This window comes from Gossypium hirsutum, chromosome D07 (genome assembly GCF_007990345.1).
Source record: "Gossypium hirsutum isolate 1008001.06 chromosome D07, Gossypium_hirsutum_v2.1, whole genome shotgun sequence".
In the NCBI taxonomy this organism is placed as follows: Eukaryota; Viridiplantae; Streptophyta; class Magnoliopsida; order Malvales; family Malvaceae; genus Gossypium; species Gossypium hirsutum.
This window is the reverse complement of record NC_053443.1, coordinates 9,602,321-9,656,612: the sequence shown is the minus strand read 5'-3', so window position 1 is coordinate 9,656,612 and position 54,292 is coordinate 9,602,321. Positions and strand designations below refer to the sequence as shown.

At 34.1% G+C, this 54,292-nt stretch overlaps 4 protein-coding genes across 5 annotated transcripts; 3 read left to right on the top strand and 1 right to left on the bottom strand.

The window, feature by feature from the left end:
• Window positions 1-10,570: 10,570 nt before the first annotated feature.
• Window positions 10,571-10,912, top strand: LOC107955991 (non-specific lipid-transfer protein 4). Its single transcript, XM_016891756.1, has one exon. The coding sequence runs from the start codon at window positions 10,571-10,573 to the stop codon at window positions 10,910-10,912; it is 342 nt and encodes a 113-aa protein (XP_016747245.1).
• A 22,403-nt stretch (window positions 10,913-33,315) lies between these two features.
• Window positions 33,316-34,013, top strand: LOC107953929 (non-specific lipid-transfer protein A). The gene is made up of 2 exons (XM_016889375.2): window positions 33,316-33,722; window positions 33,831-34,013. The coding sequence occupies exons 1-2, from the start codon at window positions 33,364-33,366 to the stop codon at window positions 33,838-33,840; spliced, it is 369 nt and encodes a 122-aa protein (XP_016744864.1). The 5' UTR covers window positions 33,316-33,363; the 3' UTR covers window positions 33,841-34,013.
• Window positions 34,014-39,344: 5,331 nt separating this feature from the next.
• LOC107953931 (uncharacterized) lies at window positions 39,345-41,904 on the top strand. 2 transcript variants are annotated; one of them, XM_016889377.2, is made up of 8 exons: window positions 39,345-39,523; window positions 39,832-40,081; window positions 40,720-40,791; window positions 40,896-40,963; window positions 41,045-41,195; window positions 41,289-41,369; window positions 41,438-41,527; window positions 41,629-41,904. In XM_016889377.2, coding segments are annotated over exons 1-8 (804 nt in total). In that variant the 5' UTR covers window positions 39,345-39,521; the 3' UTR covers window positions 41,719-41,904. The 2 variants fall into 2 exon arrangements, with proteins under 2 accessions (XP_016744866.1, XP_040953327.1); XM_041097393.1 differs by having other exon boundaries at window positions 39,345-39,570.
• LOC107953930 (eukaryotic translation initiation factor 5) lies at window positions 41,857-45,563 on the bottom strand. Its single transcript, XM_016889376.2, has 2 exons — window positions 44,361-45,563; window positions 41,857-43,162 (listed from the first exon to the last, which is right to left on the bottom strand). Exon 2 carries the CDS (start codon window positions 43,160-43,162, stop codon window positions 42,140-42,142), a length of 1,023 nt encoding a protein of 340 aa, XP_016744865.2. The 5' UTR covers window positions 44,361-45,563; the 3' UTR covers window positions 41,857-42,139.
• Between the last annotated feature and the right edge of the window lie 8,729 nt (window positions 45,564-54,292).

The following is a 54,292-nucleotide window of genomic DNA, read 5'->3' as shown; positions in this document are numbered from 1 at the left end:
ATGAGATTAATCTTTCAAGATTTGGAGGAAGTACCTAAAGGGGTGAGGAACTACTATAAGGGTCTGTTTGATTGAAGGAATTGATTTTTCGGAAAATCATTTCCAACTTTTCCAGCGTTTGATTGGAGGAAAACATTTTCCATTTGGAAAATGAACTCCAAAACAAGGGAAAATGGGTTACATTTTAGGGAAAATGTCTTACCCTTTCAATTTCCGTAAGACATTTTCCGTGCTCTCCTCTCTATCGCCTCCTTCATTCCTTCCTTCATTTCCGGTAGAAAATTGCTTCTGTTTATCGATTTTCCAGTAACTTGTTTTTTTAATTATTCAATACTTTTTTTAACACAATTACAAATAATTTATTTGATATTAATTTTCAATTTATAACGATTAATATTGTAGCTTAATAATTGAGTATATTATAAATAAATCATTGCAATATATGTAAAAATAATTTAAAATATAAAAATTTATTAATATATATCAATATATGTAAAAACAATTTTTTCGAAAAATATTTCTAGGAAATCTGCCAAACAGCCGAAAATATTTTACATATATTCAATCAAACACTAGAAAATATTTTCCAGTAAATCATTTTACAGAAAAGTAAAACATTTTCCCGAAATCATTTTACGGAAAATATTTTACTGGTAATCAAACAGACCCTAAGTTTCACGCTGAAAAAGGTCATGAGATCCAAGGGTACGCTGATGGATAACAAGGAGTTGGAATTATTTGAAAATGTCAAGGGCTTGGAAGGAGGAGATGTTTGCGCCTCAGAGGAAGGATCGACAGAGAAGGTCAACCACCCGGTGGTGATTATTTCATGACTAAGAAGTAATGAGACAGGAACACAAGCTGTACCAAGAGTCATAATTCAGAAACCCATGGCTTTTCCTTACGAGTATAGCAAAAGGGTTCCATGGAATTATAACTGCAATGTGATGATCCAGGAGAGGAGAACTCGGTTAGCACTTTAGAAGAGGGCCAGGATATTGGTTTCTTCATGCGTAGTGGGAGGCTCTATGACCCTGCAAGTGCAAGAACTGAGCCCATTAAAGGAAAAACTCTGGCAGTTGAACAAAAGATTGAAAATATGGTTAGGCTTGAATCACCTGTTAACGAGCCAGTAACTGAGAACGAGGCTAAGGAATTCCTGAAATTCTTGAAGCATAGCGAGTATAGTGTTGTAGAATAGCCGCACAAACAACCAGCTCGCATATCAGTACTAGCCTTACTCTTGAGCTCAGAGACACATCATAGCATGTTGATGAAAGTGTTGAATGAAACTTATGTCGCTAATGATATCTTTATGAATAAGCTAAACCGTATGGTTAACAATCTAAGTGCCGACAATTTCATCTTTTTCAATGACGATGAAATACCACCAGGGGGCATGGGATCTACGAAGGCCCTTCATATCACTACCCACTGCAAATGATATATATTGTCAGGGGTGTTAATTAATAATAAGCTTACGCTGAACATCTTGCCTCTATCCATACTAAATAGATTTCCAATGGATAGTTTTCACATGAAGACGTGCTAAAATATAATGAGAGCATTCGATGATATAGAAAGGAGGCTGATGGGAAGGATTGAAATACCTCTTTTAATTGGCCCGAACAAATATGAGGTAGACTTTTTGGTGATGGATATCAAGCCCTCTTATAATTGCTTGTTGGGTAAGCCTTAGATTCATTTAACTGGGGTAGTGCTGTCGTCACTATACAAAAAACTGAAGTTGGTAACGGAGGGTCGACTGGTGACAATAAATGCTAAAGAGGACATCATTGCATTCGTAACTAGTGACGCACCATACATAAGAGTGGATGATGAGGCAATAGAATGTTCCTTTTGGTCACTGGAATTTGTTAATGCAACTTTCATTGTTGAAGGAAACAAGATCCCAGTATCAAGAATATCCAAAACCATGAAGATGGGCTTGTAGTTGACGATTGGAAAAGGAGCCTTACAGGGAAGAGGACTCAGAAAATACCTTCAAGGGAGAGTCGAAGCACCAATACTGATGGAAAAACGAGATCGTTTTGGCTTAGGATACAAGCCAGATATGAGGCAAAAGAAGAGGGGGCTGAAGAACAAACAAGAAAGAAGAAGAGTGCGACTAAATAGGGAAGAGGTCAAGTAGGAATCGATGAAATGTAAAGAAAAGAAACTGCGAAAAATGTCAAGAAGAACGTGACTAAGTGGGGAAGAGGTCAAGTAGGAATCATTTATCCTGAACGAAAAATGTCAAGAAAAGAAATTACGAAATAAATATTGGGAAATCTGAACATGAATGCCATATCCAAAAAAGGAATTAGGGAGAACCTATCAAACATTTGTCTTTATATCCCCGGAAGTGTTCTGAACAATTGGACTGTGGAAGAGATCCCAATAATTTTTAGAACTAATTCAGAGTAATGTTCAAAATATACTTATTGCTCTAAGCCTGAGAGCAATAAGAATCCTTTTCTGAAAAAGACATATGTCTAATATCTTCATTTAAATAAAATGCATCTTTATATCTCATTTTGGCAAATATTCTTTTATTTTTTCCATTTCATTAATACTCATACCACATAGATAATTATTCTTAGATTCATTTTTTCCTTAGGTCTTCTTTTATTCCTACAACAAGTCTCCAGATATCAATGATATGAGCAATGCTGTTGCTGGCTCAGAGTCTCCTTTTGAGCAGGATATGTGTCCAAAGGAACCTCAGGACCTTAAAGATGATCGAGATCGTAACCTATCTCCTGATTTGTTAATGATGGTAAAACAAGATGAGAAACAAATCCTACCGTACAAAGAGTCAGTAGAAATTGTGAGTTTGGGAGACAAACAAGAAAAAAAAGAGGTGAAGATCGGAGCTTGCATCACTACAAAGACAAAGCGAGACCTCATTGAGTTACTCCAAAAATTCAAAAATGTCTTCGCATAGTTGTATCAATACATGTCTGGTCTAAGTATTGATATTGTGGTACACCGGCTTCTCATAAGGGAAGAATGCAAGCCAGTTCAACAGAAACTCCGAAGGATGAGGCTTGACGTGTTGCTAAAAATAAAAAAAAGAGGTCAAGAAGCAATTCAATGTAGGTTTCCTACAAGTGGTTAAATACTCGGAGTGGGTAGTCAATATAGTCCCTGTCCCTAAGAAAGATAGGAAAGTATGAATGTGTGTAGACTACAAAAATTTAAACAAAGCCAGTCCGAATGATAATTTCTCGTTACCTCACATTGACACCTTAGTGGAAAACACGGAGGGTTATTCATTGCTCTCCTTCATGGATGGTTTCTCTGGATACAACCAGATAAAGATGCATCCTGAAGACATGGAAAAGACCACATTCGTAACCATATGAGGAATATTTTACTATAAAGTGATGCCATTCGGACTAAAAAATGCAGGAGCAACGTCTTAAAGAGCCATGGTAACTTTGTTTCATTATATGATGTATAAAGAAATCAAGGTTTATGTAGTGATATGATTGCAAAGTCCTGAACAGAAAAAAAATATATACAAGTCTTGAGAAAATTGTTCTTGAGGTTGGGAAAATTCCAACTAAAGCTCAATCCAACAAAATGTACCTTCAGGGCCAGGTCAGGAAAATTGCTAGGATTCGTAGTTAGCGAAAAGGGAATCGAGCTCGACCCAAATAAAGTCAAAGCTATACAAGAGTTTCCTCCTCCGGGCACTCTAAAAGAAGTTCGAGGTTTTCTAGGAAAACTAAATTACATCGCCCGGTTCATTTCACAACTCACTGAGAAATGAGACCCTATATTCCGTCTCTTTAAGAAACATAATCCAGGCATATGGGATGAAGAATGCCAGAAGACTTTCGACAAGGTCAAACATTACTTATCCAATGCCCCAGTGCTGATGCCACCGAGCCTAGTTAAGCCGTTGATACTGTACTTGGCAGTATTTGGGAATTCTATGGGATGAGTGCTTGGCCAACATGATGAGTCAGGGAGAAAAAAAAGAGCGATATACTGCCTCAGTAAGAAATTCACTAAATGTAAGATAAGATATTCGCTAATTGAGAAGTTGTGTTGAGCATTGATCTGGACAACCCGAACACTAAGACAATACATGCTGTACCACACAATTTATCTAATATAAAAAATAGACTATCTAAAGTACATGATGGAGTCGACTACTTTGAATGGAAGAATGACCTGATGGCAAATTCTACTTTTCGAATTTGATATAATCTATGTGAACCAAAAGGCAGTAAAAGAAAGTGCAATAGCAGATTTTCTAGCCAGTAGAGCTCTAGAAGATTACGATAATTTGAACTTTAATTTCCCGAATGAAGATCCAATTTATGTTGCAACCACTGAAGAAGATGTTCAAGAAGGACATCCTTGGAAACTAAATTTTGACGGAGCTTCAAACGCTATGGGTAACGGAATTGGTGCAATCTTGGTATCCCCAAACGGAGATCATTATCTATTTACTAGTAAATTAGATTTTGATTGCACGAACAATATGGTAGAATACGAAGAATGCATCATGGGTATTCGTGCAGCCATAGAACATAAGATCAAGGTACTAGAGGTCTATATGGATTCTACACTAGTGATCTATCAACTCAAAGGTGAATAGGAGACAAGAGACCCCAAATTGATCAATTATCGAAGGTTGGTTCTTAAGTTAATTAAGGAGTTTGATGACATCACCTTCTACTACCTCCCGCGAGATGAAAATCAGATGGCTGACGCCCTGACACAATATCGAGGCTCCGGCTCATTGTTACAATATCGAGGAAGAAAATGATGATCATCATTAGTACCATGATATACTGCGATATGTGAAGAATCTTGAATACCTTGATCAAGCAACCGAGAATGATAAAAGGACATTAAAAAGACTGACCAATGATTATGTCTTAGATGGGGAGATCCTATACAAAAGAAGAAAGGATCATGTGCTACTGAGATGTGTGGACGCTGTTGAGGCCACGAAAATCTTGGAAGAAGCCCATGAGGGTGTCTACAGAACACATGCTAATAGTTTTACAATGGCCAGGCAAATCATGAGATTTGGATATTATTAGTCCACCATGGAAGAATATTGTACCAGTTATGCTAAGAGATGTCATAAGTGCCAAATTTGTGGAGACAATTCATATGCCTCATTCACCTCTTCATGTTATGACTTCTCTATGGCCTTTCTCCATGTGAGGCATGGATGTCATTGGACCGATCTCGCCAAAAGCTTCCAATGGATATCGATTCATCTTTGTGCTCATCGATTACTTCACTAGGGGGATAGAGGTCACTTCATATGCCAATGTCATGAAGTTGGCAATCAGGAAATTCTTGAAGAAAGAAATCATATGTCGGTATGGAATGCCAGAAAGGATTATGTCTGATAATTAACAACAGCACGATAGTGGATGTCTATAGTTAATTCAAGATCCAACACCACAACTCGTCACCATATCGCCCACAAAGGAATGGTGCAGTGGAGACAACCAATAAAAACATTAAAAAGATCGTGGGGAAAATGATTGAAACTTATAAAGTTTGGCATGAAAAGCTACCATTTGCCCTCTATGCTTATTGAACATCTATTAGAACCTCCACCGGGGTAATGCCTTTCTCATTGGTTTATGGAATGTAGGTGGTTTTTCCCATTGAAGTCAAGATTCCTTCTCTCCGAGTTTTTTTAGAGTTAAAGTTAGATAAAGCAAAATGGATCCAATATCGATGAACTTGATTGAAAAGAAGAGGTTGAAAGCTATCTGTCATTGTCAAATGTACCAAAAACAAATGATACAGGCTTATGAAAAAAAGGTTCACCCTAGGGAATTCCATAAGGGAGACCTGGAATTGAAAAAGATCATGCTCATACAAAAAGATTTCAAAGGAAAATGGATGTCAAATTAGGAAAGACATTATGTAGTAAAGAATGCATTTTCTAGAGGAGTGCTGATTTTGACTAAGATGGATGGCAAAAACCTACCTAATCTTGTGAATCTAGATTCAGTCAAGAAATACTTCACCTAAAAAAAAGAAGAAGAGAGAGGCCAATGCGAAAACTTACAAAGGGGGCTTTATGACCAAATGGGTTTTGAGTTGAAAACCCAGGAAAGGGCAGCTCAAATTTGGATTGAAGATTGAACATGTGATGGTCGGGTCTTCTGAGAAGGAAAAAGGGTTACATATTGGGGCATCAACAAAGTACTCTAGATCTTCCAAACACATATCAGGCTCAAAATGGTCCTCAAGAAGTTTGTGCAGAGAAGCTCATGCTGCGATATTTTGGGCACCTAATTTCATCTTACTCATTTTGTATTTTAGCAACATTTGCTATTTTGATTAATCTATTTATTTCGAGCTTTGATCCCAATAAATTTCAATCTTGTTTATTGTTACAACATTTTTCAAGTATTTTTACATTGAAATAACAATTAATGGACTAATAATATTCAAGTAAAAGGGTTTTTTACATGTTGCACTGAAAAGTTTCTAAATAGTACAATGACCTGAAACAGGACCACTAGTTAGAACTAACCAAATCTAATGGTTGGAAGTATCAGGAAACAAATAGTTTAAATTGTAATTACTTCTTCGGGTTTTCTGTCAAAGATATCAGATCTGAACAAGAATGTTAAATTAAGCATTAAAAAGGGAATCATTCTTGAAAAATGAGATTTTGCATGCCCGCAAATATCATTCATATACATCTAGTTAGGAGCATTTTATTCATTTTGATCATAACATCCTAATCGTTTGTCAAATATAGGCCCATGAAATGGATTCTACAGTCATGTTCCTAAAGAACGATGTAACAGATCAGTGAAACCACACATCTTATTTCCCTAAAATTACAGTGAGACGAATTGAAGTCACTGTGGTGAATCTTATCTCCCTGAAGCTGCAGTAGAGCAAATTAAAACTACAGATCTTATCTCCCTAAAGTTACAATGGAGCAGATTGAAGATAATGAATCTTATCTCCCTGAAGTTGCAGTGGAGCAGATTAAAGCCACAAATCTTATCTCCCTGAAGTTGTAGTGGAGATTGGAGTTATAAATATTATCTCCCTAAATTTGCAGTGGAGTAGATTGAAGTTACAAATCTTATTTCCTAAAGCTGCAGTGGAACAGATTACAGCTACAAGTTACAAATCTTATCTCCCTAAAGTTGCAATGGAGCAGATTGAAGTTACAAGTCTTATCTCATTGAAGTTGTAATGAAGTAGATTGAAACTAAATCCTATACCTCTGAAGTTGCAGTAGGTCGGATTAAATCTACCATAGCGAATCTTATCTCCTGAAGTTGCAGCGGAGTAGATTGAAATTACAATTCCTATACCTCTGAAGTTGCAGTGGGTTAGAATGAGGCTAATTGAAAAAGAGAAACACCAAAGAAGTCAAGATTTGGTAAAACTAGACAAAATTAGTCCTTCTTGAAGTCTTTACTCCATTCCCGTTACACGATAATGAGTAAAGAGGGGCAACTGTAGAGGCCCAATTTAGTCCCGACCCAAACAGAAACCAAACCAAAAATAAAAATAAAAAAAATAGAATCCATTAAGTCCAAGACCAATTACAAATGGCCCAAAATAAAAAGAAAACCCTAATGGCCCATTTACCCAACAACTTAAACATTTTTTAGAAAACTAAACCCTAGACTCCAGTCGCCGCTCCTATGCCTTCGCCATGTCAGTATGAACACCGTTTGAGGCCTGCCACAATCTCACCAAAACTAAACCAAAGGTGTGTTTCCCAGCACCACCATTGGCTCCAATGTCACCTGCAAAAAAAAGAAGAACAAGGACAGCAAATGCAAACACACAAAGTAGTAGAAACAGTAGAAAAAAAAAAGAAAAATATATGTAATGAACAGTGTATAATGGCTATAAAATCCATGGGAACAAATTGTATTCATGAGATTTTTTAAGGAAGAGAAATAGATACAAAAAGTAATCAAAAACAGAATATAAAAAATTTTTCAAAGGTGATTTTCTTATTTTTATTTTTTATTTATTTCAAATAATAATAATAAATAAAAGGATAAAAATCGTTTTTTTACCTGGGACATTTCATCTCCCTTCGTCGTCGGAGGTTTTCTCTGGCACCAAAAAACCCAGAACCCATCAAGGTTTGGTGTGGGTTCGACGGAACAGTGAATGGACGTGTGCATCGGTTATATAAAAGAATCGAAGTTTATTTTTTATTTTTTGAATAGAAGGCTTCGCCTTCGAGATCGGGACGAAAAAGATGATAATAAGGTTTTTTTTAAAAAAGGCTAAAAAGGGCATTTTTCGACCACCGGAGGCAACGGCCACCGTCGCCGATGACCAGTGGCCATAGTGGCACATGGCAGCTCAAAGGCCAGACACAAGGGGGAGCTTTCAGAGAAAAAAGAAAGGAGAGAGTTTTTTTTTAAAAAAGGGTTTACAAATATTTTTTTTTCTAATTTTTTTTGCTTATATAGGCTTCCAAAACGGTGTCGTTTTGGGACTGGCCTTAGACGCCCAAAACGGTATCGTTTTGAAGTCGACCCAAAACCCGACCCGATTACCCAGCAGGATTTGTGTGTTTTTTTAAAGGGGTCTATTTGCGCCTTTGGTCATTCCGCTTTTATGGCTTGTTTCAATTTAGTCATATTCTCTTTTAATTTTTTATTTCTTCCCTGTAATTTTAACTTACTTACAAATTAGTCCCTTGACTCAACGTCGACCTTCTGGGGAATGACGCGTGTCTTGAGTTTAGGATAATTTCTCATTTAGCCCCTGTTATTTTTCGTGCGTTACAATTTAGTCCTTTATTTCTTATTTTATCTCGATTTATCCTTCTAATTTCATTTAAATTACTATTTAGCCCTTTATTTTTCAGCCTTTTATAAACTATTTTCTTTATATTTATTTATTTACTTTTTCTTACATATTTAAAAATTATATTTTACATTTCCTTTTATTTATGCATTTTATCCCTTTTACTATTATTGTCATTATTTTTTATATTTATTCTTATTATTCTTATTATTTCTTTTATCCCTTTTACATTTATATTTATTATGCATCATTCATTTTCATTTTTTTATTTCGAGCTACCTTATTTATTTTATCATCTAACTTGGTATTATTATTATTATCCCTATCGTTATTATGTTATTATAGTTATATTACGCATGGTGTATTATCATTGCTATCACTACTATTATTTCATTGCTTATATTTTATTATTTGAACCTGTATAGTAATTTTATTTTTGCTAAGGATTCTATCACATTATTTAAGATAAATTAATGGCATATCGTGTTAAATATCATATTCGTTTTTACCCAACGTATGGGAAATAATCAAAATTGAGGCAATGTTCATTATCTTCGGGATTAGAAGATTCGTGCTCCTAACTTACGAAATATGATCTCTTTCAAAAATCGAAGTGATCGAATATCTTATTAAAAACGAAAAAAAGGATTTAGGTAGCGATCAAATGACGATTATTCTGGATTTCAAGAATTCGAAGTATCATGTTGTAACTTACGAGGCATGATCTTTCTTCTCAATTAACCTGAAAATGCCTTTTCCATTTAATTTAATTTAGCTAAGTAATATCTTAATACAAAGAGGGGTTGTGTTTTAAATTCTCGTCAAATTTTCAATTCTCAACGCTAAGACATTAAGTAATCAACTAGGTACCAATTTTGGGCCTCACGAGGGTGCTGATCCTTCCTCGTGCGTAACCGACTCCCAAACTCATTTCCTAGATTTTGTAGACCAAAAATCATTGTTTTAGTAAAGCAAACCTTTTATTAAAACGATCAAATTACAAGGTGATCCGATCACACCTCATAAAAAAGATTGGTGATGACTCACATTTTAGCTTTTTTAAAAAAAATAAAAGTCGATATTCAAAAAAAAGGTTTCGGTATATAAAACTTGTTTTTGAAATAAATTAAAAAATATACTCAAACTCACATTTTGTTTTAGCTAAATGCTAACCATTGGGATATAAAAACAATTGATTCCGGGTATTGCTATAACAAATCTACTAATAATTAAATCGTAGAAATGTAAAACCATAAGCGGTATAACCCAAAATTCCTACATAGCTTAAATGGAATAATTTTACCCATTTTAAAAAATATATATATATATATTTCATAAAAATATAAGTGCTAAATCAAATTTGTAGCTGAGGAAAATATAAAATCAAAAAAAATATTTACTTGCAAAGAATCTATCGAAGGAATAGAAAATATCAAGTTGTGGGAAGACAGGAGTAGGAAATAGATTTAAATGAAAAAGTAATTTTCTTACATTTTATCATGAGAATCACATTGTCATGTTCATTAAAAAATAACTAAAAAATTTGAATTCCAAAAAAATAAATAAAATTTAACATATCAAAAAATAAAATTACTTTCTAATTAATTAAATTATTAGAAAAATGATCATTTTCTATCTTATACTAATATCTTATCAGATAAAAACAAGAGTATCACCAACAGGAAATAATTGACAGCACAAACATTAATAACATGCACTCAAGTGATACAAATAAGTGTTGATTTTATTTTTTATTTAAAAAAACAAAATAAAAATGGAGAAGAAAATCATGGTTTCATCTCTAATCATGATGATTTTGGTGATAAAATCAAAATCAGTGGACGCAATTACATGTGAAGAAGCTTTAACTAGATTGATGCCTGGCCAACTTTTCTTAACAAGCGAAGCTTTCTTGCCCATTTCACCGTGTTGTTTGGCGGTGGCTAACATCAATGCCGGTTCTACCACCACTTCAATTTGTCGGAGCCTATGTCGTCGTTTCCAGCAAGCTGCCTCTGGTCTCGGAGTTAGCCCCGACAAAGCTAAAGAGCTTTCTCAGTTGTGTGGTGTTAGCACCACCGTTGCTATTGATCCTACCATTAATTGCGACTCGTAATTAAATTCCTTTTTTCGTTTATGTTACAATTAGAAGCCTAGTGATGATGTTTGGTTTATGAAGTGATGGTGTCCCGGCGTACGTGTGTCGTTGAGAATCAATATTATTATCTTTAAATATACAGTGGTTTTACTGAAAGTGAGATGGATGAATTGTAATATTTATAGTGTTACAATAAAACATTCGAATATTTCAATGGTTGAACTTAAAGAATTGTCAAATTGGTAAATGTGTTTATCAATTTAATTACAAGTTAATCAATTACTAATCTAATCGATTTGGAAATTATTAATGCAAATTCAAATATAAATTGTTTATAGATTAAAATTAAATAAACTAATCTAATTTTCTTCCTATTGCTTTAGACAATGAAAATGATAAAACGATAGTTGATTGATTCGTTACTTGCTAATTAAGTTAATAAACCTATACCGGTTATATTGTTTGTCACTCTTAGCTAAGAATCTCCTCTTAGTCTCATACTAGACTAAAAGATACCACATAGGTTCTTCTCTCGGTCTCACTATTTGGCACAATTATATTGAACTATCTAATGATAAACTCTCCTCTTGGTCTCGTTTATCTAGATTTTTCACTAGAGGCGTCAATTCTAGTGTATTAACAATTTTGATATAATCGAACATTCAATTAATCAAGAATAGACATTAATTTAAACGAACAAATAATCAATCAAACAACCATCAACCAATTTAGCACATAATTAAACTTAAATTTCAAATAAGCTTTTTATCAAACACATGGTAAGCATAAAATAAAGGTAAAGGGTTTAAGAAACTGCTCATTCAATTGATGGAAATCCAATGAAGCCCAAGAGTTTGATTATTTTTCTTGCATAGTCTTCAACAATAAAAAAAGAAATAGGAAACAACAAAAAATAAAATCTATTCTAAACCTAATCTAAAAATAAAAAGAAAAGAAAACTTAACCTAAAATTATATAATAAAAAAAAACTAAAGAGAAACATTCAACCAACAAAATCTATTAAATCAAAAGTTTATAAAGTAGTATTTATAGTATACTAACATTTCACTTAATATTGATAGTTACGCCTTTAAATAAAAAAAATTTAAGTTTGTTTGAACACAAAATTGCCTTTGTAGTTTTTCACTCGTCAGGTAGTAGTATCGTGATATCCAAAACAATGGCTAAATTCAGAGTCTTGGGGTCTCGATATTGCGATACCCATTGCTCGATATCGTAATATCACTAGAGTTAACATCAATTTTCTTCACTTCAATACTATTAGGGATATCACGACTTCCATGCCAAGTATCGCGATACCCCTTTTTGAATGATGATATCTTCAATTAGCTTAGGTCATTGTCGGTTTCCTACACCATTCAATCATATCGTTAGGTCCCTCATGACACTTCTGACCAATTTAGTTCTTAAAAGGGTATAAAACTAACTAAAACACTTAATCAACAACAAAAATTAAAAAATAATAAAAGTATAAAAAAAGACAATTAAATTGCTCGAAAATAAACTCTTTTAACGTAATAGGAAGCCTAATTTGACATATCAAATTACAAGATATCATGAAGTTGGGTTATTGATTTTGTTTATTTATTTTTGTGTGCAGGATGAAGTAGGCGATGGAAATGTGGTGGTGCATGTCACCATGAATAAACATGAAGAACAAGGAGAATAAATTAATGTGGCTTTTGTTATAAGGTGATGTTTTAGTTAAATCTTGTAGTATGTAATGAAGAAGAGAATTATGAGTAAGAAATTAAGGCTTAGTACAAGTAAATGAGAACCTAAGTTCCGATTAATATAAAATTAAGGCTCCAAAAATGGATAAACGTAAAACTCAAGTCAGACAATTCAAGAGGATTCTACGCTTGAATCATCGATTAGGAGAAGGAATTTAGGATTCAAATTCATAATAATGACCAAAACCACACCACCAAGTTGATTGTAATAGTTATATAGGAATCAAATTCAAGATGGAAAAAGCTGTTAACTTACTAAAAACAAAACTAAAATGATCTATAAAAAATTACATTAACTCTTTTATTTACTTACAGTTTAGAAGAATACTATATCAAGACAATCAAGATCAATTAAAGTACTTGAAAGGTCATTGTATCATAGAGACTAAATTAAATTAGTCTATTTATTATTTAATGGATCAATTTATCGTTACACTATAAAAATTAATTAAATTGTATCACAATTAATATTTACTGTATAAAAGATATGCTGAAATTTTTTTAAATTTGTGAAAGAATTACAATATTTTAAGAAAGTGTGTTGAAATTTAAAGAAAAAAAAACACAAATGAATTGTGCACACGTTTTTGTGGTAATTTACAATACTATTCTTACTTTTCTATTACGTTAACTCCAAAGTTTTGAAAAATATTTAATATATTGAAAACAGTATTTAGTTTTGCTAACTTACAAGTGTATGATTGAATATAACTTTTTTTTTTTGGTTGAAGAGTTTGATTAAGTTAGTGTTACTCTTACATTTAATTTAATTTTAAAATTATTAAAAATTTGTTATTTTATAAAATAATAAATACTAATTTAAGAATATTTTATTATTTGATTTTTACATCAATTTTTTATAAGTTATTAGATATTTTTATTTTTATTTAAATCTTCCCCTCACATATTTAATTAATTTGTCAAAATCACATCTCAACCAAACACATAAAACCTTACCTCATAAAAACAAGGAAATTAATTGACATCACAAACATTAATAACGTGCATTAAGTGATATTAACTCAACTTAAAATGAGAGAATCCAAAGTTATCATCTCTATTAATACGTGTTCTTAGCACTATTGTTTTAATAAAAAAAATCAAAACAAAAAATGGGGAAGAAATTCATGGGATTTTCTTGGTCTCTTGTTAGGGTTCTTGTGTTCATCATGATTTTGGTAGCGAAACCAAAATCGGTGGACGCAATCACATGCCAAGAAACTTTGATGTCATTGATTCCTTGTCAACCTTTCTTGATCGGCGGAGTGTTGAATTATACTAAAAAACAAAGATTTGTTCATTCATATGAATATAATAAACTTCATTGGATATTATGAGAAGCTGATATATGCATTTATAGTAAAAAAAAGGGTATTGTAACTTCTTTAACAGATTAACTGCTAGCTCAACAAATAGCTAACTAACAACTAACTTTCTTTCATTAATAGTTACTCTAACATTCTCCTAGTTTTTTAACCTCTTGAAAACCAGGCGTTGTATCTCTTGTTGTGACTTGAAGGGCATGTCGAAAAACTGCAAACTGTATGGGAGTGGCAGGTTTTGTGAGCACATCAGCAATTTGACTAGCTGATGGAACAAAGTTAACCTGCAGAGTGCCATCGAGTACTTTTTCTCGAACGAAGTGATGGTCGATCTCAACATGCTTGATCCTTGCATGATGAGTTGGATTGGCAGACATAGAGACTGTAAAAATGTTATCACACCAGATCACTAGTGTCTGTTCCACAGATATACCAATCTCTTCCAATAGCTGTTTAACCCATAGTAGCTCAGACACACAATTGGCCAAGCTTCTGTATTCAGCTACTAAGGATGACTTGAAAACCACTTCTTGATTCTTGGAGCACCAGGCTATTGGGTTCGATCCTAAGTAGATGACATAACCTGTGGTGGATCATCTATCTTCAATTGAGGATGCCCAATCTGCATCAGAGTAGCAGATTAGCTTGAACTATCCTTGTGAGAAAAATAACCCATGCTCCATGGTTCGAACTAGGTAACGTAGAACACATTTAACTACCTTCCAATGAGTTTCACTTGGAGAGTTCATATACTCATTGAGCTTGTTAACACAGTAGGATAAGTCAGGCCGTGTAATACACAGATACTGAAGCATGCCAATAGTGCTTCGATAAAGGTGACCATCTCCAAGGACCTGACTGTCATCAGAGGCAACCAGCTTAGGTGTGTTGACCATAGGAGTAGGTGTAGCAACTGCGCCTTCCATTCCTATTTTGCGTAGTATCTCCTGAACATACTTCCTCTAATTGAGGAACAGCCCTTGTGGAGTAGACTGTACTTCAATGCCTAGGAAGAAGTTGAGCCAGGCCATGTCTTTGAGAGCAAACTTATTATGAAGCTGGAGCACCACACTATCAATATCCTGACTTGAGCTGCCAATGATGACTATGTCACTTACATAGGCCATAAATAGCAATTGGCTGTCTCCGGAGGTACGAATAAATAGTGATTGATCAACCTTCGATGCATGAAACCCGAGCTTACTAACCAGAAAGTGTTTGAGTGTGTGAAACCATGTACGAGGGGCCTGGCACTGACCGTACAAAGCTTTGTTTAACTTACATACTAGCTTCTGACCGTTGGGGCCTAGCACCTCAAATCCAGGCGGCTGGTCCATAAAAATTTCTTCAGTTAGTTCCCCATTTAAGAACGTGTTATTCACATCAACTTGGCGCAGTGGCCATCCCTTTATTACTTTAAACAACCATTTACAACCAATGGTCCTACGATGTGGAGGAAGAGGACAAAAACTCCATGCGTTGTTGCGCACAAGTGCATCTAGCTCAGCATGTACTGCATCTTTCCAACATGTATAAGCCATGGCTGTATGGATGTCAGCAGGAGTGCAGGAGTTAAACATGTGCTGCTCAAATAGGCCTTTGGTTTGAATATACCAGCTTTGCTGCGGATGATCATAGTGTGTGAGTTTTGTGGGATAGTGAGTGGGGGTTGAACATGTGCAGAGATAGTTGGTTGAGACACGGAGTTATTAGAAGGATAATAAAATGATTGGGATACGGGGTGAGCAGTGGGTGAGTATGTTGGGACAAGTAGGTTGGGCAGAGAGATGGTGGGCAAGGATCGAGAAGGGTTGATGGCCATAGTAACAGGTGATGGTTGGTTTTGTGGTTGAGGCCTGGGGGAGAGGACCAGTAATTTGGAGTTGGATTGCAGTTGGGACTTGGGCTGGATAGATTTGGTGCAGGTACTCTTGCATGGAAACATGTTTTCACGAAATGTAACATGTCGAGAAATGTATATTCAACCATCACGGGCTTGACATTGATATCTTTTATGAATGGAGGAGTATCCTAAAAAGGTACATAGAGTGGACCAGAACTGAAGCTTGTGGTTATTATATGGTCTAAGATTTGGGAAGTAGAGGCAACCAAAATTTCTAAGGAATGAGTAGCTGGGTTTGGTTCGAAAGAGTTTCTCATATGGAGAGATATGGCCTAAAATGGTAGAAGGTAGTCTATTGATGAGGTAGACAGCACTGCTAAAGGCATCATTCTAATAAGTCATAGGCATGGAGGCATATGCAAGCATGGAAAGGCCTACTTCAACTATCTGACGGTGCTTGCGTCCAACCATACCATTTTGGGCCGAGGTGTAAGGACATGTAAACCGTTGATAATCCCATGTTAAGCAAGATAGTGTTTGAGCACTTGAAACTCGCCCCATCCATCTGTTTGTAGAGTTCGAAATTGTAGACCAAGGGCTCTCTCGGCTTGTTTATGGAAATGTAGAAACACAGCAAGAACCTCAGATTTCTTATACAAGAAATAAAGCCCTGTATATCTAGTGTATGAGCCAGTGAATGCCACATAGTAACGAAACCCATTAGAAGGCATTGGAGCTGGTCCTTAAACATCAGCTACCACCAGTTGTAGAGGAGCAGAATATTGAGATACTGAAGTGGGAAATGGTAGCTTATGTTCCTTGCCTAGATGACATGCAACACAAGTAAATGATTCTTTATTGGCATCCAATGACACATTACAATGTTGTAAAGCCTTGAGCAGTGTATTTTTACAAGGATGCCCTAGTCTAAAGTGCCACACATTTAGAGGAACTGATGTACTAGCTGTAAAGTAGTGAGCTGTACGAGTAGCCTGGCCATTCTTGAGAGCATCTTTTAAATGGAGCTTGTACAGTCCATAATGCATCGAGCCTTGAAGAAGTACCTCATTGGTCCTTAAGTCACGTACCTGACACTGTGTAGGGAGAAACTCAAACATTACCTGGTTACCTCTTGTAAATTTGGATACAGAGAGCAAGTTTTAGTTATGCCAAGTGAAAACAATAGAGATTTCACTGAGGGAGGACTGACCAGAGCATAAGACAGGGAGGGCATTACCGTTTCCAACATATACCTTACCTAGCCCATTGTGAGAGGGATTATCACTGAGGGAGGCAACCGAGTGAGTAAGGTGATGTGTCGCCCCAGAGTCAGGGTACCAGGCGTTGTCACCTACAATGTCAAGTGTAGCCAGTAAAGCATGAAACTGTGAGGCAGTAGAAGTAGGAGTTGGAGCATGTTGTAAGTAGTTACCCACAAAAGGATTTGCCTAGTTGGATGTAAGAGCCGACTGATAGGACCAGCCTAATAGAGGAGTTGTAAGCATAAAAGGCAGTAAAAGCATAGTAAACGGTGTCTAGGGAGACAGGCCAAGTGCATACATGCACACGTTTGCCTGTGGTGGAGGCTTGTAGCTAGTGCTTTTGTAGGAAGCATCAAACCTATAATAGCATCGATCAACCAGGTGTCCTATTTTTCCACATAACTAGCATTGAACGTGAGCTCTAGAAGAACAACCACGCCCACGACCTCGAGAAGTGGAGGGGCGATAGGCTGGTGAAGAATTGTTAGTAACTGATTCTATATGAAGCATGGGTTATTTTTCTCACAAGGACAGTTCAAGCTGATCTGCTACTTTGATGCAAACTGGGCATCCTCAGTTGAAGACAGATGATCCACCACAAGTTATGTCGTCTACTTAGGATCGAACCCAATAACCTGGTGCTCCAAGAAGCAAGCAGTGCTTTGCAGGTCATCCTCAGAAGCTGAATACAGAAGCTTGGCCAATTGTGTGTCTGAGCTATTATGGGTTAAACAACTATTAGAAGAAATTGGTATATCTATGGAACAGACACTAGTGATCTGGTGTGATAACACTTCTACCATCTTTATGTTTTCCAATCCAACTCATCATGCGAGGGTCAAGCATGTTGAGATTGACCATCACTTCATTCGAGAAAAAGTACTCGATGGCACTCTACAGGTTGTTAAGAAACTAAATTGGCAGAGCTAGGAATCTCAGATTTTGTGACTTGTTGTCGAGCTTCAGCATCAATTAGCATGGTCGTGACACTTTGAACGCTGTATAGAAGTTGACTAGCTACGATGATTGAGACGATGAACTTGTATTCGAGTGGCAGCCCATTGAGAATAGCAGTGACTTATTCATGTTCACTAATAACCTCCCCACAGCTGGCAAGATTATCACAGTAAGACTTGACCTTCATCAAGAATTATTTCATAGGTAGATCACCCTTGCGTTGTGAGTGTAAGGCACAGTGATAGAACACCAGTTGAGAAGTAGTTTTACTGCCATATAAAGACACAATAGCATTCTAAATTTGGGAACTTGTATCTAGCCCAATGAGATGAGAGAGAACAACTTAACTTACTGAGGATCGAAGGCAGGAAGCAAAAGCACTATCTTGTTGTTCAAACCTAGTGAACTCAATGTTTTCTTAAGGTACACCATTATCGCCTGAAACCATTGACGAAGGTGGTACGGTATGCAAGTCAAGGAAGCTTTGGAGCTTATAGGCTTTAACTGCCAAAAGAACCTGTTGCCGCCATAAAATATAGTTGGAGTCATCAAGAAGAACGCTAACTTTCTTGGTGGAGAATAATCACTATCAATGACACCGTTAGTGAGATGAGATGCCATTATGGGAGTAGCAGACTGAACAGTGGATGGACTTGATGATGGAGCCATGAAACCAACCGGAAGCTCAAAACGTCAACCCTAAGAGGAGATGGACATCTAATACCATGCTGAGTTATACTAAAAAAAACTAAGATTTGTTCATTCATATGAATATAATAAACTTCATTGAATATTATGAGAAGCTAATACATGCATTTATAGTAAAGAAAGGGTATTGAAACTTCTTTAATAGATTAACTGCTAGCTTAACAGATAGCTAACTAACAACTAACTTTCTTTCATTAATAGTTACTCTAACACGGAGTATCCACACCCATTCCGTAGTGTTCTTCGGCGGTGGCTAACATCAACGCCGCTGCTACCACCCCTGCAATTCGCAGGGACCTGTGTCGTTGTTTCAAGAAAGTTCGTCATGGTGTAGGTGTTGTTTCTGACAAAGCTAAACAACTTCCTCGATTGTGCGATGTTAGAGTCACCGTTTCCATTGATCCTACCGTTAACTGTGGCTCGTAAGTTTTTATTTAGTTTAATTTTGCAATGAGAAAGCTAATTATGGTGTTTGATTTAGGAAGATGGTTTGTTTACATGTAGGATCAAGTAGGCAATGGAAATGTGGTGCTGCATGTCACCATGAATAAAAGCATGAAGAACAAGGAGAATAAATTAATGTAGCTTTAGTTATATGGTAGAAGAAATTAATGATTTTTTAGTCAAATCTTGTAATACATAATGAAGAATAAATGATTTGCTCCTTTCTTCTTTCTAATCTACACCTACAAGTCATTATTTCGAATTGCAAATGACTTCTTTACTTCTAACCTGCTATGAAAAAAAAATATTTGTATGCCAAATATTGATAGAAAAAATATTAAAATGGGTAAACTACACTAATAGTCACTCAACTCTTGGTAAAAAATTTTTTAGTCACCCAATTATGAAAAAATACAAAAGGGTCACCCAACTATTTAATTTTATCTTTTTTGGTCACCAGCAGTTGAATGGATAAAAGAAAGATGACGTGGTAGCTTTTAAAATTAGCGTAATAACGACTTTAACCTTCAATAGTTACACACTATATAATTTGGTCTTGTTTGTAGTTTTGCTTTTGTTTGTGACCCTTTCACTTAAAAAGCTAAAAAAAACAAATTTATTAGCTAAATTTGTAACACCCCTAACCCGTATCCGTCGCCGAAGTAGGGTTACGAGGCATTACTGAACAAACACAACCATTTTTAAAATCAAACTGATCACAAATATGAAAATTAAAATTACTTTTGCATAGCTATTTATAATTTACAATCAAAATATAATCAACATCGTACTCAAACCTATACATGCCATAAGATTGAGTTCAAATATTTAACAAAATACCAAAAGTAGTCGATAGTGTGATAGACTATGCTGATGATCCCCGAGCTCATAACGCGTCTCTAAAATCTATAAAAACAAATGGGCAAAAACAAACAAAGTAAGCTTTTATAGCTTATTAAGTCTATAGCATACCTAAATACATATAAAAGAATCATATAATTCTTTAAGAAAATTTATTGAAATCACAATTATCAATTATAATTACTAATCAAACATTTGTTTAAATTTTAAAAGGATGTGTATTTATCTAATACACCCAAACAGACAAATGTATATACATTTTATGCATATAATCTACAACCATGAATCGCCGAATGCATATATACATATATGCATGACAAACATTAGAACCAAATGTATATACACTTTAAACATATTAGCCGAGTGCATATATACATAAGCTTAACAAATATTATAACCAAATGTGTACATGTATTTACCACATACATTTATCCAGAGTCATATATGTACTTATCATGCACATACAATCGAATATATATATAACTTTATCAATCACATTTCATATGTCATTATACATGTATATATATTTATCATAAACTTTTAACATAACTCATATTTATGCCTATAACCGAATACATTCGCATTCAACTTTTACTTATAAACAAATATTTACACATATATGTATTAGCAATTGCACATAAGATTACTCATCAGTTTCTTATACCAAATGCACCCATAAAAAATATATATATATCAACCACCTATGTCGAGTTTATGCACAACATCTTCAAACACATAAATCTGAACAATTCACACAATTTCAACAGATTCACCGGCACTTAGCCTGCTAGGCTTAAAACCTGATTCAATACATTGGCAATTAGCCTGCTAGATGTAAAGTCTGAAATATTTCACCGCAGTCTAAAACATTTCACCGACATCAAGCCTGCTAGACGTAAAGTCTGAATTATCTCATTGACAATAATCATTTTAGGCCCCAAGCTCAAACACTCAATTCACCCAAATATTACTCATTTTCAAACTATATAGGTATATAAATTCCATGCTTAAATATTCAGCTCGAAACTCAAAATTTATATCATAGAAACACATGAATATATATATAAAACTCAACCACCAAATCCAATTTGACAATTCAATAAATCAACTGAACATATTTATGCATAACCTTATACTTCAAATCCTACTACAAATATAATACTATTTAACTAAAAATATTCTTGAATAATATACACTTTACATTCCAACATATTAAAATTTTACACACATATATATACATGATCAAAACTAACATATGCAAATATCATCTAATAACAAATTTCAAAACTAAATCTTATACATGCATACATATACACTCAAACCGCATATACTTTTATAATGACACATCTTAATTCGATTCAAAAGTGTATATATACATGTATATTTACATGTTTAATAATAAAACTCTTATATCTATGTATATTTACGAATCTCTAAGTACACATATATACATATACATATCTTTGATTAAATCAATAATTTATACATGTATATACGTGTATGAATTTGAACCCTGTATATATATAAAACTCTTATACTTCAACTAGATTCATTAACATTTATGTATAAACTTATTTACCTTTGCACTTTAGCTAAATTCAATTACCTATATAAGTATAAACCTCTAGGTTCGAATATAAAAGAAAATACATATAAGCCAATCATACTTTTAATTTATTCAACCAATATGCTTTAAATTATAATTCATCAAAAATAAATACATATACATACTTATATATTGTTTTTATGACATTAAATAGCTAATAGACTTACCTCGGAAGATGAAAAATTGAAGTCGGACGATTATTCGACTAATTTGGCTTTTCCCCGATCTAACTCCGATTTCTTTGGTTCTCGATATAAATATATTCAAAATAAGATTATTTATTTATTAACACATTCAATTTAATCCAAAAACACATAATTTGGAAAATTACTATTTTGCCCCTAATATTTACACTTTTTGCTATTTAGTCCTTTTTGCACAAAACACAAAATACACAAAATTTTCCCTCACTAAGCTAGGGCCGAATGTTCCTTATCTTCATACTAGTCCACACATTTCATTTATTTCACATTTTAGTCCCCTAAAAATTTAATTTCACAATTTAACCCTATTTACTCAATTTCACTAAAAATCCCAATACAAAACATATTAATCTATCACATATCTTTCATTTTTCATCATCAACTATCACAAAGTCCAAGCATTCATCAATGGCACATTTCAAAATCATCAACAATTCACAAAATTAAAACATGGATTTTGAAGAACACAAAGCAACGATCTCAAAAACGTAAAAATTATTAAAAATTAAAACCTAAACATACCTTAATCAAGCAAAATAAGTGCCGAACCTAGCTTGCTATTTTTTTCTTCTTTTTCTTTTGTATATTCGGCAATGAGAAAGATAACATGCATGGCTTTGCTTATTTTAAGTTTTATTATTTTCAATATATTATACCATTATTATTTTACTTTTATATTTAATATATATAATATATATAATAGCCATCATTGCCGTCCACTACCATTAATATTGGCTAAATTTCAACATGAAACCTTCAAATTATAAAGACAAAAATAATTAAGCACTTTCATATTTAGCCATCAAATTTTTATTTTATGCGATTTAGCCATTTTCTCAAATTAAGCACACAACAATAAAATTAATTCATGAAACTTTCACACAAGTAAATTCACACATAATAAACACGTAAAATAATGTTAAAATATTTTTTAGACTCGGATTTGTGGTCCCGAAACCACTGTTCCGATTAGGGTCAAAACCGGGTTGTTACAAAATTTGATTGAAAATATACCAAAAATTGAAACACCAAAAAATCCAAGATAACAATTTTCATCTTTTTCTTATTCTTTTAAAATTAATCTTCAATGTCATAAAGAAAAGCAAAACTGCAACAAAAGACCAAATTACTCAATATGTAAATGTTGAGGGTTATTTTTTTTAGAATCAAGACTAAATTGACACAATGTATAAATGTTGAGGGTTAAAGTTGCTATTATGCCAATTTTAAAAGCTACTAAGTTATCTTTCTATAGTTGGGTGATCATTTTGTAACTTTTCATAGTTGAGTAACCAAAAAAGAAATTTACTAATATTTGAGTGACTATTAGTATAATTTACCCAAATTTAAATTATAACATGTTAAAGGGTGAAATAAATTTACTTTATTCCTTAAAGGCTTAATGCAATGTTAGTCCCTGAAGAATATCGCATTTCTCACTTTGATCCTTAAATTCTTTTTTGGCTCACTTCAATCCCTAACGTTATCAAACGTTCTCAATTTAGTCCCAAATATTATTAGACCTTTCCGGTTCAGTCCTTTGGACATTAAAAGAATCGACCAATCATTTATTGCCACGTGTCATACAATGACATCACAGTGACATCATCAAAAACCTTGAAAATCTTTAAAATTTACAAAAAAGAAATTATAAAAATTTAAAACTATTAAACTATAAATTAAAAAAAAGCGTCATAAAAATATTTAAAAATATACTAAAATTTACAGAAAAAAAATTAAAAATATATTAAAAATTTTAATATTTTTAAAATTTTATAAATCAGATTTAATAAAACTTGAAAATGGTATCAATATATTTTTTTTAAAAGAATACCACTTATATAATTATTTTATAATTCAATCAATTTGATATTTCATTTCAAAACAACAAGGGAATGGTAAGAAAAGCATAGGGGGAAAACAAACACATTAATACTAATATTTAAATGTAGGTAGAGGAAATGATAATGTTTTCACAAGCCAATGGAATAATTTCAGTTCATGTTATGATGAATCACTACATGCAACACAAAGCCATTATTAAACTTTCAAAAACTTGAAATTGTGGTCAAAATGAGGTCATATTTAATCAAATTTATTTCCTAAAAAATTTATTAATTATAATTTTTTATTGATTGAATTATAAAATAATTATTGTAGATGGTTTCTTTTCAAGACACAATGATGTCATGTTCAAGTTTTAGTAAATATTATAAAATTTAAAAAAATTAAAACTTTTACTAAAATTTAGTTTTTTATATTTTATAACTTTTTGTATTTTTTTGTATTTTTAGCAATTTTAATAATTTTGTAATATTTTAAAATAATTTTTGTAAATTTCTTTGTATTTTTTAAAGATTTTTAAATTTTGTTCATATGATGGCATCACAATGGCATGATAGGCTAGCCGATTTTTTTAACACCTAAAAGAGTGAACTAGGAACATATGATGATAAGGTTAAAAAGCAATATACTTGCGTTTCTTAAAAGATTTATATTTAATGATTTGAGAATTTATAGTTTATTTTAATTTGGATGGTATAATATGTTTCAAAATGTAAAAGGAAAAAAATGTTTCAGGATTGAGAAGGTAGAACTAGCAAATTTTTGTTATCAAAAGTTGGTTTAACTTGACCGTAAAAAATTGATTTGAAAACATTAAATTTTTAATTAATGTTGAATAATAAATGTAAAAAGTATATAAGTTTTGTATAACAGAACAGTTTTTAACTTGTAATTTTCATAATCAAAATGGAAACATTAAGACAATGGTTATTGTAAATGTATAAAATTTGATTGATTGAGAAACCAAGAGAGAAAATTATTCTACTTAAATGGATTATGTTTAAACTCAAATTATAAAATATAGAGAGGATCAAAATATAATTTTACGTGTTTTAAGTGATAATTGATATATATTTATTTGAACATTTAATGTTTGGATTGAAGTGTAGACCATCATAATTGATGGGTTCCACTAAATTGGATATAATTAAAACATCTCAATTATACTTTTTTAATTTTTAGGGAAGAATGAGAATTGGGCTAATTACTGCAAATGGTCTTCAATTTTTGGTGGATGATATAATCCCAGTGCCCTTAATTTCTCCTCCTCCCATTGATCAAAACTCCAAATAATGACTGTTGTACCAACAGTAGCTTAGATGTGAACAAAATCTTTATTTTGGAGACATACTTTAATACAGAAAAAGATATGGGGAATGGTTCTGGATACAATTGTTTATGGGTTGGGTTTGGTCTGGATCTGCTCGGCACGACTTGAAAAATAGGTTTAGATTTTTGCTCAAGCTCGACTTGGGTAAAAATGCTAAAATCTAGATCCGGCTTGTATTAATTTTTTTAATTTTATTTTTTATATAAAAATTTTTAAAAAAATATAATAAATTGAACACATTACAAATATTAAAATAAATGTTTCCAACAAATTAAAAATAAATTAAAAATAGTCTTTATACTTAAATAATACTAAAATATGTGCAACTTAATAAGCAAATGCCTCTAAAATAGTAGCAAAATTAAGAATAAAATAAGTGTTATACAATATCCAAAACATTAACAACAAAATAGTAGTAACATAATAGTAAAATGATAACAAAATAGTGACAAAAAATGGAAAAACAACAGTACAACACAGAAAAAGAGCAGCAAAAATAGCAGGGTTTTTTTCATTGAAAATTTGGCCGAGCTAGGCCCAAATAAAAAAAACTTTACCGAAACTTGGCCCATTTTTAAAATGGACCTTATTTTTTTTTGTTAAAAGTTATTTATTGAACTTATATTTTTATTAAAATTCCCTCACTTTTTTAACGGCCCGGCATTTACCAACTAGTGTCATGGGTTGCGCGTCGGTGCTCGCAACCATGACAAACTGGTGCGATCCATCGTGTTCGAGGGAGGTCATTTAGGCCAACCAAACTGGCCCAACCAAACTGGCCCGGTGATTTGAAAGATTAAAAGCCCATCTCAAGAGCCTGATAGAAATGGGAAGTGTTCTAGAAGATATAATTATGGAATCTTAGAGTTCTATTTGTACATAGCTGGTTATGTAAGCTTAGAGTTCTAATTGTATTCAGCTTTTAATTATAGCTATTGATATACTGTGAGGCTCAACTATAAATAGAGACCTCTTTGCTCATTGTAGATTCATTGAGTTATTAATAAGAATTTTGAGAGTATTCACTCAAACTTTTCTCTCAAGTGTTCTTGCTTTTGTTCATCTTTCAAGGCTCGTTCTTACTTCGTTCTTCCGCTGTTCTTCGTGAAAATCTTAAGGGAATTCTATTGAATCCTTTATTGTTGCAAGTGAAGTTGATTTGGGCGTTTTTGCTGCTGAATCTTTTTTTTGTTACAAGTTAGGCTGACTTAGGCGTTTTGAGCAGAGAAACTGCCTAAGGCCGCACGGATCGCGTGGGAAAACTCTAAGTCCGTGACAGTTGGTATCCGAGCTAAGGTTCGAAGCCACCGTTGAAAGATGTCAAAAGAAGTTGAGGGAGTGGAGACCCGTGGGAGGGCTAGGAAAGCCAGTCGCTCAAGGGACATATTGTCTGCTTTAGAGGATCGCGTCGTCACTCTCGAGAGTTCAATGGGGGATATCAAGGAGAGGGTGGAAGACGTTGATGATAGGCTCCATGATGGGCTGCAGTCCATGCAAGAGCAGCTTAAAGAGTATGTGACGGATAATATGAAACAGTTGACTGGTAGAGATGATGCCATTGAGGCTATGGTGGTGGCCTTGAAGGGAGAGATTGCGGAGCTCAAGGGTGAACTCACAATCTACAAGGTTGCCTTGGGCAATGGTGGGTTAGCGGCTGCCGCACCCAAGCCCAATATTGATGTTCCCAAGCCAAAAGAGTTTAAGGGAACAAGGTCCGCAAGAGATGTGGACAACTTTTTGTGGGGAATCGAACAATACTTCTGTGCCAAAGGCATCACGGAGGATGTCACTAAGGTAACTACTGCTGCGATGTATTTATCTGACGTTGCTTTGTTGTGGTGGCGTCGTAGGTCCACTGATGTGAGACGTGGTGGGTCTGAAATCGAAACATGGGAGGAGTTTCGATGTGAGTTCAAAGCACAGTTTTACCCAGAGTATGCCGAGGATGAGGCTCGGGCAAGGTTGCGTCGGCTTGCGCAACAAGGCACTGTGAGGGAGTATGTACAGGAGTTTAGCGAGCTTATGCTCCAAATCTCAGATATGGGGGAGAAAGAGGCATTCTTTTCCTTTATGGATGGATTAAAACCGTGGGCGAAGCAAGAGTTGCAGCGCCGAGGAGTTCAAGAGCTCACCAAGGCTATGTCAGTAGCAGAATCACTTGCTGAATTTGGTGGGAGGAAAGACAATTCCAATTCCTCTAAACCCAGATTAAAGGGTAATAGTGGGGGAGATAAAGAAAGGCCCACTAGGAACGGCGATGGTAAGAAACCTTGGGACAAGAGAAAGAGTGGGCCTATAAAGTGCTTCCACTGTGAGGGTCCACATATGATCAAGGACTGTCCAAAGAAGGCCGCTCTCAAGGCTATGGAAGCAAAGGGGGAGTCCGATGTGGAGGATAACAACCTTGGATCGATACTAGGGGGTGTCGAAGATAGAATGAGCCATGGTTTGATGTTTGTAGACATCATTGTGGCCGGCAGAAAATTGAATGCACTCGTTGACACAGGCGCTTCTGATTTATTCATGTCTGAGGAGGCTGCTTGTAAACTGGGCCTCAAGATAGATAATGAAGGGGGTCGGATCAAAACAGTGAACTCGGAAAGTATTCCAATCAAGGGGGTTGCAAAGGGAGTGGATCTTCAGCTCGGCGATTGGTCAGGGAAGGTATCCATTAAGGTAATACCACTTGATGACTATGATTTTGTGGTGGGACTAAGCTTCCTTGATCAAGTTAAAGCTCTTATTGCCCCTTCGAGCAATTACATGGTGATTTCAGATGCGAAACATCAATGCATGGTGAAAGTGACAAGGAAGAGAAGCTTTGAGGGAAAAACACTATCAGCAATTCAATTTGCTAAAGGTGTACGGAGAAATGAAGTCTCATATTTAGCCACCTTGAAGATCGAAGAGACCGCTGAGTTTGTTAGTGAGACCCCGAAAGAAGTGGGACAATTGCTACAATCATTTCGAGATGTAATGCCTGCTCAATTGCCAAAAAGTTTGCCACCCAAGAGGGAGGTGGACCACAAAATCGAGTTAGTATCCAATGTGGTGCCGCCAGCAAGGGCCCCCTATCGTATGTCTCCGCCAGAATTAGAAGAGTTGCGGAAACAATTGAAGGAACTTTTGGATGCGGGATTCATTAGACCATCTAAATCCCCATATGGTGCGCCAGTGTTGTTCCAAAAGAAACACGATGGGTCCTTAAGAATGTGCATCGATTATCGAGCTCTAAACAAGATCACCGTAAAGAATAGGTATCCTATTCCTCTTATCGCAGATTTGTTCGACCAGCTTGGTAGTGCAAGATGGTTTACCAAGTTAGATTTGAGATCGGGGTATCATCAAGTTCGGATAGTCGAGGGGACGAACCAAAGACAGCTTGTGTGACACGGTACGGTTCGTATGAGTTCCTTGTGATGCCTTTCGGACTCACGAATGCTCCAGCTACATTCTGCACCCTAATGAATAAGGTACTTCAACCCTTTCTTGATCGTTTTGTGGTTGTTTACCTTGACGATATTGTGGTCTATAGCAAGTCGCTTGAAGAGCACATAAGACACTTGAGGGAGGTGTTCCAGACTTTGAGGGAAAATGAGCTGTTCGTCAAGGAGGAGAAATGCTCATTTGCCCAACAAGAGGTGTCATTCTTAGGCCACATTGTGGGAGGCGGTAAGATCCGAATGGATAAAAATAAGATTCGAGCCATTTCAGAGTGGGAGCCTCCAACCAAGGTAACAGAGTTGAGATCTTTCCTTGGATTGGCAAATTACTATCGCCGCTTTGTCAAAGGCTACTCCAAAATTACCACTCCCTTGACGGACATGTTGAAGAAGGGGAAGGTATGGGATTGGAGTCCAGAATGTGAGAAGGCCTTCAACCAATTGAAGCAAGAAATGACGAGGGAGCCCGTACTTGTCTTGCCAGATTTTACGAAGCCTTATGAGGTACGTACAGATGCATCAGATTATGCTATTGGGGGAGTACTGATGCAAGATGGACACCCAATTGCTTTCGAGAGTCGAAAGCTTAACGAGACGGAACGTAGATATACGGTCCAAGAGAAAGAGATGACTGCGGTAGTACACTGCTTGCGCACATGGAGACATTATTTATTGGGTTCCAGGTTCGTGGTCCTTACCGACAATGTTGCCAATAGTTACTTTCTAACCCAGAAAAAGTTGTCTCCCAAGCAGGCTCGTTGGCAGGTTTTACTAGCAGAGTTTGATTTCACAATGGAATATAAACCAGGAAGTGCCAACAATGTTGCTGATGCACTTAGTCGAAAGATGGAGTTCGCAACAATCAGTCAACCTGATGGCTCTTTGTTGGAACGCATTCGAGAGGGATTGTCCCATGATCCTACGGCCAAAAATTTGTTTGAGCTTGCCAAGGAGGGAAAAACAAGAAGGTTTTGGCTTGATGGGGAGCTAGTATACACTCATGGACACCGCCTCTATGTGCCCCATTATGGGAAACTCCGTAAGGAAGTAATGAAGGAATGTCATGACTCGAAATGGGCAGGCCATCCAGGGATGCATCGCACTTTGGCCCTTTTGGAGGATCGCTATTATTGGCCTCACATGGGTGCTGATGTGGAAACCTATGTGAAAACTTGTCTAGTGTGCCAACAAGACAAGGTTGAGTTAAAGACTCCAGCCGGCTTGCTTCAACCCCTGCCAGTCCCAGAAAGGCCATGGGAGAGTTTATCCATGGATTTTATTATTGGTTTGCCTAAGTCTGACGGGTTTGCTAGTATTCTTGTGGTGGTGGACAGGTTTTCAAAGTATGCGACTTTTATTCCGGCGACCAAAGAGTGCCCTGCTGAGGAAGCAGCTCGGTTATTCCTTAGACACGTGGTGAAATATTGGGGAGTGCCACTATCTATTATCAGCGATCGAGATGGTCGATTTACTGGTCGGTTCTGGACGGAGTTGTTCAAGTCAATGGGCTCAGAATTGAACTTCTCCACAAGCATGCATCCACAAACCGATGGGCAAACTGAACGAGTAAATGCACTGTTGGAGACGTATCTTCGACACTATGTGAGTGCCACACAAAGGAATTGGCCAAAGTTACTGGATGTGGCCCAATTTTCATATAACTTGCAGCAAAGTGGGACCACGAATCAAAGTCCATTTGAAATAGTGACGGGTCAACAGCCACTCACACCCAACGCTGTTGTGACACATTACACAGGACCAAATCCGGCAGCCTATAGATTCGCAAAAGATTGGCAAGAGAAGAATGACTTGGCTAGAGCTTGTTTACACAAGGCAAGTAAGCGTAGCAAGAAGTGGGCCGATCAGAACCGAAGGGATGTACAATTTCAAGTGGGTGACTCAGTCCTTGCTAAACTACACTTGATTTTACGATATACTGGTTTGCACAAGGGTCTTGTGCGAAGGTATGAAGGGCCATTTAAAGTTGTGAAGAGAGTGGGCAAGGTGGCCTACAAGCTGGAGTTGCCACCAAAACTTAAGGTACACCCAGTCTTCCATGTAAGCATGCTTAAGCCGTTTCATGAGGATCAAGAAGATCCGAATCGAGGCAAGTCCGAACGAGCACCGATGGGGGTAAAAGTCTCGTATGATCGTGAAGTAGAAAACATTGAGGCAGATCGGGTAATTAGACGAAAGTACCATCGACCACAGCACGAGTACTTAGTTCGATGGAAGGGATTACCTGATAGCGAAGCAAGTTGGGAACCTGCTGAGGCATTATGGCAGTTCCAAGGGAAGATTGACCAGTTCCATAAGGAGGATGCGACGAGGGCGTCGCTAGAACAAGTGGGGGAGAATGTCATGGGTTGCGCGTCGGTGCTCGCAACCATGACAAACTGGTGCGATCCATCGTGTTCGAGGGAGGTCATTTAGGCCAACCAAACTGGCCCAACCAAACTGGCCCGGTGATTTGAAAGATTAAAAGCCCATCTCAAGAGCCTGATAGAAATGGGAAGTGTTCTAGAAGATATAATTATGGAATCTTAGAGTTCTATTTGTACATAGCTGGTTATGTAAGCTTAGAGTTCTAATTGTATTCAGCTTTTAATTATAGCTATTGATATACTGTGAGGCTCAACTATAAATAGAGACCTCTTTGCTCATTGTAGATTCATTGAGTTATTAATAAGAATTTTGAGAGTATTCACTCAAACTTTTCTCTCAAGTGTTCTTGCTTTTGTTCATCTTTCAAGGCTCGTTCTTACTTCGTTCTTCCGCTGTTCTTCGTGAAAATCTTAAGGGAATTCTATTGAATCCTTTATTGTTGCAAGTGAAGTTGATTTGGGCGTTTTTGCTGCTGAATCTTTTTTTTGTTACAAGTTAGGCTGACTTAGGCGTTTTGAGCAGAGAAACTGCCTAAGGCCGCACGGATCGCGTGGGAAAACTCTAAGTCCGTGACACTAGGACGTTCAGATTCTTCAAATGCCGAAGAACTAAAGACTTGAGGCTTTTAAGCTATGGACACCAAGACGAAAAAATAGACTCCAGCCTTTCACATTCCTCAATTCTGCATTTTTTCAAAAGGGTTGCTTGCCCTCCATTGAAAATTTTCATGTCATTTCACTCATGTATAATTCTTTATCCCTTAAACTCAGTTTAGACCTTGGTTTCACCAAAACACTTGCTAAAGTAGTCCATAATCTAAACTTAAAAATTAAATGATCTAACAAAAAAAAATTGAATTATGAGTCATCATTTATGGTCGGTTACAATACCACTCTACTGTTTTTTACTACGCTAACTCCAATGTTTGAATTGACCAAAAAAAGTAACTCCAATGTCTTGAAAAATAAAATTATTTAATATAATGAATAGAGTTTTGCTAACCATTTTAATATTAATTAATATATAGCTATATATCAACCATATTTGGTGTAATGATATATGTAAGTTCAAATTTTGAAGACGGCATTGTTAAAAGGATAGTCACGAACCTCGAATATAAAATATAAAATGGATATGAAAAAAATTTAACATCTACCTATATTTCTATCTTCTATCTTCTATATTTAAGTGTTGATTGAGTTGGTGACATTTATCAATCGAGTCTAGTTTAATTGTGAAATTATAAAAATATATATATTATTTTACAAAGTAGCAAATATTATTTTGGAGGTGTTTTTGTCTTTTTATATAAAATCTATAAAATTACATGGGTAAGCTACACCCAATATCATTAAAATATTAGTAAATTTATGTTTTGGTCGTTTAACTTCAAAATATTACAAACTATTCGAAAGTTTTTATTTAAGTCAATCAGCTATTATACATTTTTTTTAAAAAGTCCGACTAACAAGTTTCAAACGACAATTTAACGATTGGTACTATGAATCATTATCCATCAGCAAACATACCTTAGATCTAAGTCTGTTTGACAATCAATGTTAAAGATCGGAGAAGAAAGCTAATTGGATTTTGATTCATAGATACAAGACATTCAAAGTTGTTTCATGAAAAAAATTGAACTGTAAAAGAGAAGAAGAAAGAGAGTTTTCGACTGGTGTAGACTGTACTAATAGAGTTTACCCAAAATAAATTTGAAGCAAATTTTATAATTTCAACTAAAACCTTCGTTGACATTTACATCAACACATTTTATAAATTTATTACATAATTTAATTTTGATTTAAATTTTCTCGACATTTATTCTCATTATCAGCTTATAACTTAAAAAAGAATATTAATATTAATTGGTCCAACTCATACCTCAACCTACAATTAATATCTTATCACATAAAAACAAAAGAATCTTCAGAAGGTAATTAATTCACATCACAAACATTAATAACATGCATTAAGTTCCATTGGCCGATAAAGGGGAAGGTGGGGACACTGGCCCCTAACTTTTTAAAATTTTACATAATATGTCTTTTAAGATCATCTTTATTATATTAAACTCCTTAAAAATTTAAATTTTTATATCAATCCAAACAAAAAAAACACCAACCCTTTTTAATGTTTTAAAAAATATATAAATATATATATTTATCTCTTACAAAATAATTCTTTTTAGAACTTTTCATATTACTTATTAGAAATTGAAAGCACAATACAATTATCAAGGTTAAAAAGTTAAACTTTAATTTTATTCATATTCATATTCAAATCATAAATATATACGTAGTTTAATTATTGAATAATTTATACATGAAAATTAATAATAAAAAATATAAAATAGACAATATTAATATAAATTTATTGCTTAAGTCGTAGTTTTAAATCCGCCATAATAAATGGTATTAACTCAACTTAAAATGAAAGAATCCAAAGTTATGCCTATAAATAAGTGTTCTTAGCACTAAATTTTTAATCCAAAACAAGAGAAAAAAAAATGGAGAAGAAATTCATGGGATTTTCTTGGTCGCTTGTTGGGGTTCTTATGTTTATCATGATTTTGATAGCGAAATCAAAATCTGTGGATGCAATAACATGCCAAGAAGCTTTATTGTCACTGATGCCTTGTCGCCCTTTCTTGACCGGCGGGGAATCCACACCCGTTGCAACATGTTGTTCCGCGGTGGCTAATATCAATGCCGCCGCTACCACCACTGCAATTCGCAAGGACTTGTGTCGTTGTCTCGAGGCAGCTAGTCGTAGTGAAGGTGTTGATCCCGACAAAGCTAAACAGCTTCCTCAATTGTGCGGTGTTACTGTCGCCATTTCCTTTGATCCTACCATTAACTGCGACACGTAATTAACCTTTTTTTTTCCTTTCCGTTTATTTTTGCAAAGAGAAAGAAAATGATGGTGTTTGATTTATGAAACCGATTCATTGATTTTGTTTGTTTGTTTGTGCAGGATCAAGTAGGCAATGGAAATGTGGTGCTGTATGTCACCATGAATAAAAGCATGAAGAACAAGGAGAATAAATTAATGTAGCTTTAGTTATATAGTTGATGAAATTAATGATGTTTTAGTTGATTCTTGTAATATGTACTGAAGAAGAAATTTATGACTAAGAACTGTTTACTCCTTCCAATATCTGACAGAGTTGCAAATCATTTGTGTCTAAGTTATTGATTAATTCGAGTTTGATTCTTCGATAACCCTTACTTTTTAACTAGGGACATAGTCAAATGGACAGAATGTGCCTTGGCCTCCTTAATTAAGTGGGAAAATTGCTTTATAGCCCCTCCTCAAAATTTAAAAAAAATTAATTTAGTCCTTTTAAACCTGTGATTAAATGGAAACTTTTTAGTTTGAGCCCTTTTGGAAAATTAATAATTTCATTTAAGCATTTTTAATACAAAATTTTTAACTTTAGCCTCCAAATTTTATAATCTTTTCTCGATTCCCTAAACAAAAATTTTGGCTTCTCCCTTGCTTTTAACACATTATAAAAAACATAATTCTATGTTGGAGATTGAGGGCAAATAACCAATAAAAGCTCTTTTATTTTTAAAATTACCGAAATGGGCCAGATTCTGAATTAATTAATGAAATAAACCATTTCCCTCTAAAACGCGTCCACGTCAGCGCGTTGTCAAGGGATAAAGCAGGAAAACGCTTCCTTAAGGAAGCGCTTTGTCCACGTGGACAAAAAACGCTTCCTCAAGGACGCGCTTTGTCCATATGGACAGAAAAATTAGGGTTTTTGAGTTTTTAGATTTTAAGGTTTTAAGGAAAAATTAAATAAATAAGGGTTTAAGGTTTAGGGTTTCTTAATTAAATTAATTATAAATTTTAAAAAATTAAAAATTAATTAGAAATTATTTATTAAGTCTAACTTTATTTAAATATAGTTAAATATTAATTACAATTATTATATTTTTTCTCGAATTTTGAATTTAAACTTCTACAATTTAAAATATATATTAAATATTAAAATATTAAAATTTATGTTAAATTCCATTAAATAAAGTTATTAATACTTATTTATAAATCATTCACTAACAATCAATAAAATATTTACCCATGATCTTAAGACCTTAATTAAGGAATTATTATCCCTAAAATATTCTATTATTAATATGATTGTATTATATTAAATTTCATGTATTTTTTTTGCATATTATATTATATTAATATTTTTAATTTATTATAAATTTAAAATTGAAGCAAAAGATAAATTTAATATATATATAAACTTTTAACTCTTTTTCTGTTTTTCATAAAAAAACTCTTTTTCTATTTTAAAATTTGAAAATACAAAAATTCATTATATATTTTATTTTTAATTTATTATTAAAAATTATTTTAATAAATTTAATTTTTACTAAAAACATTTAATTTTATTAGTTTATTTTTTGGGCAAATAACCTATAAAAGCCCTTTTATTTTTAAAATTACCGAAATGGGTTAGGTTCTGAAATGGGCCAGAGTTTAAAATATATAACGAATAACAACTAGTTTTATTTGATTTTTCCTTAAAAACCCTAAATACTAAACCCCAATCTAATTTTTTTAAAAATTATAATTAATTTACTCAAGTAACTCTAAACCCTAATTTATTTGATGTTACCTTAAAAACCCTAAACACTAAACCCTAATCTAATTTTTTTTAAAATTTATAATTAATTTACTCAAGTAACCCTAAACCCTAATTTATTTATTTTTTTCCTTAAAAACCATAAACACTAAACTCTAATCTAATTTTTTAAAATTTATAATTAATTTAATTAAGAAATCCTAACCCTAAACCCTTATTTATTTAAATTTTTCCTTAAAACCCTAAAATCTAAAAGCTCAAAAACCCCAAAACCCTAACTCTAATTGCAAAAAACCCTAAATCCTAAAACACAGAAAAAGTGCTTCCTCAAGGAAGGTCCACGTGGACACAAAGCGCTTCCTCAAGGAAGCGTTTTCTATTCACGTGGACAAAGCGCTTCGATGGGGAAGCGTTTTTTGTCCACGTGGACAAAGTGTTTCCTTGAGGAAGCGTTTTCCTGCTTTATCTCCTGACAACGCGCTGACGTGGACGCGTTTTAGAGAAAATGGTCCATTTCAGTAATTAATTCAGAACCTAGCTCATTTCGATAATTTTAAAAATGAAGGGACTTTGGTTGGTTATTTGCTCAGAGATTGATAAAACATTAAATTAAATTATAAGTTGAAAGGGAAAAATAAAATTTATATTATTTCTTAAAGATTTATATTTAATGGTTGAGTATATAGGCACTCTAAAAATTATTACGAAAAGGTAGACCTAGCCTTGGAGAAGCAAAATTTTTGTTATCCAAATATAAATGTTATATATAATATAAATATCATATATATAATTTTTATAATAAAAATAATTTTTAGTTTTTTTAATTGATGTCGAATATGTAAAATTTTAATATGGTTTAACTTCTAAATGAAAAAAAGAAGAAGAGTATATAAGTTTTGTATAACAAAACAATTATTAACTTCTAATTTCTATAATCAAAATAGACATAGAATCGAAATATTAAGACAATAGTTATTGTAACTTACGCCTTAAAATTTTTTAAGATAAATTATATTAATAGTTATCTAATTATGATTTTTTTAGTCATTTAATTATAAAATAATTCTTTAATTATTAGTATTTTTTTTAGTCACCCAACTATGAAAAGTTTCAAAATGATCAACTAAATATTTAATTTTGTCTTTTTTGGTCACCCAACTATCTTGTATTTTTGTGTGTTTTCATTTTTCGGTTAACTAACTGATGGCAAAAAAAAAACAATTGAATAGTTAGGTAACCATTTTGTATCTTTTCATAGCTGGTTAACTATTTTGTATCTTTTCATAATTGGGTAACAAAAGAAAATACTAATAGTTAGATAATCATTTTGTAACTTTTCATAATTAGAAAAAAAATCTATAATTGAGTGACCTCTATTATAATTTACCCAAATTTTAAAATCAAGCCTTGGAATTACCTATCAATATCTTAACTATGAATAAAAATATTCTCTTGGCACTATTTTTTTGGTGATAAAAAGAAAACAAGCAAAGTGATTACACTAAACTAAAAAATTCATTGGGATCTCTACAAACAACTAGCTCCTCTTCATTGTCAAATGCCATTTTGGCTAGTCGATGGGCTTCACTATTCTCTATTCTAGGAACATGTTCTAGCTTGGCCTACACTCATCAAAAGCTGATAGATTCGTTTTTAAAAAAAAAAAAAGATTTTTGAATAGCCCAAATGGCCTTCATACTATCCGTTTGAATCGACATTCTATCACAATGTGGTTTCTGTAACAGAGACAAATCATCCAAAATACCTCATAATTTCGTGTCAAAGACTGAACATTTTCTCGAACGTCTATTATATACAAGAATCCACTCTCCATGTTGGTCTTTCAAGACTCTTCCAACAACAACAACCCTGGATTCAACCTTGACGGCACCATCAAAATTTATTTGAATCCATTAATTATAATCATCAAACTAAATAACTAAACATAAACCCATTCATCAAACTAAATATGATATAAACCCATAAGTAGTGAATTTTGAATTTAAAATCTCAAAATTGTTGTTGAGGTATTTATTATTAAACAAGGTCCATATTATGACATATTGGTCTATTTTTTTTTTCTTTCAAAAGAAAAGATGGAAAGAGACTAATAAAAAAAGTACATATTATGACATAAAGTGGCATTTACAGTCTTGGTTGGTTGAAGTAAATTGGCCTCTGAGAACAATGAGAAATGTTGGATAGTTAGGGTTTGGTCATAATCGAAGCAGATAATAAAAGAGTACGTATGGTATGGTATGGTATGGTATGGGGCATGGCTTTGTCAACCAAAACTATGACATGCTCCCAAATTTGCATGTCACCCCATCCCATGAGATTTCCATTCCAATGATTTTGTATGGCTTTTAGCAATTGGATATGATTCCATGTGCCCCATTAAATCTAAATATTTGATCCACAGTCTCTCTAAGCTCATGTAACCATTTGCACGATTTTTCTACCCATTGCCGACACTTAGCTTCCTCTGTATACAAATTATATGTACATATGCACATGCATTATAAACATAGAGGTTCTTTGCTTAGTCATTTCAACTAAGATTAGAGCTTTAAACTTAAGTCATTTTCAAAACTTTTTGAGTTAAATATATTCAAATGATAAATATAATTATGTTAGTTCAACTTAAAGTATAATTCAGTCATAACTTATCTTAAATGAGAATAACTATAGAGATGACTCGCTTAACAAGAATTTAAACTATATATTAATTTAGATAGAGTTCATTCATAATTTACTTAATGTGAGACTTGTTCGAACACTAAAAGTCCAAGTGAGACATCATCCAGTACTTTTAAAAATGAATTCATTGAACTTTAATGGTGTGTTATTATTTAATGGTTAAATTTTGCCTTTTAGTCTCTGTACTTAACGAAAATTGTGGATTTAATCCTAGTACGTTAATTTAATCATTTTTAGTCCTTGTGCTTTTTTAATTTGAAAATTTCAATCCTCACCAGATAATAACTGTTGAACTCATTTAGTTAAGTTTTGTTATTTCCAAAATTTAATGAGGCAGACATATTACCATGTGTAAATCCAGTTTGTTATTTTCAGATATTACTCATTGAAAATCTTGAAATTTCAAAATTCAAGCGTATATAAACTAAGAATGACCTGATTGAAGAATATGGACTAAATCTACAACTGTGCGCATAGTGCAAGACTAGTAATTGAATTTAACTACTACATTTGAGTCAAGACTAAAATTTCAAAATTTGAAAAGTATAATGACTGAACTGAAATGGATGAAATTAAAGTACAGGGATTAAATTCAAAACTTTTATAAATTATAGGGACTAATAACAGAATCTAACCTTACTCAATTCACTACACGCATATTATTTAAACTTTTTATATTTTGATTGAATTATAGTATTTCTATTCAAACACGTACATTCTTAACTATCTAAAAAACTCGAATCAACATTTTTCTTTTTGGAATGATCCACCGTTTTGCAAAATTTATTCCACTCTTACTTAAATTTAATAACCAAATTATTAATATAATAACAAAAAAACTTGTATTAAATTAAGTCATATCAAATTACCTTTAATCTTGAATTCAAACCCTAAAGATTCGGAAAAAGAGTGTAAAGCTTAGCCTCATGTTTAAAATATTGATGGGGGAAAACAAAGAAATAAGCCACAAAAAAACATGGTCCAAGACCAAGACTAAGAGCAAGAACATCAGCCATTGATTCACGGCGTAGATAACTGCGACTGGTCCCAACTTCCAACACCAAAGTAGGCTCCAATCTCAACTGACAAACATTGCATATTCAAAGACACGTGGTTGTCATTACAGAATCTCACGTCATTTTATCCCTAGTCCCACGACATGGATTTTTTTTACCATGCAATCGTGTTTGTCGTGTAGAATTTGGTTTGAAAAATTGGAATGAAAATGGTGATGATGATGATGGTAGTGCACTCAAGCTATTGCTTCATTTGAAGAAACAACAAAAACAAAACAACAGCAACAAAAAACCAAAATTGTTGCTTTGTTCTTGAATTAGAAAATTTCCATTCCTTTACTTGTAATGTAAGCCTCTTGTTTTTTCCATTACAGTAACAGCTTTCTGTCCAATGGTAATCATGATCTGTTTGTTTTTACTTCAAATAATTCAAATTTCATTTATAAAGTTGATGTCTTCTTGGAACATGGGTCTCCTTTTTTCTATATTATAGTCAATATATCTATGATTTTTGGTTTCTGGGTTTTTGTTCTTCTCTCATTTCCTTTCTGGGTTTTCCATTTTCATCTCATTTCTTGTAGCTTCTATTACATTGTTACACATTATTTCAATATATAAAAATTGCAATGTTTTTAATTTTGTGTATGAATTGAAGGATGAGAGACCATTTTGTGTTGCTTGTGGACCGGCTATTGACTGAATCCACCCTTGAAGCTGCTATTGAGAGTAAAAAACAATTACAACTAGGCATGCCCTCAACAAGCAAACATGATATAATTGACTTTTCATCTATGGATGATAATGTTGGTTCCTCTCCAAGTAAATTAGTAGAATGTAGGATTTGTCATGATGACGATGAAGATTTGAACATGGAGATACCCTGTTCTTGTCGTGGCAGCTTGAAGGTCAGTTGCGAATTGAACCGTTCGTCTTGGATTTTAATGTCAGTACTAAAACATACATGCTAAATCAAGACCCTGCCTATTCTGTTAAGTTGAATGTGGTAACTTTTTCATATGAATCAGTAGCTTCATAGAACTGTTTTCTGTGTTTTGCGTGTATGTTATATTCATATATCTATCGATTAGTGTTTTGGCATGCAAAGCACTGAGTGCATACGGGTAGGCGCTCGGAGCATTCTCTGTTCTTCCATTGTCATTGTTGAACATTGCCACTTGTATCAATTGGTTATTGTGTTTTGGCATGCAAAGCACCAAGCTCGTTCCCACCACATGCTCGGAGCATTCTCTGTTCATCCATTGGCATTGTCAAACTTTGCCACTTGTAGTTGCAATGAGATAACATGTGTGTGATTCTATTCCTAAATGGCAATTTGTTCAGATGAATCAGTAGCTTCATAGAACCGTCTTCGGCTTTTTGCGTGTATGCTATGTTCGTATATGTATTGATTAGTGTTTTGGCATGCAAAGCACTGAGTGCATACTGGTAGGCACTCAGAGCGTTCTCCGATCATCCATTGGCATTGTCGAACTTTGCCACTTGTAGTTGCAAATGAGATAACATGTTTTATTCATTATTGCAGTATGCTCACCGTAAATGTGTGCAGAGGTGGTGCAATGAAAAGGGTGACATAGTCTGTGAGATTTGCCACCAGGTTCAACCATTCTTTTATCCTGGTTCAGAATTTGCTTGCATCGTTTTCTTTCATATAGAAAGAAACTAATTGTTACTTTTGTTGGAACATTTGCGAAATTTTAGCAATTTAAGCCCGGTTATACGGCACCGCCTCCTTTATTTCATTATGGAAGTGTTCCTATGAATTTCAGGTATATATTGTTCTGTTTATATCTATATTCTAGCCTTATTCAGGGTCCTTCACTCATTAAGAATTGTGCTTGTCATTTCAGAGGGAATTGGGAAATTTCAAGGAGAGACTTGCCGACTCCGCATTTTATAACAGTAGTCACCGAAGATCGTGATTTTCTGGAAACTGAGATCGATGATTACTCAGCTCCTAGATCTCGAAGCCTGATATGTTGTCGCGTCATTGCTATAACTGTATCTCTCTCTCTCTCTCTCTCTCACACAAACACACGCACATCGGGCTCGAATTTTAACAACAATGTCATTCATTTGCATGCTTATTTGCAGTTTATGGTTCTTCTGGTTCTACGCCACACTCTTCCGGTCGTAATCAGTGGCGCTGGAGACTATTCATTGACATTGTTCACGGTAAGATAGTGCCGTTCGAGCACACTGCTGGAAACAAGCATTGTTAACATTTTTGTTACTTGTTGCAGTTACTAATGTTGAGAGCCATTGGGATTATGTTGCCTATATATATCATGGTTAAAGCTTTTACTGCTATCCAACGCCGCCAACACCATCAGGTTTAGATTTCGTTAGGCGTTCTTCAAGAACTACTTCTTTTATCAGTATCATTACTAGCTATGTTGGCACTTAATTGCCGATGACTTTCACTGTGCTATAGGATCCTCAGTTTTCCCTTGATGCATCGGATGAAGAAAGTGATTTACCGCAATTGCACCCGCCGCATTCACGTTTGATTCGAGTACATTAGTTTAGTCGTACTGCTGGATTGTATGGAAGAACTGATGATTTGATTGCAGCTATAGAGAAAGCAGAAAACAAACAGGATGGATATATATATATATATATAGTTGATGCTACTACTGTGTATATTTACCAAAGTATTGAATAGCAAATATAAATATAGCATATAGGACTGAAAAGAAAAATGAGCTGATGATCATCTATTGCTTCTCTACTATATGAATGTTTAAACAAAGGGACTGTTCTATTAGCACAAATCAACAAATCAGGCAACCAGACCAAATCCTTAATATCAGACACAAAAAATCATGAAATAAACACTTAATCAATAAAGCTAAGAAAACCCCGAAATCAGACAAGCAGATTAACTATCCACTTTTTATTCTTAGTAGCAGAAAATACCTTAAAAATGCCAACACACAAGAATGTCATTCTTCTTCAGATTCTGATTCTGCACTTTGAAGCCAATCAATAAAAGGCTTTACATTCTTCCATATCTGAGACCCTTTGTTCTTCCCTTTCAAACCTTGTTGATGCCATTGAAGTACATATTCCTCCTCTAATACATCAACATCATGGAGTGTTTTCAAAACTAAAGCAACTTCCTTCAATGCATTTGAGTTAGCTTTTCCACAAAATGACTCTATGGCTTTAAGTAGAAGCAACTGAGATTCCTTGTCTTTAGCAACAAGAGCAAGGTAGTTTTTCTTCTTAATCACTTCTTTTGCAAACCCTTTCTCAATGCCTTCAAATAAGGCCTCTAACAGAGCAATCATCTGTCCCTTGTTGCTTGCCTTGGTCGTCACCTTCGGTTTCTTTTCGGTTGATAACGTGACCATATCTGCTGTTGCAACAGTCAACTGCTCCTTTATTCGCTGCCGAGCTGCCTCCATTGATGTATCAGTTTGCCATTTCACATCATCAGTAGCAGCGGCAGCAGCTTCACGTTTCTTGGGTCTCTCTTTTTCAGCTCTCTTCATCGCCTTCTTGTCTGACCTCTTCTTCGGTTCAGCTCGATTTTTCAATATGAAACTTGTCAACTTATCCATCATATCAACATCAGAAACAAAACCACATGCAACACAGTTCAATTGTATCATCTGATTCTTAGTTATAAATATCTCAGTTTCAGGGTTTCCACAACCATAACACTGCACATATTTGTTGATAAAGTTTTCAAGAAGTCTTGCAAGTTTAGCAGTGTCATGGGATCCATTAACAAGAGAAATCCCTGTTTTTTCATCAAATTTAGACTGTGCACCAAGCTCACAACCAAAATACTTGGTTGTATAAGAAGCAGGCCTTGCCAATGCCTTTGCAACATCAACCATGTTGACTATGTTTGTTTTAATGCCATTTCCTCGACCTTCAATCTTGGTGATCATTTTTGGCATCTTATACCTGTAGAAGGCATCATCACTATTTCCAGCACCAATGTTCAACAATGCCATCTTCAACAACAATTCAAAATAGCAAACTTTTCAAGTTCAAGACATATAAGCAAACCCCAAACATGAACAAAAACTTGTAACGAAATCGTGTAAAGAATAAAGGTTTTTTGAAACATGGGAACAGTTCCCAGACTCGATCTATTTACCCTAAATAAAAAAAAATGCCAGCAACTGTTGGAGCTTCGGAAAACTGTGTGATCGATAGAGCTAGGCAATTTTTTTTAGGGGAGTAAAATTAAATGGTAATTTGTAGGATAGTAAAAATGTAATTTTATTATTTTAATAGTATGTATTTTTATAATTTTTAAATAATTAAATCAAAATTTTATTATTTTTAGAGGGGTTAAAGTGTATTTTTATTTTTATCAATTTAAAATTTTAAAGGGTCTAAATGAATTTTTTTTTCTATTTTAGGGGGACTAGAGCCTTGTTAGCCCCCGAGACGTCCCTGGATAGAGCATAACTACAATATTTATTTAAAAAAGTTCAAACCAAAAATAAGTTCATTAAAAATTTTACATCATAAATTAAATATAAGATCACGTTTACAGAAAAAAATGATTAAAGTATCATGGAGGCTCCTATACTAGTAATTAAATTACATTTTGTCCTCCTTAATCAAAAAATTGACAAATTAGTCCCTATTCTGTTAAAAAATCAATCTATTTCTACTATTAAAAACTAATCCCTATACATCACCATGAGGTACACTTGGTATGCCATGTGTCACTTATGGTTATTCTGTTACCTACACTAGTTTTTAACAGTGAAAATGGATTAAATTTTTAACAGAAAAGACCAAGTTACTCTTTAATTTAATGTGTAAAGATTAAAATTTTTTTATTTTTAAATTTAAAGGACAAAATGTAATTTTCCTAGTATAAGAATTTCCACGATACTTTTTAAAAAATAACTTATTTATAACAAAATTCGATGCCACTAAATACTACTATATTCTGCAGTTTTACTTTTATATCTAACTCATTTCATAAATTTTCAAATTAATTACCTATTATCCGGTTTAAATTTATTTTGCCTTTTTTTTTCTAACATTAAAGCTTACAACTTTTTTTTATAGATTTTCTTTACAAAAACTATTTAAACATTATGGGAAAAAAATCAAATAATGAAATAAACAAAAGAAATATAAACAAAAAAAATTATTAAGAAAAAGATGGAAAATATTGTGATAATTTACCTGATATTGAAGGAACACGAAAAATAATTATAAAGATTCTGGGTTTAGAAAAGTTGTGTCTTCCCTTTTTGGTTTAGAGGTAGAGATTATTTATTTATTTATATAGGGATCGGCCAGTTCCATGCAATTTGCAATTATTTACATACATCATTATATACTAGCTTTACATTTTTATTTAATTAATATTTTTAGAATAATAATTAAATTATTAAATTTATAAATATAGAGAGGGATCTACTTATACCGCTATAAAACTTAAATGGTTTTATATTCTTTCCTAGTTTTTTTATAAAATTAATGTTTTAACAATTCAATTGTCATATTTCATGAATGTTATGCATGTCAAGTTTGACATAAATTTAAAATTTCTAACTATTCATTTCATGTTAAAAAATGCAACCGTTAAATGTATATTAATATAGATAATATTTTAGACCGATATGATAGATATTAAATTGATTCAAAAAATTACATGCATGACATATTTTGATATATTCAACGATCGAATTGTTAAAGTATTAATCCAATAAAAAAATATGAAAGAGTGTAAAACCATTTAAATTTTACATTGATATAAGTGGATCCTTCCCCATATATATATATATATATACTACTTTGTATACGGCACATGCGATACATAAGCTAATAGTGTTTACCAATGTAAGAAATAAAAATAATATAAATTTAATCTTAATATAAAAAATCGACATGTTAGTAGTATATAATATGTTTTATTATGAAGTTTGAAAATATCATATTAAATTATTATAACAAATAAAATTTTATTATAAATTTTGTACAAACAAATAAATTAATTTTAAAAAATCTTATAAATTATAATATACGCTGTAATAATTAAGTTATGGTTAAACTAAATTGTCTAATATAATTTTAAAAAAGTAAGAGGTAAAAGAGTAATTTACCTAAAATAAAAATAAATGTTTAAAATGAGGAGTATCACGTGTCAAAGAACTATAATGTGAGCAAATTTGTTTATTTAGAACTTATAATATATATGATATATGATTTAATGCTATAATATATTATTTACTTCTTATATATATAATATGAAAATTAAATATATTATAAAATAATATAAATTTTAATAATATATTAAATTATGTATATTAAATAAAAATAGAATGACAATAAAAGATATATATCATTACTAAATAATAAAAAGTAATTATTTTTAAAAATAATATCAACTTGGACTTACTATTTATAAATATATAGGGATGGCAAAACACCGGCCTTTCTTCTTCTTTATCTTTTTTCTCTTTGATGGAAACCGGCCTAATTTTTAGATGGTCACTCCGACACCCATAATCGAGGCAAGAAAAAGTTACAGAAAATGGCTTAACCACCCTAAATTTAGCCCCCTTGCTTTTCCTTCTCGACTAGGCTGATTTGTCCATGAGTTTGATGAATATATATTGACTAAAGTACCTTATAAGTAGTGATGGTAATAGGGTCGCGTATACTTTAATGTTGCTATATAGTTTTTATCATTCGATTCCTTCCTTTATGGAAGTGTATTTTTAAAAATCACTATTACCTATGTCGAAATCATTTTTTTATAAGTTTGAAAATGGGAATCGACTTTTAAAAATAAAAATGGGAGTCGCCACCGATATTTTATTGTGGTGTGATCGGATCACTTTGAAAATAATTTTAGGTCTGCGAATTTTGAGAAAAATAGGTTCGGGAGTTAGTTACACACGAGGAAGGGTTAGCACCCTCGTAACGCCCAAAATTGGTACCGAATTAATTGTTTAATGTCTTAATGTTATAATTTTGAAAAGATTTTAAAATACGATCCTTTTATTTTGAATAAAATGAATTGGATGATAAAGCTCATTTATTTCAAAGAAATAAATTGACATACTCAGTAAGTTAGAGTACAACATTTTTAATCTTCAAAATTAAGTTTGACTTTTAAAACCTATGCATTTTGAGAAGGATATTTGATTATTTAGGTCAAATGAGAAAATCAAACCCAGTAAGTTAGGATTCGATTTCACAAAATTCCTAAATAATATTGCATTTATTTTTGCTTGCTAGAAAAATCCTCGTCTCGAGAAAACAATATGTCATATCCAATGCGTTAGGACACCACGTATCGAATTCTCGAGAATGAGCTTTTTATTTTTTTATGTCTTAATTAAAAATGATACTCAGTTTCCTAGATTCAACAAGGAAGATTGGAATCCAGTAAGTTAGGACACAATCTTCTCGAGGATCCCCAAATTCCGAGTGTCGTGTTATTTTGAAAGCTTTCGAATGAAATGATTTTGATATTTAAACGACCTTTGATGTAACCTTTTAAACGAATAAAGTGTGATGGATTGATAATGGATTATGCAAAATAATAATTCGTAAGTCACGATGTATACTAATAAATGACGAATAATCAAATAATATGAACAAGCATAGTGACAATAATTTCAACCATACATTATGTAAATATCAACATTAGCTAATAAAAGGAAACTATTTAAAAATCAAGCAGATTTACATAAACATAAATAAAACATACAAATTTGAAAATAACTTAAGAAATAAATAGCATGAAAGAATGGGAATGATCGTTGATAAACCGTATGCGAAAATAAATTTAAAGCAAATAATATATATATGAGAGTTTCAAGAAGAGATCCAAAAATAGAGTAAAAATATATGAAATATAACATACAAAATAATATATACTTAACCTAAACAAGTATTACATACTAAATAAAAAACAACATCATATATGTACGCATGTATAATGAAAAAATAATTTGATATAGATTATGTATATATAATATTAAATTTATTTAAAAATATAAAATAATACATAAGAAATTTAGATGATAATACATGAAAACTTCAAATAATTATGTGATAAATAATAATATGTTATAAATTAAAGTACTATTGATGATAAGTTAAAAACTATATTAAGTTTAAACATAAAATAAAGTCAGATTTAAAACAAATATCCAAAAATAACAGAAAAATAAATTTGAAATAGAATAAAAACCAAATACATTAAATTAAATAAATATGGACAAAATTATATCAAATTCGAAATATATAAAAAAAGAGCAGAATTGAGGATCAAAAAGGCATGCGCGAAGAACATGAGGACTAAAGAGGAAAATATTCCCAGACCCAAAACGCTCGGTGGCAGAAGGGACCAAAATGAAACAACAATGAAATATGCGGGGCAAATTTAGAAAATAAAGGAAAATCGGATTAAAACTATTTGAAATAAAGAGGGACCTGTCGTGCAAATAGACCAATCAATCCCTACATGCACGGATCCTACCCGAATCGGGTCACCGTTTGGGTCGGGCTCTTAGAACGCTGCCGTTTCAAAGCCATTACATTGGCTCTATCCGGCGACGTTTCGAAACCGCTTTAAAGGCCTAAACCTAAAGAGCCTCTCACTTCCAAAACCTAAAGGGAAACCATTAGTCCCTGCGCCGCTTGGTATACTGCGCCCTTGAACAGTCCCCGATCCTAGCCCGTACTCCGATGACGATGGAGAGAGCCGAGATCGCACTACAAGGTACGTCTCTCACCTTCTTTCTAACCAAGGACTAATGAACATAAAAAACCAGAAAAGGGAATGAATCTGGTAACCAGCAAAATGGAAAAGAAGGAAAAAATTGGGAAATCACCTTTTAGTTTTCTTTTAATTTTTTGTATTCTGAATGCGTAAGAAAGAAAAAAAGCCTCCTTTACAAATTCAAAAACGGCTTTATATAACCAGAAATAAAGTAGAAATTTATAGGAATTTTTTTTTAAAATTTCGACTATTTTCTCTGCTCTTTTCCTGTATTCTGCTGCTGTTGTTGCCCTTGTTGCGTTTGTTACGTTTGCTGCAGGTTGTTGCAGGTGCGAAGCCGTACAGTGACGTGGCACGGCTCAGCGCAGCGCATGGAGGCTACTGTTGCGGCGGATTGAGCTGTTTCAGAAATTGCTAGGGTTTTTGTTTATGTTCTGGGCTCAGGGTCGGGTCTAAGTTTAGGTATTGGGTTGAGATTTGGGCCATTGGGCTGGTGTTGGGTTTGTATTTTAGTTTAATTTGGGGCTTAATGGATTTGTTATATTTTGGGTTTGGGTAAATTAATTGGGTCTGCTATTGTAACAAAAACTGGACATTTATTATTTATTTTATATATTTTTATATCTGGGTTTTAATAGTTGGGCCCGGGCCGGGCAAAATTTGGGTATTACAGCTACCCCTCTTTGCTCATTGACGTGTAACGAGAATAGAGTAAAGACTAAAGAGGACCAATTTTGCCCAGTCGTGCTTGGACCTTAGTGCTCTTCTTCTTCGAGTTGCTTCATTTCATCCTACTGCATCTTCAGAGGTATAGGAATTAGTGCCTCGATCCATTCCACCGCAACGTCGGGGAGATAGGATTCGTAGCTTGTAGCTTCTAAAAAGAACAAAATTTGCTATCTCTAGTCAGCAAGACTTGATGCGATCTGCTCTACTGCAACTTCAGAGACATAAGATCTATTCCTTTAACCCGCTCCACTACAACTTCAGGGAGATAGGATTATCGACTTCAATCTGCTCCACTGCAACCTCAGGGAGATAATATTTGCTTCTTTGGTCTGCCCCACTGTGACTTCAGAGGGATAAGACTTGTTTTCTCAGTCTGCTCCACTGCAACCTCAGGGAGATAAGACCTGATGCGATCCACTCTACTGCAACTTCGGAGAGATAAGATCTATTACTTTAATTCGCTCCACTACAACTTCAGGGAGATAGGATTATCGGCTTCAATCTACTCTACTGCAACCTCAGGGAGATAAGATTTACTTCTTCAGTCTGCCCCACTGTGACTTCAGGGGGATAAAACTTGTTTTCTCAGTCTGCTCCACAGGGAGATAAGACCTGATGCAATCCACTCTACTGCAACTTCGAAGAGATAAGATCTATTACTTTAATCCGCTCCACTACAACTTCAGGGAGATAGGATTATCGGCTTCAATCTGCTCCACTACATCCTCAGGGAGATAAGATTTGCCATCTTCGATCTGCCTCACTGTGACTTCAGGGGGATAAGACTTGTTTTCTTAGTCTGCTCCACTACAAACTCAAAGAGATAAGACATGATACGATCCACTCTACTGCAACTTCGGAGAGATAAGATCTATTACTTTAATCCGCTCCACTACAACTTTAGGGAGATAGGATTATCGGCTTCAATCTACTCCACTACATCCTCAGGGAGATAAGATTTGTCATCTTCGATCTGCTTCGCTACTGCTTAGGGAGACAAGATCTGTAATTTCCAACCTACTCCACTGCCGACCAAGGAGATAGGACTTGTGGCTTAAATCTGCTTCCTTACACTTAAAGATAAGCTTCGTCGTCTTCGATCTGCTCCGCTACTGCTTAGGGAGACAAGATCTGTAATTTCCCAACTTATTCCACTGCTGACCAGGGATATAGGACTTGTGGCTTAAATTTGCTTCCTTACTCTTGAAGATAATATTTGCCGCTTTCGATCTGCTCCGCTACTGCTTAGGGAGACAAAATCTGTAATTTCTAACCTATTCCACTGCTGACCAGGGATATAGGACATGTGGCTTAAATCTGCTTCCGTACTCTTGAAGATAAGATTTGTCGCTTTCGATCTGCTCTGCTACTGCTTAAGGAGACAAGATCTATAATTTCCAACCTATTCCACTGCTGACCAGGGATATAGGACTTGTGGCTTAAATCTGCTTCCTTACTCTTGAAGATAAGATTTGCCGCTTTCGATCTGCTCCGCTACTGCTTAGGGAGACAAGATCTGTAATTTTCAACCTATTCCACTGCTGACCAGGGATATAGGACTTGTGGCTTAAATCTGCTTCCTTACTCTTGAAGATAAGATTTGCCGCTTTTGATCTGCTCCGCTACTACTTAAGGAGACAAGATCTGTAATTTCTAACCTATTCCACTGCTGACCAGGGATATATGACTTGTGGCTTAAATCTGCTTCCTTACTATTGAAAATAAGATTTTTCGCTTTCGATCTGCTCCGCTACTGCTTAGGGAGACAAGATCTGTAATTTCTAAACTATTCCACTGCTGACCAGGGATATAGGACTTGTGATTTCACCGATCTGTTCTCTGGGGAACATGACCTGTATAATTCATTTATGAACTTAATTATGCCTAGTGATTAGGATGTCATGATCAGAATGAATCAAATGCTCCTAACTAGACATGTGTGAACGGTGTTTGCATGAATGCAGAATTTTATTTTTCCGATAATGATCCCGCTTTGGTTGTCATTACTCGAAGTTTATTAAGGCTTTGTCACTGAAGTGCTATAACACCTTCTTTCTCAGCTGGCGTTTTCTGAAGAAACATTTAGCCAGGTTGCCTTCCACTGTAAACCTCAAAGTTATATCCACTAGGGCACAAAATTTGTACTATCACTCTCCCACCGTGATCCAAGGGTAGAAATATGCGGCTTTTCCTCAATCCTTCTATCACAATTCAAGGAGACAAGGTCTGAATCGTTTTGGTTCCTTACACCATTCTCAGGGTGTCGTACCAAAGACTCATGCGCAAATGAAGGCTCTCTTCTCAGAGGTAACCTCTTCCTATTGCCTGATGATCATTACTTGCTCGTTTATTTAAGCTTTGTCATTAACACGACATCTTGTCATTTTGTTCAATCAATGCATTTGACAACAAAATCCAAAGAGAAAGTCCAAATTTAGACTCTTCCTTCTCAAATTTCTAACCTATAAATTTGGTGTGTTCTAAACAATAGTCCTATTTCAGGTTCCTGTATTATTTAGAGTAATATGCAAAACTTCCTTTGTGAAATTTTTATTAGTCCATTGATTATTATTCCAATGCAACATGCTTGCAAAAAGGGTCATGACAATGGATAAGAATAAAGTTGGTTCTAAGCCTAGCTCAAAATGAATAAATTATCAAAAATAGTAAAGAAGGATAATAAAGAAATTGATTGGGAATGTATATCTTGGAAAAGAAAAGTATTCCACGAACAACAAATTCAATATAAATAATATGAGAATTGGGTGCCCCAGATATCGCAGCTTGAACTTCTCTGTACAAACTTTCTGAAGACCATTTTGAGTTGACATGTGTTTAGGAGATCTATAATGCTTTGTCGATGCCCCAAGATGTCGCCTACTCTTTTCTATTAATTCCGGTATAACAAGATTACCACATGCCCCAATCTGATCAAGATACAAGTTACTCTAATCACTTCATACCCCATTCTAATCAATATTTGAGTCGCCCTTTTCGGGTTTTCAACTCAAATCCCCTTTGGCCTAAGGTGCCCTTTGCGGGTTTTCCCTTTAGCCTCTCCATTTTTACTTTTTCATCATTTTTATTTTTCATTTTCATTTTCCTTTTTTTTAACTCAAAGTCCCCTTTGCATGTTTTCACATTGGTCCTTTCTTATTTTTTAAATGAAGTATTTCTTAACTAGATCTGAGTTTATAGGACTAGCAATCTTACTCAGGATCAGTGCTCTTCTAGAAAAAGGTCTCCTTTACAACATAGGGATATTCCCGGTTTGGCATTCATTTCCCTCTAGAATCTTTTCGAAAGATCTTTTTTAACATCTAGCCCTCTCGTGGAATTATCTAAGATGACCCTGTTCATTATGGGCTCGTATCATTTGTTTCTGGTACATCTGACCCTGATGAATAGCTTTTAACCCTTTTCCTAGGTCCAACTGATCACATCGCGATTGGATCCTTCCAACTCTAATACCCGGAGAGAGGGGATTTTAATAGGTAAAACTACCTCAATCCCATAACCCAAAGAGAACAACGTTTCTCTGATAGAAATCTTGATAGATGTTCGGCAAGCAAGGAGGGAAAATGGTGATTTATCATGCCAGTCCTTGTAAGTCTCAGTCATTTTTCTTCAATTTTCTTGATGTTCACCTCCAGGAAATTCAGTGACGAGTCGTAGTGTCTTTTTCTGAATTGATTTCAGACCTCAGCTATCGTGCTATTGTCCAAGTTCAATACCATCTTTTCTGGAATTCTATATAAGCATATGATGACATTGGCATATGAATCAGCCTCTGATGATCTCAAAAATGAAGTAATGCCCATTAGAAGTCTTCGATAATGGTGATGTCCATGCCCTATTTTACTCAGAATTTGAGTCACCCTTTTCGGGTTTTAACTCAAAACCACCTTTGGTCACAAAGCGCCCTTTGCGGGTTTTCGCCTTGGCCTCTCATTTTTCTTTTTTCATTTCATTTGTTATTTTGATTTTGATTTTGATTTCCCTTCTTCTTCTTTTTAAATTTTTTTATTTTGATTTTTTTTGTGAATTGGATCTAAACTCATGGGATTAGGCAAGTCCATGGTATCTCTTTTGATTAGAACTACTGCTTCTCAATAAAATCTTACACATAAGATCTTCAACTTTCATCTCGTATGCGAAAGGTCTTTTGGTATCAGATTTCTTTCATAGAGCCTTTTGGGGCGAAACCATGATAGAAAACTTTGGATCCTCCTCTTCAATCAGGATAAAATCCATGAAAACTTGAAGAGATGGAAACTCGACTTCAAACGGGCAAAGCTATACTGAGTCAACAAGAAAGCATTGCCCCGGTAAAGAATTTTCATTGCATCGTTCACACTGTAAATTTTTGTCATTATGTTGTGCATATTTCATTATCAGCGCTTAACCCGGGCATATCTTGGTATGATCTTATAAAAACGTCTTTGAACTCTAGAGGTGACTCAACAAGGTCTTACTTCGTCTTTGCAATCAGGTCAATTCTAATCTTTACCAAGCTCATAATTTCTAATGATTCCTTGTGAGATAGGATCTGTCTATCTTCTTGTTCTACCCTCCTTACCAAGTCTGAAGATAAGCTACGATCTATGTCATTTCCAAAGTCATGAGATCCGTCTAAACACATATCTCGCTCAAAAAGAGATTCTAAGTTTGCAGCAGTGTCACTCATGTCATTGATATATGGGGACCCATAGTAAGTACCAAAGAATATAAAGAAGAATGTATGAATTTATGAACAACTATTATGGATGAATGAATGATGGTTTGGAAAAAATCCAAAAGAATAGAATTATTCGTAAAGAATGAAAATATTGACTCAAAAATAATCGCAAATATGCATTTTATTAGAATAATGACGTTCAGACATGAGCCTATTTCACAAAGAAATTTCTATCATTTTTAGGCTAAAAACAACAAAATGTTCTGAATATTACTCTAAATAAGCTCTAAAAACTATAGAGATTTTTTTCGCAGTCTAATTGCTTAGAATACTCCCAGGGTTATAAGGGCGGATATCTAACAAGGTCCCTTTTCATTTGTGTCTTCAAATATGTCATTGATGTGAACACTTTCCAACTCTGTGCGTATGTTTTCCTCCTCTTTAATTTCCTCACAAAGCTTCATTTCCTTGTCGTCCATCATGCCCAAGGTCTTGAATTTCACGCTCTCCTGGGTCTGGTACCTCTTTTCGTGATGGAACTTACAATGGTTCCTTGTCTTTCCATGGTTTCCTCCTGAATCAGAAATAACTAATCCCCTTCCTGCTCTCACGTCTACCCCATTATCATCATGATCGGGTAGTGGATTTTCTACACTAGACGAGTCATCAAATTTGACAACACCCATGTTAATGAGTTTTTCAACCAGTTTCTTGAAGGCAATGCAATTATCTATTGAATGCCCCGTAATTCCCGCATGGTAGTCGCATTGTGCGTTCACGTCATACCATTTGGGGTACAGGGGCTGCACAGGTTTTAAGTAGAAGGGGGCCACCACATATGCATTAAATAGGCTTTGATATAGCTCTTTATATGACATCGGAATTGGTGTGAACTGAAGCCTTTCTGTATTTGTCTTCTTTAAAGGACTCTGATGTCTAGTGGTTTCTGTATTTGGCCTACCCACAGTT

What these genes read in the sequence shown, in the direction of transcription:
- LOC107953929 (XM_016889375.2), top strand. Translation starts at nt 33,364, where the DNA reads ATGGAGAAGAAATTCATGGGATTTTCTTGGTCGCTTGTTGGGGTTCTT.
- LOC107953931 (XM_016889377.2), top strand. An exon ending in GTCGCGTCATTGCTATAACT is followed by an intron (nt 41,196 to 41,288) that starts GTATCTCTCTCT and finishes GCTTATTTGCAG; the next exon opens with TTTATGGTTCTTCTGGTTCT. An exon ending in ATTCATTGACATTGTTCACG is followed by an intron (nt 41,370 to 41,437) that starts GTAAGATAGTGC and finishes TACTTGTTGCAG; the next exon opens with TTACTAATGTTGAGAGCCAT.
- LOC107955991 (XM_016891756.1), top strand. Translation starts at nt 10,571, where the DNA reads ATGGAGAAGAAAATCATGGTTTCATCTCTAATCATGATGATTTTGGTG.
- LOC107953930 (XM_016889376.2), bottom strand. Translation starts at nt 43,162, where the DNA reads ATGGCATTGTTGAACATTGGTGCTGGAAATAGTGATGATGCCTTCTAC.